The sequence below is a fragment of the Strix uralensis genome, chromosome 28, assembly GCF_047716275.1.
Source record: "Strix uralensis isolate ZFMK-TIS-50842 chromosome 28, bStrUra1, whole genome shotgun sequence".
Taxonomy (NCBI): domain Eukaryota; kingdom Metazoa; phylum Chordata; class Aves; order Strigiformes; family Strigidae; genus Strix; species Strix uralensis.
The window spans coordinates 4179631-4251719 of NC_133999.1; positions in this window are offsets into that span (position 1 = coordinate 4179631).

The following is a 72089-nucleotide window of genomic DNA, read 5'->3' on the forward strand; positions in this document are numbered from 1 at the left end:
AGTTCACATTCAATTAAAGTCACTTACTGCAGTAAAATATCTCCCTTTCAAGTCCCATTCTGCCTTTTGAGTTATCTTGCCCTGGCAATCTCTGAAGCCTGCCTGAGGGGCAGAGTTGGGGCAGTAAGAGATCTAAGAATGGATCATTACTGCTTAAGTAAGCATAAAACATCCATGTATTTCCCCACTGTTCTGCTATGGGAAAATAAAAACTCTGTTTCCCCCTATTTACTGTAGTGGGTTAGTAGTAATCACCATTTATGAAGTCACTCATAAGAAAGTAATAGCCTGAGTAGTGCTTTGGGATTAAAGCACATCTTTAAATGGTACTATAAGGAATCATTTATGTAATGCAACACTGATCTGTAGCCCTGAGATGGGTTTACATCCCATGATTGACCAAACATTGCTGGTTTTATTACCTATGATGATATGTAGCGTTCTCCTATTTTTCTTTCTGTGTAAAAGTAGCTTTTGTGGCTGGTGATACTTAGCATTGGCGAAACACAGGGCAGACAGTGGCCTCACCAGGGTGATGGAAAGTGATGTTCACACCGGTTCCAGATCAATAGTGGGTTTCATTTGTGCCAGGTGACTGCGTTTGCCAAAGGGGGAAGGGAGCTGTGAACTGATGGAAGTTAAGAGCTGGGTAGGTGAGTAACTGGAAAATATCCAAATGCCATTTTTCTTTTTAATGAACACCCAGGACCAAATTCAGTGGCAGTATTACTCCAAGCACTTGCATCAGAAATCACGGTGACAGTTTATTTGCATCCTGGGAATGCAGGGAACCATGCTGTATACCCTAGGGCCCTCTTGAATAAATGCAGTACAAAATGAATTAAAAAATGGTTCCTCAGACAGTTTATGTGATAGTAATTGTGAAAATGTCAGCGTACAGGAATGATTTTTCTAGAAGAACCATCTTCAAAACATATACAAGGAGTCAGTGGTCTGCACTGGATCTCACTGTGGTGATGTTGATGTGTTGAAACTTTTGGAGAAGGAAGGTTTGGACTAGATTTTGAAATCTCTCACAAACATGTTTCAGTGAATCAACAGGCAGATACAAACACTCCTCCTTGCCCCTTAAACACTCTATGCTGTTGTGTCAAGAGATGTGATCATGCTTCAGTTTTGTGTATGAAGTGACATCTTAGAAATTCAGCAGTCGAGGCTGGAGAGCTGTGACTCTTGTGGTGCCCTGAACACTTGACATCTCTTCCCAGTATCTCGTTAGGAAAACCACAGCCTCCAGGAGCGGGCCCGTAAGCCCCCCTCATTATTGACACACGGCTTGCAGACAGGTTATATTTGCATTTGAACCAGGGGTTTGTGGTTTTTTTTCTAAAAATCTTATTCACCCTTCCAGATCTGAAACAGCTTTCCCCATGGCCTTCTGAATACTTGGTAAAAGCCATTAATTTGGAGCAAGGATGGCAATTATGTTCATGAGAGCTAAAGCGACTGTTTTGCTGCTTTGGTTTATTGGATGACTGAGCTAAGTCATTATTTGTGTGGGAATCTTTATTTTTTACTGCTGGATGGTCATTCATTCAGGACTGTAAATCTAATTAATTTAAATACATGAGATTTGCAAGAGGGTGTTTCTGGTTTGGTTTAAATATTAGAAATAATTAGCTAGCAAAAACTTTACTGCTTTGTAACTAACTTTTGGCAGGTCTGCGGTTAAAGCTATAGGCAGTATATTAAGTCCAAGAGGAGAATATGGTGATTAAAAATGAATTCCTTACTACTTGGACAGTATCAACAGCTTAGCTTGTGTTTGTTAGGAGAGGGCATCTGTCTCCCTGCCTTATTAGATGAGGAGAAGGCAAATATAAACACAAGAAAGAGCCAATCTAGCCCCCTACGTTGCTTCCACTTTGCCAAAAGCCACTGTACTGACTGTTCTAGTGGGCTGCTGCAGCTGCGAGTACATCTGCTGCCACTGTGCCTCTTGCCACGGGGGTCCTCCCTGTAGGTTTTCTCTAAACTGGCAATCTGTCAATACAAATATTGACAAGTGCCATCGTACTGCTGTGTGTTTTAACCAGACTGGGTTTTCCCAAAAGGAATGGCATATGCAGAGGTGCTGAACAGTAGCTGTACACTTTGTTTCTATGGATAACAACTGGCAGAGACAGGCTAAGGCAGGGCAAAAAGGAATGTCCTGTCAGCCTTAAATATTATCTGCAGATAAATGGATGTGATCAATTCTTGTTTTGTAGTTAGCAGCAGATTTACGCTGCCTAAAAAGGAATACAAATACCTTGACTTTCCATCGTTTTATGTAGGATCCATATGCTGAAATACGCTGGAAGCCCTATTGCCAAAAGGGCTCACGTGTAGAGGAATGTCCACAATGCCAGGGTTCAGATGGTGTTGCCAAGGCGCAGTGGTAGGACGGAGGGGGAGGTCGACTTGCAGCATGGTTCCAAGAGAAGCAGGTCAACATATGGAAAGGACACACGTTACAAAGGGTACTTCTGAGACTGAAGACCTGGACGGAGTGGAGAAAATCTGTGTTTAGTTCCTTATGTCAGCGTGAGCTGCCTGTAAATTTTTTTCTTTGAATGAATTCCTATATTCTGGGTACCTGGTGTCAGAATGGCTGTGTCCTAGGGCGATGAAAATAGACGTTAATGAGTAAAGTGGGCACCACAAATGCTCCTCTGCTATAGGCATCCTAATATATGCTGATAGCAACTGAGGAAGCCAATACTCTGAGTGCTAAAACAGCTTCAACAGCTCTCCAGTAGAGATTGATTACTGGTGAGAAGGGAGCAGGGACAGTGGCACTGATGTGACTGTGGCCGCTCCGAGAGCACACGCAGCTGCCTGTCCTGTGCTCATAAAGAGCCCGGGCTGATATTAATGGAAGCAGTGTTTGAATTGCCTTGAGTAAAAATTTAGTTCTTAGAATATGTTTCAATGAATGTAATGGCCCTGTCGGCATTTTATATAAATCTTAGTGAAATTTGAATTAATGACTCCTTTAAAAAGAAAAACCCGCATGCTTTGGATAAGACTGCTCACAAGTATTTTTCTTCATGGGGGTGATGAAGGTGTCGTAAGACAGGACTGGGCAAAGCCTGTCATTCAGTTTCTGGCTTTAATTTTTGATTGAAATGTGATCCCTATGTTGGCAAGTGGGTATTTTGATGAGATTCTAGTGATGTGAACTGGGAAATGGGGATGGGAGAGGAACAGGGAGGGTCTGTGGGGCTGAAATTCATTTGGATGATCTATCAGTCACCATGTCTACTACTGTTGGTGCCTGGCAGCTTGGAAGTGGATGCTGGAGCTTTTTATGATCCCGATTAGCAGAGCTGGCCTTAATGTGTCAGTCGAGCCTAACGCTGTTTACTCAGGCCCTATCTCTGCTGCAGCAAACCACCAAGAATGGCAATTCAGCTTTTTTCAGTATTTTGATGTTGGAAATCTCTGATAGAGATTTGGTTTTGGGGTCCCTGTTACTTGAAAATTAATGCTAAGAGTTTTTGCAGAGAACAACTGTAGGACAGTTATAGTTTCTTCTGCTCAGCTTTGATTAAAGCCTCTTCATATTTATTTTTAAGAGAATCACAAGGCAATTGCTTGTCGCTAAATATAAGCAGGATGACTCAAAGAGAATGCTGAGGTCCAGATTTTGAGAAATGAATCAGTGAGACGCTTTAAGCACTATTAAATCCCACTTCATATTTTGAAAGTTGCCAACAAATGTAAACAACAAAAATTAAGATAACATGTTGTTTTGGTCTGTATTTTTAGGATGACATATGCTGCTGAGTCTCGGAGAGCACCTCGCAGACGTGCGAGTGCTTTAATACTGTGCTCCGTAAAGATTCATATATATGTGACAGTTTTTCCCTAACTTGGACTTCTGCTACGCTTCTAAAGGAGACTGACTAACGTTGTTCCCATGTTCAATTGGACACTGCACCCTGCTTGACCATCCCTGCACAGTTTTGAGTCTTTTTAAGGTATTTGGGCATCTAAAGAGCCATAATGGCAGGAGTTGTTCGTTTTGATGGGTTTTTTGTGCTTAAGGTGTTTACTTTCATTTTTACATGGTAAGGTATTTTCGAAAATCCTGGAGAATATTTGTTTACACATTTAAGCAGGTAGGCACCTTCAGAAAGCTTCTCCATAGAGAGCCTGCTACTTATCACAGCAGTAAGAAAGATTTAAACCAAAACAAAACCACATCATTCTAGTTTCTAGGGTAAATGTGTGATAAAGCCTCATAGATAGTCTCTAAGTGTTCATTCTAAATCTGAATTTTAAACCATGTTTCTTCCAATGACTTCATTCTTTTTGCTAGGGCTGTGATCTTGTAGCTTTTAGTCCAGCTTCAGTTGCATTTCAAAAGGTTCCTTCGCATGCCATAAATATTTTAAATCGGATTAAATGAGGGAGCATGGGTGCAAGCATCCAGCCTCACATGCAAATCTGTTTCTCCTTTTGGAACTGACAAAGAGCTGTTTGACTGTGCCTGAAATGCAGCTGCTTAAGCTTTAAAATGTTATCATTTCTGTCTGTGATTGTGTGGTCACAAAAATATTGATGTAGTTGACCACAAGTGCTAAACTGAGAGAAAATATTTGACACAGTCAGAGCCTAAGGATCTGGCTGAGTATGTGAGTGAATTCACAAGATGTATATGTCTAACTCGTGTGTATCCTTTTAAAAATAAATTTGTAAATGCTGATGCATATATAACTTCCACAGAAAGAAATATGTTGACTCTTTTGTTAGATGTCTTTCTATTCACAGTGCTACTTCAATTTAGGTGTTATTTTTTTTCCATATCATTCTATTGCAAGGAAAAAAATCCCTTTACAAAGAGGCTGTAGACTATTAGCATGAAGCTTATCCTATGTAGAGGGAAGGATTCAATAATTTGAAGTGACAAGAATCATTGTTCTATGGGCCTGAATTTCCCATTTATTGCCTGTTTACAGAGCAGGATTCTCACTTGTGCGAAGCCATTTGCCCATAGTCCAGACAGGCATGAGGTGCCCTTGCACTCAAAAAGTAGATTTCTTTGATTTTTTTTAAGTGCTCTCTTTCTACTTTTGGGACTAAGACAATTCATATCAAATTTCAGATGGGAACAGAGGAAGTCCAACTGCTTTACATCACACATGAAAACTTGTATCGACTCTGGGTTTGAAGTTGGAAATCCTAATCAACTAGAGTGCATTCTCAAGTCTGATAAATCTTAACAGACCTTTTAATCAATATAGCTTAGAGTTGGTGCCAGAGCACATAGCCAGCTGTAATATATACGACTTTCGGTAAAGTTACAGAATTCCTGCACGTGTTTATTTAGGATAAGTAGCTCTCTAAGATGTTGTATTGTTGCTTTATGGAGGGATTTACACTGACTCTGAGTTTAAATAACTGGATTTTTTTTTTCTTCCCAATTTAGAGCTTTTTCAGGTGTCACAGTCTAGGGGTACTATCATTTATAAATGAGGCAGGCCTTTTGAATGGTTGTGCCAATTTTATTAGATGTGTATGCATGTGTAGATGTACTTGTGCTCCATTATGCACCATTTCTCACTTTTTCAAGTGCCACTCTTAGTCATTTGCATGACCTTCCCGAGAAGTGCTGGACTGGATATCACTGAATATTGCTTATGGGCAGGAGCTAAAGGCCAGCGATGTCACTTTGTCACTTGGTTCAGTAAGCTTTGGGTTGAGCTTAACAACAGAGTTTTTCTGTGTTTGCAGCCCTGATGTTTTTGGCAATCCGTTTGTTCCTGCTGCTGCTTACATGTAAGAACAGATTTACTACCTCCAGGTACCTTGGAACTGACTCGGGCGTAGCTGGCCAAGCTGGTCTATATTTACGGGGTTTTGTGCTGTAGATGAGAGCACAAATTGGCACCCACTGCCTGTGCCTGTGACAACAGCCTTTCCATGGAAGACGTGTAGCAGGAGCAGCCTATCTCGGGCTGCTCGCCATCTCCCTCTGGGCGTACACAGCCCCTGTTCCAGTAGGTCGTATATGGCATTTAGTTTTCTTGCTAGCTCCGTATGGGAATGATTCTTGTGGAAGCAAAGGTTAGTCTAGCTGAAGTGGTTTCTGCTGTAGAGGCTCTGTATTGCCTGTGTTGTGTCTTGATGTGCTGTGGAGGTGGTTGGCGTAGCCCTTACCCAACATCTCTGTCTTGGGCACTTGCAGTAAGAGTCGTACCCTGCGCTTGAAAGCAGGGTGGAGTGGGGAAAAACTATTTTCACTTCTCTCAACAGTACATTTATAAAATGTTAAACTTGAAAAGCTCTCCCCCTGCCAGGGTTTCTCTAAAGAAAAAAGATAACCTTGGCACGCTACTGTAATTGTCACTCGCTGTTTCCCTTGGCACTGTTAGGACAAGTGTTGCTTGTACCCTGAAGGCAGACAGCAGTGCTAAATTCTATCCGACTGTGACTGTTGCTTTATTACCATGAGGACTCGGGACTGAGCAGACGCTGCAGAGGAAGATATTTCAAACTACTCTTATACCTTCAGTTTGGGAAATTACATTTTGCCATGTAGTTTTTAATCTGTCGGTATAGACCATACAAAATGACAAGTGAGCATGATTTAATTTTATGATAGCACTGCATTAGATGACCACTTTATGTTGCTGTAAAAGAGGGATTTGAAGTGGTGGTGTGTGTGTGCTTTGCTCTTCCTTCCACGTTTGAGATTCTTGTTTCTTGAGGTCTGACAAAATTTTAAGAACGTTAAGAACAGATTTACTGTTGTCTCCTGGGGCCAGGTTACCTGTGTGGAGTCACATTTGGCAAAATAGGTATCACACAGGCACTGAGTGTTTGCATCATTTTATCAGGACTTGTCAAAATGTTTTATAATGGAGATAAAGACTGATCCCTTATTTCACAGATGGGAAAAAGCAGGCCCAGGGGGAGTGTAAGCAATAAGGAGATGGCCAGAATCCAAATCCCGGTTGGGTTATCTGTCCATGCCTGCATATATGAGCTTCCATCGCTCAGTGGAGCGTGACACAGAGCTACTGGATATGGCACATCCACGTGCTGTGGGCAAGTACTGCCCATGAGCACTAGCCAGCACCCTGAGGGCTCGGGAGCGGTGGCTGCATCCCAGCCCCGCGTGAGCTCAAGGTGTGTGGCTCCAGGCGTGGAGCTAAGAGCGTTAGTGTGGGCACCTCTGCTCGGAGCAGGGTTGTGCTGAATAGATGTGATCTGGCTCCAGAGAGCAGAAATAGCCGCATCGGGCTGATGGTGCTCTGCGCTCGGTTAGCAGTACCTTCGCACAAGGGAACGGGTTGAAATGGTGGACGGCCTCGGCTGCCACTCAAGGTTCTGCATCTTGCGCTTGCCATGAGCAGCTGGGTCCTGATTGTCTGTCGGTCTCTGTTATTTTTATATTTATATTGCTATAAATTCAGTGCAAGTAGGCAGTGGTAGTTTCTTACATCAGCATTGCAGCTGTGCAAGAGAACAGAATCGAAATTATATTGGGCACATAAGTATGAAGAAAAAACAAAACTGCTTTCTGTTTCTAACCGTTGAGTAGAAGGGAGAATAATATATATTCTTCTACAAATTGAGTAATGCAATTGGTGTCACTGAATTTTTATCTTGATAAAATTGAGGTAGGGAAGAACTAGTACTACCGTATGTGATTCTGGCAAAACCTTGTCCGGAAAACTGTTTACAATTCCAGGCACTTGTATTCAAAGATGATGGACTGAAACAGACGCAGATCAGAGGTTTTAGGCTGATTGAGGAAATGATTAACAAGAGATTAGAATACTCATGCTTCATTAGCTTATTGGAGAAAACCGATAATGCATCATGTGGGGGTATGCCAGGGAAGAGGAGGAATAAGCAAAAATTAAGGCTGAGGTTGATGTGAGTGTAAGTGGCAAAATCTGGACCTGAGAAGTTTCCTTCTCATGAGAACAAGCTCAGTATTTGTTTCAAACAGCTTCCTAACAGGAAGGGTGTGGGTAAAAAGCCACTTTTTTGAGGATGGTGGCCTATTAAACTTAATTTAAAAAAAACCCCACCAAACAACCAAAGCAATAACACTAGGATTATAACCTTATCATGATGTTCTCTATTTTAATTAATGAGCAAATTGCTTTTAGTCTCTTCCAAGTCTCTGACACTAGAGCGCTCTACACCATCTGAGAATCTGATCCGGAATTTTCAGAGGTAAATTAATCTATTTTATCTGCTGCATCATCATGGGAAGAGATATATGTTCATGTGCAAGGGAAGAGAGGAGGGAGGCAGTTAAAATAAGTGCTGTTCCCCAGTGTCCCAGCCAATGAAAAATCCTGTGACTGCAGAAGGACACATAAACATTGGGCTTCTGTTTTGGGCACTCAGTGAGGGAATTTAAAGCAATGACAAATACCTAGCAGTTCTGTGTAATCATCATGCTATCTATTCTATTGAACCATGGAAATGAAATAAAATCCAAGGTGAGCATCCACTTAAGAGTTCCTAAAGGGTTTCTTGAGAATGTGCCAAATGCAGTATGTCTTTGGGTGCGTTAAAGTTCATGCAGAGAAAACACACTGTGCTGCCAAAATTTATTAGAATGGGCTATTATTGGAGCTCTGAGGACAATTGCTTAGAAGGCACTTGTTTCATCATTCTGTATCTTAATTATAGAAGTGATGGAAGTCAACAAGGCTAATCTGATTTGTGGGAGTAATTGAGGTCAGTGTTCAGGGAAGAAGGAGAGAAAGGGAAGGAGGCTTGCCATTTAATACAAATAAAATGATAACTTTCACTTCAGTAAGTGGAGAGCAACCTTAGAAACAAGTCAAGTAAAATTTTCTCTAAAAACGTGTAGGGCTTTGAAGATTTAAAAAAAGAAAGGGGGGTTGGTTGTGCAAACCCCACAAATTTTATAATACTCTGTAATGCTTCATAGGAGATTAGGCAGAGAGGAAAAAATCACTACTGTGCAAAACAGTCTCAGTCTATTCGACTTTAATTATTTCACATGCGCCATAATTAAAAGAATCTTAATAAATTAATGCAAACTATTACAGAGAACACAGAAGGAAAAAAGTCAAACCTACTAGGAGTTGTGGTGTTGGGAGTCCTGGAGAGAGACTTAGTTGCAGGCTGTCTTACTTCCCCTCTAATCTTGGTGCTCTACCTCATCCACGTTGCAGATATCACAAAGTTGTTCACTCACTTTTAACTGAACTAGAAAATAAAGTAGGCACAGCTAATACACCTCAATTTCTTACTCTGTTAGGTTTCCAGTTTTAGGATGCATGATGGTCTTAAGTCGGCACACACTTTGTGGTGAATGCTAAATGCTTCCCCTCTATTTTATTTTTCTCTCCAGGATGAAGTGATGGGCTTTCCAGCACAGATGTGTACTATTTTAAGATTAGTCTATTCCCACCCACTCCATCCCACTCACATAAAATGCGTTTAATTCTTCTGCAACTTTGCATCTTAATTATTGAATCCAATTCTTTTTAGATAACACTGTTCTCATTTACCAGCAGATGAAGCCAATGATTTGAAAAAATGGGAAGCAAGAGGGCACAATTATTCCTAAGAATTTCCTTATTTCTTGGCATTACAAATTAGAGATTAGACATCTCTAGCCTAGCTGATGTTTTCAACAGTTTCAAAAACCGGAATGACTTTGAATTATTTAACTGTGAACCGAGAGCTATTTTCAGTTTAATTAATAGCCCTAATACAAAGACATTAAGGGAATGGATGGTAAAGAATAATAAATGTAATGAATGACAGCTTTGGGGCCCCAGATGTGGCATTCCCAATAAATGCTATCTGTTCACTGATGCGTATTAGATCCATGTGTTTAGTCAGCATGTGGGATGAGCCAAACATTCTCCCAAATAGTTCGTATTTACCTGTGCAGAAAAAAAAATCATCCTAGAGGCTTATTAGTATGTGTTCACATCGTCAATAGTGCTGGTAGGGTGCTAATTGAGATAATACCTCAACATCGAAGTGCAGTTACAGCTTTCAAAATTGCCTCTGACAGGGCAATTACAATTTTCTACGCTATTGACATAGGGAAGACAATTGTACCATGTTGAGCCCTAGCCATGTTTGAAGCAGGCTATTTTTTCCTCAGGTATGCAGGATTTGAGGGTCAAATTGCCCTGAGGTTTTTAACTTTGTGATGAATAGCTTCCTACAAGATATTTCTACTGCTGTGTCTGAAGGGGAAACATCAATTTTTTCCTTTTTCTAACATTTTTTAAACCCATGAGACATGCTTTAAGAGCTGCTTGTTTGTAAAGGAAAAGGAGTTTTCTTTAAACCAAAGCAAATTAAAAGCTGCTTTTAATGCTGATGATTCCCTTTATCCACAGTTTGGGAATAGCAGCCTCCAAATACTTTCCTCCTTGGTTGTGGCTTCTTGTATTGTAACCTGGGCTGGAAGAGCAAAGTCTGGGCAAAAAGTTTTCCTGGCTTAAGGAGTGAAAGTGGTTGGTTATGGTGAAGTGGCACATGGTTGGGAAGGGAACTGTCCCTCCTCTTAGGAAGGAGCAATGCAATGGCTTCTTAGGTAAGAGACTTCTAGAAAGTTGCAGGACACTTTAATCCCAATGCTTTGTTCTGCAGGGATAGACCCACAGAAAGTGAATTTATTCTTTTTGTTTGCTGCTTTCCCTTCCTGGATCAATGATGTGATTTGGTCAGTAGAAAGATAATGCTTGATGCTATGTGGTTGAGTCCACATGTAGCGCTCTTCAAGCCACGCTCCTCAGTGGTGGTTGCAGGAGCTCACACAAAGCTAGGCTTTAAATGTCTGCAGACACCTGGGAGGTTTTGGATTCTGCATCGTTTTCAGCTTAGAAGTTGTGTTCTTTTCACAGTGAGTTGATCTAAATAGCTGTGTATCTAAGAAGGAATTAAATTGATTAGCCAAACCTTGTAGCTAAGCCTTCCCAGATGAGAGAGCTGCAGCATTAAGGAAATCCTCAGTTACAGACTGGACAATTAAGGTGGAAGAACAGGTATTAGACTTGCACTATGTTCAGTACTTGCATGAACAACTAACTGTGAGTTAAGAAAGGCAGTGCCATCAAAGGGTCTCAGCTATTCTGTCTCTCCCATCGGTTTTCTGGAAAGGTGATCTGTTCTTACATCTCTCCACTGAGGTTTAGAATTTAAATTAAATAGCTTCGTGTTGAAATTCTTACTGCTTTTGGTCAGTTTTACTGTCAGGTTTTTAACGGATGTCTTAGTAAACTTAGCACCTGTGTTTTGTACTGCTCCCCTGAAAACGTGCTCCCTTCAGCGCTGGGCTGACCAGCCGAAATGCTGGTGCATACGTGACCATACCACTGCTAACATATGTTTGAATTTCTGCTTTGCTTTGAATGTAAATGTGAACTTGATAAGCTAACAAGGACACTTCTGTTCATACAGAATTCATGAATGCATGTTAAAAACTGCTATAAAAGGACACTTCTTGTCTTCAGCTAAATTGACAGCAACTCTTTCAATATATACTACTTGTGCTTGAAAAATCAAGACATGATTGTCTCTTTTTCGGCTAAGAAAAAAGATGTCTTTTTGATGTCTGTATGAGTGAAAATCTATGCTATTTGCTATGATGTTTCCTTTCAAGAGGTACTGCTTTGTTTTGGTATATAACTATTGCTTTTCCCTTTGCTTGTCTGTCTTAAAACACAAATTTCCGTGGGTATACACATCTGTGTTTAACCTCCCTTCCTTCCACTGTCAGTCAGAGTCTTCTCAGTAAGAGGTTTGTTTAGAGTTTAACAATCATGATGCTGAGAAGTTGCCCAAAGAAGAAATTTGAAGATAACATGTTGTGGTGAGTGGGATTCTTTTTGTTTTTTGCTTTTTTTCCTTATGAATAATATTGTGCTTTGTCATACCTGATGGCAACACGCAGAAAGTCAAGAAGTTGATTCAGCTGGACAAAATGAGGCTAAAGGAAAAAGGCGAAGGTGGGGAATCATCTGCTTTTCATCAGCAGTTTTTTTTCTCTCTTCAGTAATGGGGTATTCTGTGTAGTACCCCTTAATGTCTAAGCAGATGCACATGGAAATGATCAGATATTTTCTGCCAGCCCAGATTGTGCAAATGGATATCCTGCCCTTAGATAGTTATTGCTGCACATGCTGAGGCTGTTGTCTTAGAACTCTGCTCCTTGCAGGGATCATGGAAACTGGCTTTAATCAGCTTTGAATGAAGCCAGCCAGCTTTGCTTACAAAACCATTCTCGGTTATTAAGCCAACTTGACTGATTTTGCCTAAGGGATGTTAAGGAGCACAAACTGCCCTCCCTGTAGATCTTTGAAGAAGGTAACTTCCAGCCCAAGGGTTATGTTGCAAGGCAACAACATGTTTATCCAGCCTGGGCATTTACAGAACAGATGTCTTTCTATCACCTTAGTAGTGGAAGTGTTGAGATTTAGAAAGAATTTATTAGCAGGTTTTTTTAGTATGGGTGTGAACAAAAGTACACCTTGGACCCTCCCCACAATAAAGTATGTATCTAGAGATTACCATGAAAATCAAGGTAGGCTAATTTCATGTGTCTCTCAATTCCCAGTCCTCGAGTTCATACAGCTATTTTCTGCAGCTGTAAGACTGTCTTTAGAACTCCAACATTCTCACATTTCAGGTACTGGGACTTCAAGAAAAATATTGCTTAGAAATATTACAAGACTGGTGACAGGATGAGAGATGGTCAAACTCCTAGCAAGCTTTGACAGGTGAGCTCTGAAGAATCTTGCTTGAATTATTTGAAATGTTGCAGGGTCAGCTTTGTACCCCGGCTACCTTGCTGAGCAGACAGGAGCCCCAGCAGAGAACAGTGTGAGCACAACAGGTACGTGTGTCTCTTCACTGACCTTCCCAGTACAAGGCTGGGTATCTTTGTTTAAACTGCTGAAAAAAGGTGTAAGGGAGAAGGGATGATGTCAGAAAAATCAAAAATTCAAGTGGCATCTTGAGGTCAGGACAAATCTCTAAAATCCTTCAGCTTCCCAGGACAGTGCATATTGAGATTCAGAGGTCTGGTATAAGGATCTAGGTTTCTTTTGCACTTGTTTAGGTTGAATAGACAGTCCTGGCCTGGATTGCATTTTCTTCAGATGTATCTCCTTCAAAAGTAGATTGAATTTCGTCCAGTGGCCTGTTGAAGTTGGAGAGAATTCCATTTCTTAAGCTGTTTCATGTGAATAGGAAAACACTGTATAGATTTAAATCGGAAACCTGGGTTCTACAATCAGACTGGAGATCTGCAGTAAGAACACTTGTCTACCTGAACCTGGATGAGTTCTACCAGTTCAGAGAAAACCTGTTCTCCTTCAGTATTCCCAATGAAGTTGCAAAAGAGCACTCTAAGCAAACGTGGTTTGGCAAGATCTCATAGGTCACGTGCGTGAGGAAGGATATTCAAAAGGAAATCTTGACAGGTAGTCTTGATTTGCCTAGATACTAGAGTCTGTAAGTGAAAAATACGTGTCCCTGAATTTAAAAAAAAGTGTTGTAATACCGACGTACCACAGGATGGAGTTACAGACTTAACTTTAGATTTTCTCGCCTTCTAGCCAAACTATTAACATTTGTTGTAATATGGTGGTTTTTTAAGACTCTGCACTTGTAACAGATGTTTACAACTGTATTGGAGAAGATCCTCCCATCTTGCAAAGGGCAGAACAAGGTTATACCTGGCCTAGATCCTGCCTGTGTTTTATGTTGGGGGTACAGGTTTTACAGGGTGCTTGTGTATCACTCTGAGCACTTCAATCTGCTATGATTCAGTATTCAAGAAGGATACATTTTCTCCAAAGCCCAGCGGACTGGCTTAGGAGTTAGGTTCAGCACACTGCTTCCTTCTGGGAAAACACGCTGAAAAAAACAGTCCCTAGGGGCCGTGGACCTGATGGCGGTGAACGGGATGGTGGAGCGACAGCATTGCATGGGCAGCGCAACGTTACTAAAAATGTGGGTTGGAGGCAATAATGAGCTGCAGTCTGGAGCAGTAATAGAGAATTTTCCAGGCAGGATTGCTGCTAGGAGTGAAAAGAAAGCAGAAAGGCATCTTTTGGTTGTTTCGGGGGTGGTTTTGTTTGCTTGTTTGTGTTTGTTTTGCTGTTGAAGGAAGAGGCTGTGCTCTTGAAATTCTCTCTCTAAAAGGACACCTAATGCAATGAAGCTGAAATATAGTAGTTCTTGGAGCTGGTACTGCAAAACAGCCAGTAACCACTGCTGCTGTGATTGGGAGAGGCATTCCCAGGGGTTTTGTTTCCAGGCAGCCAAGCTAACCTTTAGCAAAATTAGTATTCTTCAGCTTCTCTGTCTGTAGAAAGGTGATAGGATTTAATTACATACTAAAAAGAATTATGAAACTGAAGCTACTCGTGTTTGCAAAATGCTTGGAAACCTTCATGTTGTAGAATTGGCAGTATTAATAATTACTATCTACATCATCCTTGCAGTTTTCTGCCTATCAATCAAGATACAGGAGTACTTTCCTCTTGGAAACTTCAGAAACATCCTTTGTCATTAGCAGAGCAGCTTCAAAAGAGGTGGCTGCCCATTTGTGACAGTCTGCAAAGCTGCCTTCATGTGGAATGATGTAAACCGTCTTGCTTCTAATTTCTCAATTACTTCACAAACATAATTGAAATTTTACATTTGCCAAAAAGCTTGTCTTCAATTTTAAGTACTTTAAGTCTAAAATTATAATTCAAGTTTTAGTAAATGCACTTAATTAAAAGCTAATAAAAACCTTGTTCAGTGTTTTATAACTTTTAAAGGCTTTTTTTATCACCAAAGAATAATTTGAAAAAATATGCCTGTGTGTATTCATGACAGGTTAATTCTGAAGGCAAAAGGTGTCATGGTGTTCAAACTCTGCTTTCTCCTCTTGAGATGTCTCTTCCTATTCAGTATATTCATAAAATATTAAGCAAAGTCTTGGACATTATGCCCTATGCTAGAGAGTTAACATGGAAACCTTGATTTTTTGTAAGCTCTGGACATCTGTATCCTCATAAAATAATTAAATACGGGGAAGCTTTTTTACTTGGAGCTGTTTTTCCTTGGTCTCTTGCCTTGTCAGTTCTCATATAGTGAGACAGATTGGGTCAATACCTGGATGAGAAATCCGAAAGAACAGGAATTGGAGTCAGTGAGTCACCAGTGAGTGCTGCTCTCTGAGTCAGTGCCTTGCAGCATGGAAGTAACTGAATTATCATCCTTTGGATGACACGTAAGAGTAAGGTTTTTGAGAAGTGATCCAATCTGCAGAATCTTGTAATGAAAAGAGGAACACAGAGCTCTAACAACTTAAATACTAGATGTTATGCTGTTTTTGTCTAATTCATAATATTGTAAGTGTTCTTCTCAAATGATTCTCTCTATCGGTTCTCACCAGGAGAAATCTCAATTCAGTAGCAATAATGTAACGTCTGAAGCAATTTTCTTCTACTGACTTTATTTCTCACATCATCTTGTATTAACCACATGGCAATTCAACATTTATTCTCTCTGTGTGGACTTCAGATCACTTTCAACTATTGGCTTCTGTAGATTGGGGTAGGAGCCTAAAAGCCCCTTTAATATTTTGTTGAATATATATGGACTTAATAGAATGCCCAGTCACTTAGGGATATGGCTGTGGGTTCAGTTTAAAGAGGAGATTCCTTATGATTAAGGTATTGCACATTTCAACTTATAAATGTCCAGGTGAGTACCCTACCCTAAGTGGAGATAAGGACTTGATCATCTGTTCTATTAATTGGGGTGTTCCTGTCTTAGACCTTTAGATTTGATCTGATAGAGTTTTTGGAAGCAAATTGCTTTGGGTTTTTTCCCTGCTCCTCCCTCTCCTATTTGCCATTTTTTGATGTGCATTGTGAGGTTTGTGAGCTGGATTCCTTTAGGAAAACATTTTTGTGGGTTGCTTCTTTCATTCCTTCCTGTGTCTCTTGAGACTTAACATGTTTGGACATGATGCAAGTGACATGTAGTATGTTGTGTTGTGGTTTATCTGCAGACGGCTGGGGAAAAGCAGCATACTTCAACTGACTTACACTCCCAAACAGCAGTTGGGTATTATTACCCATAAGGGGTTGACTGGGAACTACCAAGGATCTGAAAACAAATTTAATTGTAGAGATCTGAAAGAAACAATGATTTGTGTTCAGTCTCGCAGCAGAGCTGGGCTCCTATCCTCATCCAGAGCTACGTCAGGTGGACTTCAGTGTCTCCTAAAATTCCTTTCTGGCTTCTGCTAGTTCATGAGCTGCTCCCAGAATAAACAAATGGCAACTCCTTATTTGCAGGAGCTCAATTTGCTTTAGGGGACACTTTCCAAGCCATGTGTTCTTTTTTACACAGTGTTGTCAGCTTGTCTGTTCCCACCTGCTATACTGTCCACCATGCTTCTGGGAAGACTGTAAGAATAGTATTGACATTTTAGCTAGCTTTCAAAATTACTTTTGGCTGAGTAACATTTTCACAGCGTTATTGTCATCCAGAAACCTTAAATTGATAGTACCCCTGCATTGAGCGGAATGTCATGGAAAAAATGACAAAATTATTCTGGTGTGAAGTTGATACAAATGGGAGCAAAACCTCTCCATAAATAACATGATTACATGGATATTAGTGTTAGACTATTATATTGCTTCGAAGCCACGCATACCCAAAGATATCCAAAACTTTAAATAATGTTGAAAGATACTCTGAGAAAATCAATGACTGCTGTTGGCTGCCTCAGGTAATGTGAATGGAACACGCAGTTATTGTGGTGGTGTGAAATCTCTTGTCACCCAGACTATGAAATTCTTAATTTCTGTGGGTACCAAGCAGACAGAAAAATGGGAGTTTCACACTAGAGTGTGTTATGATTAGGATGTAGCTTAATGCCAAGTATTCAAAATAGCTTAATAGGTCTAAGCAATCAATTATGGCAAGGTATGAGACATGGTCAGAGCACCCACCTGCTAGTGTCTGCACAGCCTGCAACTCTTTGCCAGCCAGGTGTTGGACACTTGCAACCCCAGGGAGGATGAGACTGGAAGTATCCACAGGTTTCCGTGCAGGAAAAAGCAGTTATTGTCACTTAGAACTTCCTGTATATTCATGGTCCATTGACTCTTGCCCTGCTATCTGTGTGCTGAGTCTGTAACTTGTTTGTTATGAATGGGATCTGTTACAAATATCCAGTCTTTCTTTAAAATCTGAAAATGATGGCAAGTTTACTGCATCCCTGCATATGTTGTTCACATTTTCCCATGAAAAATGTCTGACTCTAGTCAGGATTTGACTAGCTTCATGTAAAGTGCCTTCCCCCCTCTGCCATTAGCAGGATATCTTAAAAAAAAAAATCTTTCTTACATAGATACTTCTCGATCATCATATGCTAATAATGGGCTATATCCTCTTCCTGCAGTAGATGACTGTAAAGCTGTCAACAATCATTTGGGTTTACAGCAATAGCAATTATACTAGATTTTTTTGGATTAAATTTTGAATGTTACGTGAGTAGTATGGAAGAATAAATTACCCTCAGTCAGAATTATGCTGGCTAGATATTTCATTCACATTTGGGATCATGAAGCATTTATAACAGAATTACATCTGCTCTAGGTATGCAGAAAGATTGTGCTTAGTATGACAGAATAGATTCCCTGTCCTACTAAAGATTGCTCACATTGATGCGGAGTAGCTGTTCAAGTGAATGTCTTTAAAGCAATTAAAAATGCGCTGAGCCTGAGATAATGTGGTGAAGGAGCCTTTTGCACCTATCGATAGAATACCGTGAGACATCAGGAAGTTCTCTAAGGAGCTGTCTTTGGCCAAAGTCTGTGCTGTGTAAAGGGTCCTGGTTCTGCCAAAGGTCTGCGCAGGTATCTTTGCCTCAATTTACTGCTATCAGTAGTAGCTCTCCAAACAGATGTAAAGCTCCCAATTTTACGCTGATTTCTAATTGCCATTATTATCTAATGCTGATATCTAATTGCCATCTATTAAGAAATATCAAAGGGTAATTCTTTATATGAAGCCTTTAAGACATGCCAGTTTTGGACAGTAATGAGAATTTGCTTTATTAATAGTAGTTCTGCAGCCTGGCCTGTTGATGTTGGCCTGAGAAGTATTCCAAAGGCAAAATGAGAAATTGCAATATCTAGCTTTTGTTGAACAGTGTTAAATCAGATTCAAGATAATCCAAGCATGTGATCAGAAATAACATGTGCTTAGGTTTAAGCAGGTTTCGAAGAAACTTAAGTACATGCTTGCCTTAAATGATACCTAAAAGCTGTTTCTAAAAGGGCCATTTTCCTGAGTAGGCTAGGAGATGGAATTGAGAATCTCTTTGAACCAGAGACTCTTAATAATGGAGAAAAAACAACACTCAATAAAATAAATGAATGTAGTGATATTTCCAGGAACCCTTTTATATAACGTGTGTCTCTTCTATAGAATGAATATACAAAGGAAATGTATAGCTGTGGCATGGCACAATAATGTGGCCATATATCGCTTTGGCTGGAGCAGAAGGAAGTGGACTAGCAAGATACAAAGAAATAGAAGGATTTGGTGTTAAAAGCAGGATGGTGATTTTTGGTTGTTGAAGCTGTGCTGTAACACTTAGTGTGCATTAACCGTTTGTCTGAGTAACTCTAAGTGATAAAATTGCTATGACTGGATTTACTTAAAATTAGGCTGGACAAAAAGCTTTCAGTTCAATCTCCTGAGCAATATTTTTATGATAGGACATGGCAAGTAAAGCTGAATATGTGTCTAAAATCTGTCAAAATGATTGAAGTGAGAGGAAATTTCCATGTGGCGGATGATAGAAAATACTCTTCAGGACATGTTCTCAACTAAAGCGTATCTGGGGAGGTTTATGTACAGCTGCAGAGGAGACAGGGTGACAAGTATCCTTTTGTTCTTCAGCTAGTCATGCTGCAAGTAGAACGATATTTTCATCTAGTGAAACATTCTGTGTTTGTGTATTTTGCTGCCTTACATTACGCACAGTGGCTTGTATTGTCCTACCGTGAAACAGAACCACATAAGTAGCATGGAAAAAAAGCGATGTTTGTGATCCATACAGCAAATGTTAAAAAACATTTTTCAAACTTGCTAATGCGAATTTCGTGTAGCTCTGTGTGTGGAAGCAGTAAGGTAGTAGAAGAGAACTGTCTCCCCAAAGAAAGCTGAACCTCATGAACTGAACAGGTGGTTAACTTGCACTTGGTTGAGTTTGAGTGCAGTTGTTAGATTTTATTTAATTTTCATTGGAATCTACGCTTTGAGTCAAATTCTCAACTGGTGCAATGTGGTACAGCCACATCCCAAGTTAGTTGAAACTACACTGACTCAAGTTAAGGACCTGGCTCTCCATCAGCAGGTGAGGAGTCAGAAAAGCATCTGCTTCTATTGTGTGTCTGTCACTGACAATCCAGCTTAATACTGAAAAACCAGGGAAAGTGGATAGGTAGAATACAAAAACCATGGCTTTATTAACAGCTAGCAGTTTCTTTGTATCATTTCAATTATGCTCCCCCGTAATGAGTTCAATATACTTTTGTAATGTTACTATAAAGCTGCCTATGGGATGACAAGAATATATGGTATGATGTTACAGTCCTTTCATAACATTCCGAAGTAATTAGGACATAAAATTGAACTGAAACTTTAAAACACATTTCAACTCTATGCTATATATATATTACTCTTCAGTGGGCAAGGACAGTAATTTAATATTGACTTCTGGCTGTGAGATTACCATATAATCTAAATGCTAATAACAATTAAAGCACAGTGTGGTGATTAAAGTGTCTCTTGGAATATTGAAAATACAGGTAATAAATGGTGTAAGGCTGTGAAGCAAAGAAATTAAGGAATTTAAGAATCTGTTCTGAAGGTCTGTGTTGAGAAAAACAGGCTTGGCTAAAGAAAAGTTTTCTACATTTCTGTGTACTACTTTCATGCTGAGCCCTCGAACACACAGTTTTGTTTGATACATTTTTATTCCATGCTTGATCATATGGAAACCAGACCTTTGAAGCCCAACTCTGCTCTTTTTTTTTTCCTTTTCCCCTCTCCCTTTTCTATAAGCAATAGTTTGTCTCGGGAGATGTCAAAGTAATGGCTTTCCTCACAAATTGAGAGGAATATTTTCTTTTGAAAGTTAATTCTTATTAATGAAATACACACTTCAGAGTTTTCTAGGAGGCAGAGGAATCATGAAAGACAGCTAAAACAAGAAAGAAATGAAATGCATAAACCCTTTAAAAATATACAGCCATATGTGAAAATGCGTGAGATTTATTAAGCAAGATACATGCATGCACAAAAGGTCTCTTGGCTCAGCTGTTAGTTCTTCCAAAACGGTGTTTGTGTTTAGCTTTGCTTGTAGCTTAAAGCAGTAGTACTTGTTCTCCTAACATTCTGAATTTCATGAAATTTTAATGGGTTTATTCACAGTAGCGTAATGGATCTGGACTATAAGTGTGGGAGCAGTCAGGATCTGGGTTCTGGGTCGGTACCTGCCTTGCACTGGTGGCTGCCAGGGCTACAACAGCAGGGGAGGTTTTGGTGGGACCCTGGTGACATGGCTGATGCCAGTGGATCCAGGATTTGTACTGAGGTCTTCCAGTAACCAGGTCATTTTTGCCTGTGTAATAATATATCGGGGGGGGAAAACCACCTATATGGCTTCTGATTTCAAATTGCTGGGTCCACTATAGCGCCAGACCTTCAGAAAACATTTGAGGACGTTCATTGATGCGCTTGTGTAGAAGGCAGGTTCAAAAGCATCTGTATCTTTTTCAGTCAACAGGTTCATTTCAACTTCTGAATTAATTCTCATATGAGAACTGAATTTGGTTTTTTAAGTGATAAAAGCTTTGCAAGATTGTTAAGTTTTTTTTTTTTCCTTGGTCTCTAAATTTCTCCATCTGCTGCCACAGCTGTAGAGTGACCCAGCAGTGCATGAAGCGGTTGTCATAGCCACACAGTGGCTGTCCAGGGATCTTTCCCCAGACAGTGGCTTCTTGTGGTTTTTTCAGCCTGGTTTAATTTTCTACTTTGTAGAACTCACAAGGCTGACAGACTTGTTTTGCCGTTTTTCTATTTTTTTCACTTGCATTTTTGGGGAAGGAAATGGATAAAACAAGGCTCTAAAACCAAACTGATTACCAACTCTTCTAAGAAGCTGTTGCAGCAGTTTCTCCGGGCAGTGCTGCTCTCTCTGGCTGAACTGCATGCTCTGAGCTGCAGATACAAACGTGGCATGTTCTACTGTCACTTTGCAGTAGACCTGTTAATGTAATTAGCCCTTGAATAATGGGGCCCTCAACATTTCATCCTTTTTAAGGAACAGGGACCTGCTTTGCTAGTATATACTAAATTTGCTTTTGGTGCAATGTTTTATGTTGGATAAAGCATTTAAAAGAAACATGATGGGGATGTGTTATGTTCCAACAACCAGATATGTAACAAGTGACTTGACTTTCTCTTCCCCTTTGTGCTCAAAGAAAGGCAGACAAAAGAGAAATAGTTGAAATTATTTTAGTTTATATTTTTTGCTTCCTTCGCTGTTCAAATGTCTTTGAATTGTCAGGATTCATGTAGGTAGAGATGCTGTTTTGGTTTTCTGTTCTTTTCCTTCCATTTCTCCTTTTCCCATCCCATAGTTCAGGATTTCCATAGTGGAGCCAGGTTTAGCATGAAAAATCAAACCATCACTGTCTCTAGTGGATTTCCCTACAGATTCCTTTTGCAGGGATCTATTAAAAGGCCCTGGCACTGAACAGCAAATTGTGCCTCTTGAGCATGAGCTGCTCGACACTTTGAAGGGAGCCAACTTGTTCAGTAGCTTGTCGGGAGAAGGAACTTCTCTGCTACGGGTACTGTTCTACTTTTCTGTGTGACTTCTGGTTACAAATGCAAGCTACAGGTGGTGGATCTTCACTTGTGTATATGGGAGGAAATACTGAAAATATTTCTCAAATCAGCACTTCAGTGCTCAGGGTGTTGCTATAATAGTGATTGCAGTGAAGTGAAGCAGTTTAAAATACAAAATCCTTACGTATGCTCCTAGAAAAGTTAATTGGCAATAGAGCCTGAGTGGCTACTGTTCACCTCTAACCAAAATGTCTAAGCCTGCCTCTTCCCTCTGGCGTCTTGGGACACTCTGTTGAGTTTGAACGTAGACCTGCTGCTTTGTCATGTCTCTACGTCAAAAGGTAAGTAGGACATGAATGAGACGAGTTGTGGGCCCCAACTCTTAGGGATGTTCCTTGCTCAGATCTGTACATTAAGGGCACAATATAATCCTGTGATTTGGTAAGGAGCCATCTCTGAAGATAGTTTGTTTCCTAGCTCCTAGATTACCCACAAATAGTGTAGGGAGAGGAAGAAAGGAGTCTCACTGTCACAGTGCTTCATCTCTTTTCCTTTTTTTCTTTTTTTTCTTTTTTCCCTCTTTGTGAGGCCATACAATAGGCTGTATGCATGCCAACATCTAGTATGAGAAGCAGAAAGGCATCTCCTCAGGCAGAGAACAACAGAATGTAGTAGTTGGGTCATTTTTGATTGTTTAGTCTTGCAGTAGCTGATTGAACAGGGACCAAGATCCCCGTGTTGTTGTGACTTGGGAATCAAAGGCATTGAGTTGTCTGTGTGAAATACTGTTTAAAGGGAAGAGAGGGGGAAAAATAAACTCACTGTTCTGGTAACCACTTGAACAAAAATGCAAATAAAATGGAAAAGTCTTTTGTGTGTCTTGGTGTGTTTGTGAGCTGGGATTTACAGTGCACATACGTTATTCTTGATGAAAACGTTTTGACTGCTTTCTGTTAAAGCCCTTCTGTGCTATAAGTGCTTCTCTTCATCATAATGGGTTTTCCTGATGGATATCCCTGCCTGAACCATCTTAACCAAACCGAATCCAGGCTTTATTTCTTTAGAATTTAAGATTGTGTTTTTTATGATAATGCTTTTACTGTGGATGTTCAGCAGTACCTAGAGGTTTAAGGCATTTATTATTGTTAATAATACATGTTTAATAGATCTGCTTTCTTCTGAAGATTGCAGAGAACTTGATTAATTCTGCAAATGGGGATTATTTCACCTGCTAATGAAATGCCCTTATCTCATGGGCAAGAGGAGAAATATGATGGGGTATAGCAGTTCAGCAGAAGAAATACAGAATAGTTTATGCAGCTGAGGTACAAGAAGAGAATTGGACTGAGGGAACGGAGCCCCAGCCTCCTTCCCCTGTAGTCTCAAAAACATTGGATCTTTGTTCAGACTGGCAAGAAAACAGCTCTTCATTGTCCTCTTGCTAAAGGCTGAAAGGAAGCAGTTGAGTTGGGAGTAAGGAGGGCTGGTGAGCTCAAGTAGACCACAGTCTCCTGGACAGCTTGCCCTGGCTTGCCTACAGTGGTACACACTGACTGCCCGGATACGTGCAGATGACTCCATCCAAGTTGTCTACAAGTAAGAAGTCATGATCTAACATAGCCAAAGCAATTAACTGAATAAGAGATGATAATCTACATCCACAAAGATATTTACTTAGCTCTTATTGATATTTTTTTCCTTTGATCCGGGTCATACTCTTCTGCTCATGTAATTGTTATGGGCACTTGATTTCTGCGTTATTACTAAAACTCTCAAGTGGAATTCTGCTAATAGGCAGATAAAATGGTCAGGTTTTGTTCAGGGTATATTCAGTCTGCTAGAGTTCAGAGCCCCCAAAATTCCTGGTAGATATTTAGGAGTGTGTGTAGGTCCAGCATTTTCATTTGGTGTACCTTTGGATGATTTTTGAACTGCTGAAAGTTATATTTGCAACGGGGGTCAGTGGAGAATTTGGTGGCGGAGGGGGTGTGAAATTCTGTCAGGAAATGTGGACAGGAAGCTGCCTGACTCATGCAGGGAAGAGGGGATGGAAAGCCCAAGAATTTCCCACTGGGGATGGGAGGGGCATAATCTCATTAGTGTCCGAATCACTGGGTATGTTCTTTGTGCATGAGGTCTTCCTTCATTGAGTAACTTCCAAGTGAGTGAATCCGGAAGGCTACAGGTAAAAATTTCAAACATAAACCAACAATTTCTATGTTGCTAAGACTCACCCAAATAGCCTTTGTTATCTTTTGTTTACCTCTCCATTTCAGGCATGCAACAGACAAAAACATTTAAGTGTGGTGCAGATGGAGATTAAAGTCATGGGGAGATGAGGCAGGGTTATTTGCATGAAACAACTGAATTTGTGCAAGTAGGAGGAACTCTGGTTTTACACTGTCTATCAAAAATATATTGGGCAGAGCATCTGCTTGGGCCCACAGGAGAGAGTAAGTCAATCTGTGCAGAGGATTTGCTGTGAAGGCATTATTAATTTCAGCTGTGTTTGATTTTTTTCACTCTGTTTGAAAGGTGTACTGCTTGACATTCCCTGCCCAAGGATAGGACACAGAGTTCATGTTGAGCCTCAGAACATTGATGTTTGATAGGGTGCTGACTTTGTCTTTATGCTTATCTGTAAATACATCTTGTATAAGATAGTGACAGAGAATTGCAATATTTGAGTCTCCTGGGAAGGGTTTTTTAAGACAGATTGGAAAATCTAGCTGATTTCTATTCCTGTGAATTACAGGCATTTTGGCAAAAAGCAACAGGAACTACTAGTAGAAAATGGTCCCCAGAAATCCTTTGCCATAACACCAACAAACTGACTGAATCTGTAACGTGCAATCTTCTAGGTTTGTGTTTTTCTAAAATGTAATTAGCAATGATATGGATCCTGAGTACACAGGCGAGACTGTGGTTGTCATAGTCAATGGAGAGTTTAAGACTCCTTGGTAAATGTCCAAGTGGAATATTGTCAGGGTCCAGGTTTCTGGACGGTATGTTGCTTGTGTGGAGCTATTCAAATGTACATGGAAAGGACAGGAAGTGGGCTGGGGGCTCAGTAATGAACAGGACAAATGGATAATATCCAAGATCTAAGGGAAAGTGATAGTGACTGTTTCCATCTTAGGGAGATATCTGTGGTGTTTGAGAGAAGGGTGCTGAATTGTGCAAATTCATGTTGGCCCTTATCATTGCTGATGTGACGACTCCGAATGCTTAATTTTTGTTTTAGACACTTCCAGTCCAGTAGGTTGAAAGCTTTACTGTTGCAGCTGAGTTTTGTTCTCCCTGGGGGGGTTGTATCAGTCCAACCTTTACTGTGTTGTGAATTCTGCCAGAAAGCGGTTATAAACTTGACTTGGGAAACTTTGCTTTGGCCATTATTAGAGATGCTACTCTAACACGTAGCCACGTGGAGTGATGACTCTGTCAATCCCACCTTATTAGCAGAGACTCTCAGAATAAAGACATTTTAAGGATAAGAGATGCTTACCTAGTTTGTCAAATGCCATGGCTGTAATTCTGCTGCATGTTGCATGAGCTAATGGAAAAATAATTTTTGCTTAATTTAAGGTTAATGATCTGAATTTCTTTAAGTTAAATTCAACTAGGAACTAATTTGGGCTCACTAAATTGTGCCTGACAATTGCATCAGTTTTACCTTATTATGTCTATTAATTTCCATTATATTTCCTTTCATAGACTGAACTTGACTGGCTTGACATTACTCTCCTTTTTAGAACAGTTTCTAGTATCTTATTTTCTAATTAGCACTTAATTTTTCATCTTGCTTAACCCCTTGGCATGATGATATTCTTAAGAGGACTAGCAGGATGGATTTTTCAGCCACTTAAATTTGGAAAAGTCCAAAGTTTAAAGCACCAGCAACTGTACCTGTGATTCAACTATTAGTTTTAATTGACTTTAAGAGCATCCCCCCACCCCTTCCACTGTTAGGACTCTGATCTTAGAAAATTGTGCATGTGAGCAGATTTGTATATGCACAGTCTTCCAGCTGGCCGTGAAATACCGCAGGTGAATGGCAGAACCAAGAAAGATGGTCCTGACTCCCAGCTGAGTGCATTTTATTACAGGCTCCAACAATTCAATATTCAGAACAAAGCAATATTTTAAAACATTCTGAAAAGCAGTAGAGACTTAGTACTAAAAATAGCAAAGGCTTTCCCATTTAGCTGCTCCGGCTGAGGACTATTGTTTGTTCTGAGATAATTAGCAGCCATCCTCAGAGCTTTCTGAATGGCTTTGTACACATAACTGACAGTTTAAAAACACAGAAGAAATACAGCAAGGCTACTTAGAACATAACAGAAAATACCGGATTAATGAGTCATCTCCCAGGCTGATGGAAGAGTAAGAAAAGTCTTGAATAAAAAGAAGTCACTCCTTCAGTAATACACATCATCTGTCTTTTGAGCTTGTTTACCATCAGGCCATCATTCTTCCCTGTAAGCTTCCTTGTCATTATGATGCAAGTGCTGAATCTTTCTGGTTGGAGCCAAACATGTCAAAGTTGAGACCTGCTTTTTTGGGAGCAGGAGGGAAATTTGCCCCTGCAGAAGACTAATGTGAGTGTTCTAAAACCCATATATCCAGCGAAGTATTGGATACCACAACTAAAACTTGTAAGAAATAGAGGTACATCTTAAAGAAATTGTCTTTTGTTTATTTTTAGTTCAGAATTCTGTAACTTCTGTGCTTTATTAAAAATAACAATTTGCCATCTGTAGCAACTGATAGGCAGTTAATCTGAGTTAATCTGTATACGTGAGCCAGAGCTGCAAATATTCACACCTCTAAGTGGTCATGGCCTTAAGCTCCATGACAACCCAGCTACGTTCATTTGGTGCATCACTGCTTTGGTACTGATTGTTTCCGATTTATCAATCTGCCAAGTGAATTTCTCTTCTCTCTTTTTTTTTTTTAAATTATTCAGTGAAGTTGGGATGTTGTTTCATTACTGATTTGTTGCACTTAGTCCCTTGGACATACCTCCCCAGTCATTTTGACCTATCTAATGATAAGGCAATCAATGACTGATAAGCAAAAGGGAAAATTCCCGTGCTCTGAATGAACAGTTTCCTGGCTCTTAAGTTCAGTACCCTCCCAGACATGAGATTTGTACATCCAACTCTCTATATGTCATTGGTTGATGATGTTGGGATTTATGTTTTATTTTATCCACAGTTGTTTAATTACTTGCTGTGATTTTTCTCTCTTGGACAGCACAGGTTGAGAGCCATAGGCTGGCAAATATTGAGTCATTTGTTTCAGCAGCCTTTTATTTGTGCTAATTTCTGAGGACCTGCAGTGTGGTCTAGAGCAGACTGTTGAGAAAAGTATGTGTTAGAATCCACTACCCATATCCTTGCACATGTGTGTCTCAGAACTGTACTTTATGATCCCCATGTCAGGGAATAGTGGGATTTTTCTTCCATATTTCCACAAAGAGATCAGTGTTTAAAGATTGAATTGTAGACAAGAATATGGCTTGTTAGATCAAAATTACTATGAACTGTGTGAAAGGTTTTGATTGTCAAAGGAATGTACAAATTAAGTACCTGTGGCTTTGATTTCTCTCATACATTTGCTACTTTAGTTTAAAAAACCAGAAGCTGTCAAAGGCCATCATTTTGAAGGTACCTACATGCAGATCTTCCAGCGTGCAATGTGCACGATAAATTGGATTGTTTCCTGTTACAGATTTTGTCCATCATGCTGCTTGTAAAGGTTTTCTTTATCTACTAGTTGTGCTTTTATGACAGTCTCTCAGTATTTAATATGATTTCAGTCTTTGTTATTGGCATCTGCATATGAAATGCAGACGAATGTCTCTGCGGCAGAGGATAATGTGACCTCAGGATGTGCTGTATGATTACAAATTATATGAAATTTGTCTTCTGAATAAACTTTTATCATCATATGTAAGGACGATTTATAAGCAGTTGTGTTATACATGGGGTTATTTAGAGCTAGAGAATTCAGTCCCTGGAAAATTCCTGTTAGGAAAAGCCAAAATCTCCCACAAGGTACATGTTACTTTTTTCTGTTTAATTTTTAACAAGCAAAATAATTATTTCTATAGCACTGTCAAGGCAATAGTAATTCTAATCTCACTTTGATTGTATTTAGTATTTTAATATCGCAAATGTCAAAGGCTCATTGCTCTCCATGCAGACTTACTTGACCCTATGTTGAGATTTTTCACTTTGCTCAAGCAGCATTATAGGGTGCAGATATTACAGAGTTCTTAAAATTATTAGTAAGCAAATGGTTAAATTATATAAAAATACATTCTGATGCTTCTTACTATGTCTCTGAAATAGTCTTAATTATTGTTACTTGTAAGTGTGATATGAAAGAAAATAACCTTGTTATGCTTTGCTGGCTGCCTTACTATTTGCATCTTCCCCTAATGCAAAGTGCAAGATCTGTGGAGGACTCTGTGCTGTAATGCAGCTGCACCTAGGATTGCTCTGTGTTCTCTTGTTGTTCTGACTCCTGCACAAGGTTAAAGGTTCTCAGTAACAGTTATGTTTTTATGCAAATGAGTTTTCAGTAGCCTCAGAGGAAACAAACCTTTGAATGCCTCTGCTTTGTGACAGAACTTCAACATTTTTTTAAATATAGGAAACCTCATTATTTCTTATTTAAGAAATTAATCTTTAAACTTCCAGTGTCTAATCTGTTCAAAAGTCGTGCATTTGTAGCATCATTCATGCCCAATACAGGTGGTACAGACTTCATACTGCTTGCTCAGCAGTATTACTCCTCTGTTGTTTAGGTTTGTCCTTTCTGGGTCTCTTCACAATATTAGACATGATCAAACCAGGAACTTCCATCCCAAAGACAATTCTTGTACTTGAAAGCAAAAACTTAAGCTCAAAATTCAAGCTTTCATGAATGTAGGTACTCCAAAGCATTTTTACTGAGAAACAGGAATAGATCGTGTTTTGATAGTGCTGACTGAAAATGAAACATGGTTGATTTTTTCTTTTTTCCTAGTAGAAAGTGCCACCGATAATTTTACAAAATTGATCAATGCAAAGCTTTTTAATTTGCTCAAAGCACATTTCCAGACATAGATCACTTTCATTTGTGATGTTATACCGTCCCTTAAATAATACAATAATGCCAAGGAAATAACTCAGTAATCCTGTCCTTAAACCCCAGCTCTAATTGCTAAAGAATGCAGTCTTTGTAAGAAAGTGGTGATGAATGCAGAGCTCTATAGTTCCTCCATATTCCTTGTGACGTTTATGGATGTCACGTTCCTTTCCATTCACCATTTTTAGCTCCTTTCTGTAGTTAATCTTGCAAAAACTGAAATGTGCTGACTCAAATGCAATTCAGTGTGTAACTGGTGGCGCAGACCCCTGGGCCACGTTACAGTGTCAGGAGCCAGCCAACGTTGTGCTTGTCTTGGCTACAGGAGCTGGGATGATCTGACTCTTCCTTGTTCTTTGTACAAGTGCAGTGAGTTGGGACGATTGGTGCTCCCTGACTGTACGTGGAACTCCTGTTGCTTGGGAACCATATCTATAATTCCTGTGGCCTGCATCGTAGCCCGCTCTGGAAGGTACCTGACAAGAAGTGTGGCTGAAATGAAGAATTACTGACCAAAGTCAATCCTCTTGCGATCCTATAAATCGTGACCCTGAGACCCTTTGAGCTCTCCTGGATCGCAGCGGGCTGTGACCAGCATCTCCCTTGAGTTGGGGCATCTCTTGGGCACAGACTCCTCAAGGTTTAAAGACCATCCGCTGATGTGGGGACCAGGGTAAAGTCAGACTCCTCAAGGCTCAATTATCACCTGTTGGGGAATGCTGATGCGTTGTGAGTATTTACTCTAAGCTCGAGAAGAGGGAGATTGTGTAACTATAGGCTAGCCTCTTCCATCCACCTCTGTACGTGTTTGAATACGCACATTTGCCTTTGCAAGTGTGGGTGTCTACATATTTTACTGGATCCAAGTATTTGTCTATGTCTTATGCTTATACATACATACTTTGATTTAGGGTACCTTGTAGTAAGTTAATGTGAATCTTGTCATTCTTGAATCTGTAATTAAGTTCCTGTTTTAATATAATCTCTGCTACCAAATCACCTTGTTAATATTCAAACTGGTCAGTCATTAAGTGCTGCTAAAATTCAACCTTTTGATCCATCTCACACCATTAATAAATCCTAAATTGCTGTTTAATCATAACCATGTCAAATATTTCATCCATGACAGTAACAGGGCTCTAATGCTGTTTATTCAGCTCACCTTTTCGATTAGCAGATGTGCTATTGTTAAAAACATCAGTGAGAACCCACTGAAGCCTGTTTCCTCTTGAGTGATTTAAGCTGAATTCTGAGAAATGACTGGTTTTGTCAGCAGGTGTGTGAGCTTAGCTAAAGCAGCCTCCCCTCTGAGCACCTGGAGGTCAGCCTTATGAACCTTCGGGATCTGGCCAGCTGTGGCACTTGCATATAATGGCTATTAACTCTCTTGGAATTGTGGGGAGACTTCATTAAAACTGAAAAGGCTGTTCCCGTGTATACCCTTACATAACCTCTGGCTTTACAGGGAGTTGAAACTGAAAATTTCCCTGTGGTAGGACGATCCCATCCAAGCATTTTGCAAGTCTCTTGCAGTTGTTTTTAACTTGGAATAATGAGCAAGGCCGGATTTTCTAACACTGCACTAGAGCAGTGGCCCAACTTATCAAGGTTTTGTACCTTTTATTGGCTATTATCAGCCCCTTCCAAGAAAACTGTGGCTTTATGTGCACAATGTACAGGCCATGGTAAAGTTCAAAGAGCAGTGACTGAAGGAGCTGAGCAGAGAGGTTCTTGTCTGTGCTCTGTACACAGACAAGAAGAAAAAGGTGTCTCACGCTGGGCTTAGAGTCTAAGTGAAAGCTAAGTGTACACAGGAGATGGGTCTTTGGATTAATTCAGAAATTCCAAAATGAGTATCTCCTATTGTTTGTTTGTTTATTACTGTAGTGCCTGCTGATCTGACCAAGATCACTGAGAGAGATGATGTACAAACATGCTCTGAATGACAGCTCCTGTTGTGCTGCACTTAGATAACCAGCGATATAAAGCGTAGAAGGGGAAAAGCATCTCAAAGAGTTGCTCACACAGCTGGTCAGCAACAAAGCCTGAAGGGTGATGCTCACTGTGGTGTATCACTTGCCAGCCTAGATTCCTCAATCTTTTTTCCCTGCCCTCCCAGAGCACCAAAATATACAAGTGTAGAAATATCAGAGAATTGAGACCCAGGAGGTATTAAATAGCAGTGGCAAACCGCAATAACAGGCAGAAACAAACAAAGCATCTACTTGGCACTATGTGGAAAGTACTAAGGCTCCTTTTTTTTAAACATAGACCAAAAGGCAAAAGAATTCAACTTGACTCTTTAATATAAAAATCTTCTGTTAGAACTTGCTAAAACTTGGGGACTCAGGAAGACTTCAGAGCTCTGTAATCTGGGTATCCTTCATGATTGTGTCATGACTTTGGGCTGAGGTAAGACCAAAGTCTACGCTGTCTCTTATTCATTCACCTTTGACTCTGTGGGGAATAAACCTGTGTTCACAGTAGGGATGAAGCCACATTCAACCAGGGTAAAGTCTATGGAGCTCACTGTGCTGTCCATCTGATGTGATTTAAACAGTGACCTGGTGATTTCTACTCAACCAATGCACAAGTCTGCAGGGCTTATAACTATGTCTGGTGTGTCCCAAAAATGGCTACTCTTATTTTAATTATTTTTTTATTATTTGTCTCAGAAATTTGGGGCATGGTGTACTTATAAGTAGATTTACTACATATAATTTTCTAATATGTTCCTACGGAATAATACAGTATTCTAATGAGTTGTGTGCTGTCTGTATGTGTGTGTCAAGACAGCTTTCCATGTTGCTCCCTATCCGTGGCTGCAGTTTAGTGGCTAGTGAAGAGCTTCTCAGGCAATATGCAATTCAAATCGGTATGGTTGGTGTCAAACTTGTATTAAATCTCAGCATGATTTTACTACACTAAAACTCACTGCCCTTTGTCTTGTTGCTTAAATAAAATGAATGATCTTTACTTGCATAAGACCTTTGTGGTTTAGAAACAGAAGTCATGATGTTTGGAATTCAAAAGCAAGATCAAACTAGTTGTTCAAGTACAGGAAAACCACATCTTTTCTCTTTTTTTCACAGAGATACATGAATGACTGAAGAGGGTAGATTCCATTTAAAACGGAGGCTAGGGAGAAGACTCTCTCAACAGAGTCTGAATTTCTGGCAAACATGTCATTCTTCTGCTTATTTATCATTTACCCTTCATAAATGTCAAGTGTAATAACAAAAGGTTTTAATAAACCTGTCAGAATTGTTTCATGTCATATTGAGTGAAAAGGTTATGTATAATAATAAAAACAAGACCTAAACCAATACTAAATTCAGCTTCAGGAAGAGTCCTGGTCTATCCATCTCTCCTGAGAACTTAGTGCTTCACTGCTGCATGAGTTAGAAAAATAAATTCTTTTGTAACATGCATTAAAACCTACATCAGAATCATATACATGCACACAGTACCTAGTAGAAAAAGAAGTATTTTAAGCTAGTCAGTACTGATGACTCAATCTGAGGAGCTGATGACAACCTCCCTTTCTGAGATATGTCAGATAATGAGAAATATCCTGACACCTTCGTGCTCTCTGAAATTGTTATTTTTTTGAAGCCAACAAGGATGAGAATAGTTTTTTGGACCCAGTTCAGGAAAGTCAAGTACTTGCCTCACTGCTTGACTTTAACTGGATACGTGCAATTTGTTGCTATTTATTAAAAGCACAGAGTACATCTTATCACTGAGTGAGCTGCTGTCCTCCCACGCTTCCTCCAATGCATTTAATTCTCTCCTTTCCATCCGCCTGCATAATCATTCCATTACAATTGCTTGGGAAAGAAGTAATTGGTTTCAAATGTTCCTGGTTGACCAATTTATATTTGAACACTCAGTTGGGGACCCCGTGTTCTCAACGGAGTGCTTCATGTTGCCTATATTACTGATGGTTCCCTGAGTGCTCATCTTAAAGATTTCCTTCTCACCATGCTACTATTTTTGCTTGACCTTGCATAGGCATATTCATAAGAGGATGTTGTTGTTAAGATGTTCTGAACTGAATGACTGTAATAAAGTATACAGAGTGCCCAGCTCAGATCAGCCATTAGCTGGTATAATTACTGCTCTTGTCCATTTTACTGCTATTTAATGTTTTGTGTTATGTTCATTCCCAGAAGCACAAAATGAGTGGGCCCCGACACAGCGCATGCTGAATGTGCGTCTCCCCAAGGTCTGTGGAGGCAAGACACTTCGATTAACTAAACAGACAAAAGAAACAATAGGTCACAGGGATGAATACAGGTAGCAATGTATCTGAGACTCCACTGTTTGTCAGTGGCAGAGCTGGGAAGAGTCAGCTTATGATTTAGGAGGGTGAGTTTCTTCCATTAGCAGTAGAATTCCTTTACCCTGCTGAGTGGTAGCAGATCGTCAGCCGGCTTAGGAGCAGGTGTGTGATGTACACATACCTGTGCAGCATCTAGAAACGTGATAGGAAGAGTCTTTCAGAAATGTGGAATTTCTAAGCCTCTTCACTGTTGAGAAATAAATTGCTGCCTGTGACATCTTGCTACTTCTGTGCTGTTCTCTGACTTCCCACTTCTCAGAAATGCACGTGTATTTGGGGCAGCTGACCTATTCCACGTGGCAGTGGCCCCCTCGCAGTGGCACGTATTAAAGTGTACCAAAATGTGAAGCGATACTCTGAAGTCATCAACCTGCTGATGGTGACTATCTCATTAGTAGTTTTGGTTGGTCCATGTAATACATGTGTGTTTGATTCCTGTGCTTGTTAAAGAATGATGGAAAGGTGGGGTTTTGTTCAATTGAAAAGGGAAGAAATGTTTATTAAAAAAATTTCTACTGATTTGTATTAGTAAGTTATTCTCTAATTACTAAGTAGTTCTAAACTTTTTTTGGCCAGTGCCCTCATGAAAAATGAAGCCCAAAATTTTAACTAGCAGAGACTGATGTATTGTTATCTATTTCTTCCTCTCCTTCCTTTACAGCTGTTCAACAGTGGCTCTTCGTGTTTGATCAAAGATCCGTGTACAGCTCGGGTTATTCTACTTAGCAGTCTAGTGATCAGCAACTGCCTTCTGGGACAACCGAATTCAAACATGCCATGCATACTAGCAGAGTGTTGATAACTTCCCAATGACTGGATTCATGAAATATTTAAAGAGCAAAATGTTTTAGGTCAGGTATACGCCGACAGTAACTAGCTACTGTGCTTTAAATTGGAAGAATGGTTATGGTACCAATCAAAGGCAGTGAACATCTTCATGTAGGCTGCAAATTCTTTTCTGCCTCAATTCTCTGCACCTCTGTGTTAGATGTCTCTTTATCTAATTTTGCTGTTTTGATTCTTGTGTATAACCTTAGCTGCAATGCCAGCATAAACTCATTGGATTAAATGGTACTGGAGCTGAACTTTGCGGCTGCTCATTCAGGAACTGTGCTAGGCTTTTCCTTCCACTGATATATCTTGCATAGTAAAAGGAGAGATTTGTGGTGCAAGCTGTGTGACAGCTTTAATTAGTACAAATGCTCCTCACTTGTGATTTCTGATGATGGAGGTCATCACAGCAATGTAAAATGTCCAATACAGATCCTCTGCAGTCTGACCTTCACCTTAAGGCTATGAAATTAATTGGGACTTTGTTGCACAGTAGTTACTTTGCCCTCTGGTTAGGAGGCAAGGATGCATATGAGCATCTGTGAATGAAAAACAAAGATGAATTTTGTTATATCCAAAATATATTCAATAGGTTAAACTGTGAGGTGTAGAACTTGAGTAGAAGGCTGAAGTCTGGCTCTGGAACAGGTGCAGCACAACAAAATAAGAGGCTTTAGTAATAACATGGGTTTGAAATGAAAGGATTAGTTTGTTTTGCAACAAAAGCTAAGCAAAAGAAGTAGCATGAAGCAAAACAAAACAATTTTGGGTGTGAGGAAAAAAAAAACCCTAAAGGTGTTTGGAGAAGTTCTGAAGTTCAGCAAGGACTGTAAAGATTAAGGTAGGAGCTCGAATACTGTGAAATATACTGAGGGATAGAGAACTGATTCTGTACTATTTACTTATATTACCTTTATTTTTTAGATGTGCTGGATGAAAGACATGAAAAAGAAATATGAAAACAAATTAAAAATAAGGGAAATTAGGGGGAATTAATGAAGAATGTTTCAGAATTTCTTTTGCTCCCCTTGTTTATTGCTGAATACTTAGGGCTTCCCAAGACAGCTCAAGGATTTAGATTCCTGACACGGACTGTAAATGTTTTACTTCCTTAAGTGACAATGTTAGAGTTTTACTTGGGACTTTGTCTCTCCTGCTCAGGGTGTGCTGGCTACTGTTGGCGTTACTTAGGGAATGGTAAAGATGTTTCTTTGTTTACCAAGATTTTGCTGGAACAGTTGCCACTATCATTTAATACATAAGAAACTCCTTGGATTTTAACCTGGTCAAGATGTATTATACAGCTGTCACTCATCACAATTCTAGTGCCTGTTTACAAGGCAGAGTTGCAGCAGCAACAACCGTTGTTTGTCGTCTCTCTGATTTTGAACTTTGTTCTTGTGTGAAGAGAAATAGTTGCAGAGTTTCTCGGTGATTTATGCTCAGACATTTTTCATCTGGGAACTCTTGAGAATTGTTTTAGCACTATCACACCTCTGATTCATTTTTCTCTGGGAAGTCATTTCTAGAAGGCCAAATTGCTGGGCAGAGACATATTGGGAGAAGGGGGGTGTTAGTGATGAAAGAAATAGTAACATTTGTTTCCTGATATAGACAGTGCTTTAACTGTAATTCTTAGTGATAGACCAATTTCAAACTCTGGTATCTTCTAATTCTCTAGGGGATGAGGGATCCAGTTCTGTAAAAGATAACAAATATGTGGTATCTTTATTGTGTATTATTTAAGTTTTCTCACGTGTTCTAGGACTTCAGTGAACTGAGGTTTTAAGTTTTCCAGTCGGGTTTGCATCTGCTATATACTACATTAGAACACGACAGACAAGATGTGTTTGTGTGCCAAAAGACTACTTGGTTGTTTAGACACAAGACAGGAATGTTATTGCTGAAATCTGTTTTCTGGGACGTGGGTCCAGAAAAGAGTTTGCTAGAGGAAGAAGGTGCTATTCCATTTGTGCTCTGACCGAAAATTATGAAATATGCAGGGGCCTATTGTGTATTGAACAACTCTTGATGGAGAAAGTACTCAGAGAAGAAATAGGCTTGTATAATGTAATTACTTCTGTTTGACCCCAGAGTTATGAAGCTCACTGGCTTCATCCTTGTTTAATTTAGTTGTGACAAAAAGAGATCACATAGGCCTGATACCCATTTTCATCAAGGCTATTATTCTGAGAATCTTACTGACTTTTTGTGATGCTGAAATGGAATAAAGGAGTCTCAGTAGAAATGAATGTTAAAGCTTCAGCAATGTATGTTTCTGCTGTATGTTGCAATGAGGGTAGACATTTTTTAGAGTTCCTTTTATTAGCCATAAAGGTTATATACAAGCAGTAGTTGAGTGGAAAACTGGAAGCACAGATTTTAGACACAACTGCCTACCACTTAATACTTATTGTGAACACTTGAGGTGCAACAATCTTGTGTTGGCTTTTTTATGAGTTGAAATTAATCCTTTGTCATTGTAACTATTGGCAGCTTGTATGTGGTAAAAGCTAATGATTCCCAAATATTAAAATTTAGAATATAAATAGGAGATTTTCTTGTTGTGGTTTAAATTCTAGTCCATGCCCTAGATATCACTAGCCTGGAGAGTGACACTGATAGTTACATAACTGGCACACCTTGGATATTTTGTCTTGGTGCTGGTTCTTTTGAAAATGTGAGTGCCCAATCAGGTCCTTAATGATAAAAGATTTTTCTGGATATTCAGTGCATTTTCTATTTCACAGTAATGGTATAGTTAAAACACGCTTTTAAAATTCCAATATATCTTTAGTCTTTTACCTTCTTTTGACCTCCTAGGAAAACTGATCAAGGGATTCTATAGTAATACTATTGCAGCTGATAATTGAAGAGAACGTCTTTATTTTCTGTGGAGCCTACTACTGACAGTATTCAGAACGGATGGCCCTGTGGTTCAGATCAATAGATATTTTCTTTTAGTGCTGATTTAGCTTTGACTGGAAAGGAAAGCAATTAAATCAGGCATGGAGAATTTGTAAGTGTGCATATATGTGTTCATGGAGATGGCAGTTTGATGACCCACTTTTCATGATAGTATTGAAATAGTAACATATTTCAAGTAAATATGAAATGCTATCCAAACAGTTACCATAGTAACGATAAAAGAAATTTAATTTCAGTCAATCAAGTGAATACTCAGTTGATCCCATTAATTTCCATAAAGGTATTGTACACTCATTTCATAGCAGTGTTTGGTGATATTCAAACACAGACACTTGGCCAACAAGTTTTTTTTTCGGAGTGTTTTTTGTGAAAAGACCATTGTTGAACATTGGCCAATTGCACTGTTACTTTAAGACAGTATTCAATATTTATTAGTTTCTTATAGATAGAAGAAGATAGATACCCAAGCCAGTGGGAACAGAAGTCCCTAAGAATCGTGCTTAGGGAAGAGTTATAGCCTGACCTCATTTCTTTGGAGGAAAGCAACAACACAGGACTCAATTTGCAGTTGAGTTATCTTTTTTTTTTTCCTAATGTTTAAGAATAGTGTCATGTACAGATGAATGGACAAATTCTAAATGATTTGTTCAAGACCTCCCTGGAAATTTCTTGTGTAATCTTGGTTAGGCTTCTATTCTTAAGCTTGCATATTCATCTTCCTTGTGAAATGTATAGCTTATGCACGCTATATGGATTTAAATATCCTCTGTTTAGGATAAAGACAGTGCCTGCAAGCAGGATGTGTTAGAGATGGCAAGAAGATGGATCTACCCCCACCCCCACAAATCTTTTCTGGCCATTATTCTATTATTACAGGATGATAACGAACAACGCATTTGGTCAGCAACTGTGTTATACTACAGTGCTGGTGTCTAACAGTGATATAACTGCTTCCCCCCCGCCCCTTTTATTTAAAGATAAGCATCCAAAAATGTTAACCCATCTAGCATCTATTACCAGAGCTTCACAGAAAAACTGACTGAAATGGCATGGCTGTGTTCAGTTTATTTCAGATGGGGGAAAAAAAAGAAAAGATGGTGCTTCAAGTATAGTTTTTAACAGAATTTGTCCAAAACCCTGGTGCTCTTTTATACTGGTTGCTCTCCTCCATTGTCTTGATTATTCTGGTCCATGTAAAAGAAAGCATGGACTTCCTTAGAACCTAGAAGAAAATAAGATCCAAGTCTGATGTCAGCCGGAGCCTGGTAGTCAATAGTCTGTTCACAAAGCTCTTTGGCAACAATGAATAATGTTTACATTTTTTAAGGGCAAAGGCTTTGTGTTTGTGGAATTAACCCAGTAGGCTACAACTGTTGCAATTACAGCCTAAAGTCAAGGTCTTGCCTTTTCTGCAGTAGTGTTGGGTATTTCAGGGTTGTGAAAATCATTGCTGGGTCTTGGCTTGTGTTTAGATTAAGCTAGTAGAGAACAGCAATAAACATGGGATTTGGTACAGTTCTGGGGCTTTTTTGGTCATCTTGTTTTTAATAGAAAAGCTTATGGAGTATTAGAACAAGAAGCTATGTTATACTGAAACCCATTTGGCAGCACTTCAGTTTTCTCTTAAGCGTTTGCAGATTCCGAAAAGGGCCAAGTGTATCCTGGTACAGCAGCAGTCCTGTAATGGTCTCATATGATGATGAATCCATGCCTATAAAGTTGATGATTGCATTTCCTGTGAATTACTTCAGTTCTTCATGTTGCTTATGTTTATAAGCACTGAGCAATTATTGAGTAGCCTTGTCTTGCCTGAAAGACCAGAAATTGAGGTCTTAATGAAATATAAAGAAAGATAATTAATGAATGCCAGCAGACTGCAGGATCTTTCCTTGAGAACTGACAGCTGGAAGGCAGGACCATTTCAGGGGGTGTCCTTGAAGATACAACAAGGGATAAAGAGGTTCTGTTAATCAAGGAAAATAATAGGTTTGGTTTTTTCTGCTTTGAGTCACACAGGTGTTGAGAGCGGCACAGGCTTGCTGGAGTATCACTATGCATTACTATACTCCTTTAAAAATAGTGGATTTTGGTAATGGTTGCTACTAATGATAAATATTTATTTTCACTTTAAAAAGGAATGCCGTTGCTGCTGTCTTCAGAATGTCCTTGAGTACATTTTTAGTGTAACTTTAATCAAATGTCATTTTAACTCCAGTCCTATTCTGCAAATCTCTAGTGAAATTCTATTAATTTTCAATTAAACTTCAAGTAAACCAATTAGCATTTTCATTTCTATAGAGCAACAAAGGCAGAATCTGTAATGAGTCTATCCAGTTGCTCACAGAGGAATAAATGGTCTGGATAGATTTCTCCGGTGTATCTTTCTGTGAAACTTTGTCAAGTATATTACCTTTATCATTTTCTCCTCTAGTTTAGGCTCCAAATTGGATTTCTTGTGGTATACAAAACTGTATTCAGCCACTTTTTTCCCTAAGCTGTATTCCAGTATTCTTTCCATCTTCACTGCAAATATGTAATACTGCACTATTGTGTTTTAACCTCAGTCAAAACGGTGTCTGAGGTGGGTGCTGTAAAACCCTTCTTGTCCTGAACAGCTTCAGGACCTCAGTTTGACAGGGTGCAGGAGAAGGAATTTTATCTTTTCATTCTACATATGTGAATAGAAGTGTCTGAATTATCACAGCTGGAAACAGACTCAGACTCAGATCGTTCCTGTCTCCATCCAGTATTTCATCCTCTCCTCCACTTTCTCTTATTGCTGTTACCTCCTCACAGACAGACGTGATCCCTGCCCTGAAGAGCTTCATTATAAAGAATATATAGTCCCTGAGAGGGAATCCTGGAGTTCTTCCAGGGTGGGTATGGTATCATAAACTTTCATCATTACTTCAAGCTTGCAGCTGTCTGTAGTGGTCTGCCTCTCCTTTAATGTTGTGTTAATCTAATTGCTGGGTGCTGTAGTCCCCTACCCTCGCTTGTGCCAGCTCCACTGCTTCTCTGACCCTGTGTAGAGCTGTCAGAGGTCAGCATGCTTAGCAGAAAGCTAATTACTGATTTTTGGTTGGGTTAGTTTTGTGCTAGGTTAACTGTCTGAAATAGATCTGCTTAAGCTGCCATGGAACTGCAGTTCAAATCAGCGTTGTAGCCAAGCTGTAGTTATGCTCGCCTCTTCCAATATCCTTTAAACTTGAAAGTGTGAGAGAGGCTCACCCTGGTTAAGTTTCATACTGAACATAAACACTCGAGTCAGGAAGCTGGTCTGCTGAGGTTCCCTCAGTAGTTGAGAGAGGACTGTGCTGTCTAAGAGACACTTAGAGCACCTCAGGTAGTACCTATTGTGAAATCCTAATCACTGAGCGCAGAGGGTACCCACGGAGCTCAGCCACCTAATTCAAATAATAAAGTTATTTCTGCTTACAGCAGAAGAGATTTAGCTCAACCAAATATAAACCAGACAGCCCTGGGCTCGCAGAAGCGTGAGCAGCTCTGACCGCTAGCCATGACCACAGAAAAGATGCCCAGCTCTTGCTCAGCTGGCGCTACAATGTGTCCCATGCTGCTCTCCTCTTTGCCAGACCACGGTGCCTGCAGGTCGCCCTTGCCTCAGAGAGCCAGCACTGGCTTGTAAACACCTTCCTCTGATGTTTGTATATTATTTTCCTGGTAACATGAACAAAGTGTGTTTCCTCAGCTGTCAGAAGTGTGTGACTACACAACACAAGTTTTTGTAATAAAGCTGTTATCTCCAGCAGAAGCTGACACAGAACACATTTGCCTCCGTAATTCGGATGCTTCAAGGCAGTGTGCAGTGTTCAGAAGCAGCTGTATCTCAAGACAAATCCCTAATTAAGGATCCCCTGACTGTTTTCCAAAGCATTCATGAGTTGGGAAGGGGGGGAAGAAATAATGTTGGGTACATTTGACCAGCTTTACAAATATACGGCAAGAGCACCTGGCTGTGTATCTGTTGTTTTGGTGTGTTGGCCACCTGCAGTGATTTTTGCATCCACTGCTAGGTGTAATGCCTGTCAGTGTTCATCTAACGTGTGAAGGAGCCTTACTCACCTGAAGAATGGATGAAGGGTTAAATTACTGGAGTTAAACTGGGAAGCCTTGCAGCTGGAGCTGGTTGTAGTGCCTGTGAGAGGAGCTCCCATGGCAGCCGTGTGGGAGCAGGCTCCTTCCCTCGGTTCTTGGCCAGTGCCTGGGGGAGGTTTTGCTTTGTTTGGCTGCCTGGTTTCTAATTAGTGAGGGTCAGTCTCTTTGCTGGGAGGACTCGCTGCTTCCCGCTCTGGCCGCCAGCCTGGCTGGGGGAGCGCGGAGCCGCGGCGCCCTGCGGGGCCTTGGTCAGGTTTTGCTCCCGCTTCTGCGGGACAGTTGGTGGCAGCACCTGAACAGGAGAGAGGAGACCTGCGAACGGCGTGTCCTTCAGCCGGGAGCCCAGCCGAGCCCTTCGGCAGCCCGGCCCGGCGGGGGTTAGCGGGGTTGGCCGCGGTGGGGGCCGCAGGGCCGGCCTGTGTGGGAGGTCCCGCCCGTCCCAGCCGGCCCCGCAGCAGACAAAATGGCGGCGGTGGCTGCTTGAGGCCTCGACTGCTGGAGGGAGCACATGGCAACTCTGAGGAAACAGGTTTGAGGCAGGGCCGGAGGGGCCTGGGCAGGGGACAAGGGGTGACGCTGGAGGGGGCAGAAGTGGAGATGCGGGAGGGAGGCCTGAAGGGGTAAGGTGCTGCGAGCGAAGCTGTGGTGCTTTCTCTTAAGCGCTCATTTAATTCTTGGTTGTCTCTATTTCTCAATACCACAGCCAGTAAGTCAAAGTTTATGCTAAGTGGTAGTAAATTAAGTGGAATTCCATGACTTGAGACACTTTTGCCTCAGACACTAGACTTAAATCCAAAGATGGGGGAGAAAAATGTGGTGCCAGATACCCCTGTGAGATTTCACTGTTTGTGGGTGTAAAGATCAAGTTTTCAAAAGCTCTTAAACAAGTCACAGTGAGATGTGCAGGTTCTTACAGTGCTCAACTCTTTAAAATTTTGTTTGTCTTTGCTATCAAGAACCTAACTACTCCTAAACAGCAAAATTTTTGTGTCTCGGGTGAAGTCCTCGCTGTGTTTTGTTGAGCCAGGCCGCAGCTGAAAGGAATAGCATTTTACTGACATGGCATTTGGCCCTTTCTCGTTACAGCCCACACAGACTGGTGGAGTAGTTAAGTGGCCATAACTTGTAGAAACAGGAGAAATCATGTTAAAGTAAATAGAGCAAAGAATGTGTGTGTTTAGGCAAGAGGGGATTTTTATGATACTGTTTTGCTACTTAAGGAGAGAACAGTGGGGAGGGGAAAATCCAGACTTTTGTTACTATTCCTAATATAACATACTGAAAGATGAAATGCAGTGAAGATGTTAATCCAGCCAAGAGGTTAGGTGGATTACCAGAGGAAGTACAGCAATTCGTTGGCCAGGTGTCTGTCTTGAAGCTTGAAAAACAAAACTGAAGAGCAATGAGAATACTTGATTGAGTCTTTCTGATATTCAAGGCAAAAGGATGCACCAAAATGTGAAGCAGTGTGTGGCAATGACACGTTGCAGATGTGACTGTTAATGAGCCAGCAGTCCCTGCCTTGTTCACATGCTGTAAGTGAAAATCTTCCAGCTCAGCACCTATGCCCTGGGGCAGGCATCCAAATGACATGTGGGTGGGCAACATGACAATTAGTGAGCTATTCTAGGCAGGTAATACATGCTGAGCATAATAAAATCATATCCACATCTTGGAGGTTATGTGGGTCTTTCTGATGACTCCATTCCTGATGTAGTATTTCAGTTTTAAGGTATCAATCAAATCACTTAAAAAAAATCTTTCTGCTGTTATCAAAACTATTGAGTAACCTGATGAGTCAAAAGGTAGAACACGTTGAGTTAAAGGTTGAGGTTTTAGGGTATGCAGGTTCTATACATTTCATGTTACTTTTGACCACGTAACTGTTAGCCTGAGTTCAGGCTCACGGAAGCAAAAGACTCTGCCACTGTGAATGAGAACAGCATCCTTTTTAAAGAAATTGTATGCAAATACTTTTTAATTTTCTTTTGACCTTTTTTTTTTTCAGCAAAAAGGCCTATGCAAGGTTAATAATGCTAGAGGTTATAGGATTGACCTTATGGTTTGACTGAAAGGCATTCTCAATTCTAAATTACTTTTGGGTCACATTTATTTGTATGGTACAGGTTAAGCTTGAACGAAGTTGGGTTGTTTTTTGTTTGTTTGCTTAGGAATCCTAAGCACTTAGCTGATTTCTGCCTGACAAGTCTTAGTTGTGAAGAACAGAATGATATTTTCTATGAACCTAAAGAATTCTGAAAAGCTTACTATGAATAAGTTTCCATTATTTTAATAATAATAGGTATTATGTTGTGGTATACAAAAGTATGGAAATTGAGCATTATGTGAGAAAACTGGGACACTGCTAAAGTGTTTTCTTACACTTTTGTTGTTATATTCTAAGGGTTTGGAAGTCTCTTTGGTTTAGATTTTAAGTAAACAGTTATCACATCTACATGCATTTTGGTGCTGCCCCTGAGATCTTGCTTGTCTCCTGGCTTGTCTCTACTCATTTTTATTAGAGTGGAGTTGGTTCAGGATGCTCCACTTCGGGTGTAGTTATGATTCATGCTCGCTTTGTCCTAAGGTAGGTGCTGACAGAAGATGCGTCACAGGAGAGGACTGGGCTCTGGGTGGCTTTTGCATTTTAGCAGCTGAGCCAACATGCCTTATGTTTTAGATTATCCATATAGTGAAGCATTTAAAAATGATGGCCTTGAGCAGACTAACAGCATTGCTGTGACCCCTGGTATTTGGAATTATTGATAATAATAATAATTTGGGAGTCACTTTGTGGTCCCCTGATGAAAGTGAATGTGTAATTAGTTATTTGAATTAATTATGTTGCACTTGAGTTAACTGAGATGCCAAAAGGCTAAATGAGTCCCCCAGGGGCTCCTGACAAGTTGGTGGCAGAGCTGGAAATAAAACACAAATATCTTAATCTCCATGCCTTCCCTTAGCCATAGACAAAACTGGTAATTGCTCTTACTTTACTTTTTTTTAAGGAGAGGCCATGTGTTGCGAAATACAGGCTAGGCAAAATGCCAAGCATTGAAGAAAGAACAGCTTTGCATAAGCACTATTTGCTTTAGGTTGTCCTCAGTGTTTTTCTGTCTGTCTCCCACAGACTGAGAGGGGATGCTTTTCCATGAAAAATGTATGGTGCGGTCAAAGAGCTGAAGAGCCTGTAGAGAGCTCCGTTTGCAAATTCTTCATTGAGGGTAAGTTATATAAACACACTTCTGTAAATCAATTTAATTTATATAATTGAGGCAACAAATTAGAGAAAACAACCTAGTGACAAACTATTGTAATTATAGAAAATCAGCCAGTCAACTAATTGAAGTAACAATCTATCAACAAAACTTATATAGTTAAACACCACACTACATACAGTAATTCCAAGGGTAAAAACCAGTGAAATGCCATCTTCCTCTTTACAAGGCGAAAAAATAAGTGGAAGTCTGAAGTTTTTAAGGCTCTGTTTTTGGAAGTTGAGTAAAGGTGAGTTTGTGTCATGCTTTTGTTAATGCTTAAAGCAGTCGGCTGTAGGCAGAAACTCTTTGAGTATTGGATGAGATCTTAGAACCAGTGACCTCTTTGGAAAGGAATTTTTCTTTGGTTTGTGGTCCAGCAAGAATTCTTGTGACATGAGTTTTTTAATAGGTTGTGATAAGTGTATCTTATGTTGATGTATGTGTTTTTCCCCAGATATACTTGGAATACTATCTCTGAGCAGCACTAATCATAGTTAATTATTAGTAAAATTGGTCAGTTATTATTAGTATAATTGATCATTTTGAGTAAATAAGCTCTTAATTTGCATTCGTGCAGCATTTTTGTGCTTATCTCTAACAGAACGACAAATGAGCAGGAGCAGAGGTGTAGTTCTGCTTAGCTAGGGTTATTTTTGACATAGTATATAATTATGTCTATAATTCCATTTAGTACAGTGCAAATGCGACTAAGTATAAGCATGACTTCCTTGTACAAGTACCCCAGCCTTCTGACACAGCCATGGGAACTGGAGTGTGAGAGATGGGGTTTTTACTCTTCCAGGCTTGTGCCCTACTCTGTGAGTAGGCCAGTCAAGAACATTAAGCCCATCTGCACAACAAACAGCATTACTGATTTAAATGGGGTGCAAAAGTGAAGGAAGAGCACTGCTACTTTACCTTTGGACTGCAAAGCTTCTCTCCATGGGAATGCTGGGGAAGAAATAGCCCTTGCTGCAATATTAACAGAAACTGTGCTGCTAATAATGCTCCACGTAAACACTTTGAGAAAAGCTGATGGTATAAATAGTAGAGAAGTAAAAAAAAAGGCATATGGGGACTTGTTCAGGTTCCCAGCAGCTAGAATTTTTATTATCTTACAACACAAACCAAGACAGTATCAAAGACAATGCCAAGACACAGTCACCATGATAAAGGATTTGCACACATGTTCTTTTCTTGAAAAACAGTATGAAAGAGAGAAGAGATTATGAACTTCAAAGAGCTGCCTTTAAGATGGGAATATTTTATACACAAGCTGTCAGAAGACTATTCTTCCCTTGCTAACACAGGAACAATCTTCACTTGAGTCAAGTCTCTAAATGAAAGCCAGAGCAATAGCTAGCCTTGAAACTTTGCATTGAATTTTGGCAATTAGACTGTTGGGATGGCACTAATGTCAAACATTGTTAGTGCAGTAAATGTTTGCATGTGTGCAACAGTTGTTTCAGATTCTGCAGTTCTGTTGGTGCGTTTGCTTTGCTGTCCAGATACATGTCACAGCTACAAGCACTGATTACAGAGGTTATTTTAAAAACTTTAGGAGCTACAGGCACTGAAAACAGAGGAGCACAGGTACACTGAGGTGGTTCATTCCCTAGGTGTTTCTCATTCTTGTTTAGAAAACTGCCATTAAATGAAGGAAAGGCTAGCAAATAGAAGCCTAGGATAGACGATGTCCTTCCTTCACCAAAAGAGAGTGGGTGGGAGGAATTCAGCAGGTAGCTGAGACTAGGGCAGCAGTGGATCAGATCAGAAGTGTAAGGATAGCTCCAGACTGTTGTTTTGGTTGTTCAGGCCCAGCCTGCATGTAATATTGGTGCCTTTGGAGTCCCTAAAAAGAAAAAAATAAGTGTGTGTGGCGTTTGTTTTTTTTTTTTTAGTTTTGCATGCCTGGAGTATTATGCATTGTGAATGTAATGGGTGTGCCAGTCCATCCTGTGTGTTTTCTAGGATACTGTATCTTGCCTTGTGACTTGGCAAGAAGCCGCTTAAATACATCCTAAATACTGTCTGCTAAGCAGCTTTCCTCATGGTTTCAAAGATACATGGTTGTTTTTTGAGGGGGAGGCGAGGCTGGCAAGGGGTGAAGGTGAGTGGTTTTAGTCATTGAATGCCTGACTGAATGTGCTAGAAGGTGTCAATTTTAGGCAGGGTTTTACTGTAATTCTGCAACCATTTGTGCAAAGCAGAAACTATCAGAATATAAACCCCTAAGGAGCTGAAAACCAAAGTAAAACATAGCATCCTTTAGTTAACTTTTTCAACAGGAACAGAATTATGCCACTGACCAACACTTGCATACGATTTTGTTTAAGACTTCTGAGCTAATTTTACTGATCTTATTCAGTCACTCATTTTATAACCAGTTCCATTTAAACCAGTAGTAAATAGGGGCATTTAAATTTTTTCTGATAGATTTCTTCGTCTTGAAACATTCACATCATAATTCTCTTTGTCCTTGTATTTAGTACATGCAAAACTGTTGTGAAAATATATTGGGCCTTTTGAGTGGTTATTTGCTATATCATTCTCCTCTTGTTCCCTGGCACAATTTGGCTTGCTCTCCTCTTTGTGATAAGATTCATAGTTGGAAACTTTGTGGTCTGTGTGTTTATTTTACCCTCACTATTTTTGATATGTATCTGCAGAGAGGAATGGGCAATGTGTAGCCATTCACTAAAGGCTGAGTCTTATTTTAGTAAGAGTTATGCAAACACATTTCACTTGTTTACTGAACAAACATATATTCACAAAGCTTTGAGTTACACTGACTTCTACTACAATGTAGAGTGGAAATGAACACAGGGATAAAAGTGGGAGAATAAAACCAGGAGGGATGATAAAAGTGCCATTTTTTTCTCTTAAGAATAAAGCTGTTTTACACTTGGCCACAAACCCCTTCTTTCTTGGTAATATATATTTAGAATGATTTAAAATACTTTAGCATTTTCGATGCATATTGCAGGATTTCTGAAGCTGGGTACTTTTTGTGGGGCTTGGAATAAATGAAATATCTTAGGTATTGTCCTCCATTACTGTACTATCTAAGGAACTCTTAATCTTTAAGGTACTTACTCTGACAACACCCCTGTGAGTTATGGAAGTACTATTATCCTTTTCACAAGTGAAGAACTAAGGAACAAAGAGGCTCAGACTTAAGACTTTCTTCTTAGGCTCCTTGCCTTGATTTGAGTGAGAACTATGTTATCTGAGTGTCTTTTCTGCAGTTAAGTTTGTTAGTGATGCAGTATTAATTAGGGCAACATATAAATTCCTTTAAAAAAAAAAAGGAAGGTCAGTAAGGAATATTTTGGGTAAAGTCAGTGAAAGATAAATGATCTGATTTTAATACATGGTATGACTTAATCTTTTTTGCTAAAGGTAAATAGTCTGAACTGCTTTTTAGAGGAACTAATTGGGAATTAGGGGGATTATGAGATACGATGCTTGGGATAGCACACCAACACCTTTTCCTTCAAAATCTGAAATAGTTTGAAGTGATTTTTCTAAAGAGAAAAAGGGGGAATTGAAAAACTTAAGTAGAGGCATGTAATCCCTTTGGGTCATGATTCTGGCAGGCTTTAGCTGGCTTTGTGTAGGGGGGGAAAAAACCTGCACATTCCTCTAGTGCCCAGACGTAGTAAACTGATCTGTGGTCAACTTGGAGTGCCTGAAACTTGCTGAGATTTGTTGGGCTGGTGAAGAAAATTGAGTCATTGTTTCTGTGGTTGTTCCCTAGAAGCAGAACCTGCATTGTTTGGGTTGCTGTCCTGCAAACATGGCTTACAAAGCTGCCAGGATGCCAGCGTAGCCACTGTTCGTCCCTTTTCGCCAGCTGAGCTGGTGCCTCTTTAAAGCACCTATACAAATATATTAATTTTTTCTCCTACCTTTGTCATATAATTTGATTGTACATGCCTGATGGAGCCCTGACTTCAAGTATTATTTCTTACAACTAATGAACTGTATAACCAGCTTGTGGTTTTCATTATATATGGTTTGAACTTTATGATTTTTTTCACCCAGAAACAAGAAAGCTTCTAGCAATGCCTTGACATCTTAGTGCAGTGTATTACTTCAGAGTCCCAAAAAGACATTTTTTTTCCCAGGTCAGCAAATGCTTGTAGGTTTTGATAGATATTCTCAATTATGTCTCTAAAAATGAATTATGAGTTGTGAAAGGAACAGAATACATACACTCTTAAGTCTTTGGGGGATTCAGCTGTGTAGTCCCAGAGCTGTTTCTGAAAGGAGGAGGTTATAAGAATTGGGGAAAGGGAAAAAAAAAAAAAGCAGTATTACTTGCACCAGCAGTACTGATGAAGGCTGATGTTGAGTGCATGTTGTATGTATTTGTAGATGTATTCACGCTGACTGAAAACGTTTTATCAGCATGTCACTTTACAAAAAACAGTTTTTCATCAAAATGTGGCTTCTCAAGGGAAATAGCTTCTTATAAACATGCTTTGGTTTTCTTCAATATGAAGAAAAATTCCCTATTTCCAACACACAGACATTATCCCTACAGTGCTATTGTGTCTCATCTTGCACGTGTCCAGCATGTGTGGGACTGACCGAGACTCCAGAACTTGGATTTCTACTGCAACCCCTGCCAGGTCATGCATGGATCAAGATGCTGATCAAGTCAAATAACTTGGTTTTATTTTCATATTCATTCAGTGCAAAAATGAAATGGATTTCTTTAGTTGCTTTGAGATTCTCTGATAAGTGTTGTATCCCTTGGCTATTTACCTATAATACACTGAATAATCGCACATGCAGGTACTAGATAATAAATTACACTATGATTATTTGTTACGGCTGAGGTTTTTCAAGGGATTTTCAGAAGACTAAACATCAGGTTGCTGTGTGTTTTTTCTGTCGTAATTGGATGCTTTATCTTAAACCTGCATTTTCATGCACAAAACTTCCTTTTTGTTTTTTTAGAGATGGTCATGGAAAAGGTCTCTTGTAGGTCAGTCAGACTATAGGGAATGAGTTAATTTCTTTTCGCTGGTGAGATTATTTTGTAAATGCGTGCCAGTATGTTAATTAGGTAATGTAATATCCTAATTAGCAGTCAGAGATGCCAATACTGAAAGACTTGTTGTCTTTTGTGGGGTTTTCCTTGAATTTTAGATCAATCTAATGCTGGGAGGGAGGGAAAACCAAGCTGCTTGAGAAAAGGAAAAAGGTTAGTGAGTTCAGCTGTTCTTTATCAGTGGAGGTAAGAGGATTGTCTTCATTATTATCTGTTTACTTCCTGTCTAATTTGCAGCCCCTTTCCTGGTGCTGAAAACCAGCCTTCTCCTTTGCAGCCTATGGGGGGGGGGGAGAAAAACCCCAGTCCTTCCTGCACTCAGGTTGCATTTGTGTTCTTGCTACTTTCCTCTGGACTTTTTTGAGTTGATGTGCATCTTTTATTGGTCTGTAGCTGTCCAAGGCAAATGCAGTTCTGTAGCCAAATTCTTACTGGTGATGGAGTTGTATGTCTTCAGCTTTTGTGGTCAGGTACTTCCAACACGGAAGAACTTTAAAGATAATGTCCTTGATCTGTGAAGCTTAGGGCACTTGAAGTGAATCAGAGCTTCCAGGAGCCTTTATTGTTTTTAATATTTTGGCTTTACGTGTCTATGAACATTACTTTTTTTTCTTCCTATACTTCTAATGCATCAGGAGGAAAAAAATAAAGATATGGTCCTTCTAAGTAAAATAGTAGCAATTGAACTTACGTTACTTGTGGAAGCCACAGTCTGAAGTTGAAGTATGATGTTGGTTTTAAACCAGCTAGTGTCTTATGCAAAGATTAAGAGAACTTAAATGGAAGTAGAGCAACACAGTTAAGGAATACAGTTTTAACAGCAAAAGGTGATTTTTATGAGGATTTATTTTAGATTCTTAACACTTATTGTAGCACTCAGTACTGCAGACCATTTTGGTGCTTTGCAGTTCCATTAAAGGTACAGATTTTCAGAAACAAGAGTGTGGTGTATGTGACAGTAGGCTGCAATTAAAACCTTGGACATTGAACAGTAAACGAGAAGAGTTGGGTTTAGGCATCGAAAGAAAGAATGCACTAAGTGTATACCTACTATTTAAAGCTTTATAGTGCTTTTTGCTATATTCACTGATTAGATTGAACAGAGCTGTGTAACATAATGACTAAGCAAGCAGCCTCTTCGGTACTTCAACTAGAGTTTTCTAAATGAAGTTATTTCTAGGCTATTCATGGTCCATGAAACAATTGCCTCCTGAGGACAGAATAAAATATCTTGAGTGTTTCAGACAACATCTTTCAAACTACTGTGGCCAGGAAGTCTTTATAATAAAATGTTTTACCTAAAACAAGAGAGGGGGCAAAAAAACCCAGAGACTAAGCCACCACCACCAGATCTTTCTTTGGGGAAATGCACCATAGTTTGGGTTGGTTGCAGCTGTATTTGTGTTCCCAAGGTCGCTCCTAGATTTGACAGGAGCTGCAAAGGCTCAATGTGGGGAAGAGTTTGGAAAGTGGTTTGAAATGCATAGGAGCAACTGCATCAAAGCCAGTAAGGTAGGAGCATGGCTGTTACTGCTCTTTGAAACATTTTCAGTTGAATGAAACTTTCCAAAGATACCATACGTAATGAACAGAACTAATAAACTGTTTTGCCCAAGCCTCTGAATGCAGCACCTGAATTTGAAGTTGCATGGTAATAAGCTTGGAGGCATATTTTGCGAAGTTATACTGACTATGGAAATACAGTAAAGCTTTTAAGCTCTGGGAGTTCATAAGTTTTCCCCTTGTCTCTTTATTCTGGCAGTAGCCATTTACAACTGCCTTTTTTAGCCACAGGAAATCCCTTCTCTTGAACTGAAGAGGTATGTGAAATGTATTCCCTCTAAAGGCAACATCTGTGCTGCTTTGTGAATCATCAGCCAGAAAGGGTGATACATATGCTAATCAGCTTAACCATGTTAATGGTAAGGAATGGTAATTATTTTCAGGTGGGAGTAGGTGTTGTTTGACACCTCAGGAAGTAAGATTGAGACCATAAATTATTGCAGACATCTGCAAAGATGTACTGCTACAAGTTGTCTATTTCTTTCTGTTAAGCTGCCTGCCTAAGTGTGTTTAGATTTAAAAAAAAAAAGGGGGAAAACCATGCACATCAGTAAAGTCTTCAGTTAATCAGAATTTGATTACAATAAGAGCTCAGAAATCATCATACAGTGTTGTTAATTATTAGAAAGATGATGTTGTATGTTGAAGTAATTGCAGTAAACAGCCCAGCTGGAAAAAAATTGTTCAAATTTTCAGCCATTAAACTGTATACTTTGAGCTTGTTTCTACCCCTGTCTGTTAATTGCTTTACTGTTAATTTATTTCTTTGTATTATGTAGATGCCTGACATTTACCACCTAGATAAGTACATCACTGTCATAGGAATTTTCTAAACACATGAGAAAACACTGTTTTCTGAAAGGCTTCCTGTATCTCTGTGCCTTGTTTGTGTAGTTAATAGTATCCTTTGTATGTCTTGGCCATCTAAGGTACTAGTTTTTTGGCCTGTCTCTGTTTCAGGTGAAATCAACTGGCCCTGGCTACAGCCTGGGTTAATAGTAGAAACAGCAAATGACTCCCTGATCCTGTGAGTGTCTGCCCAGAGCTCTTGGAAAAACCCATTTTTTTTCAGAAATCTTCGGGCCCAGGCATTTTTGGCTCTCCTTAAACTCAGTCTTTCCTGCACTTGTCTTCAGGATTGCTGGACTTCAAGATGATTAAAAATACTATTTATGTATTAATCTTCTCCTCTTCCTCTTCAAGTTCTCTAATGGATTATAAATTTCTGCCTTGTTTGACTAGTGCTTCAGTGTATAAGCCTCTGATGTTGACTTGAAACTATAATGTTCAGGCTGAAATTCTACACCCTTCCTGAATTTTGACATAAATGTGATTACCAGCAGTGAGATGTTGATACAATTGTTTATTTTATAACTTTCTTCATGGACATTTTCACCTTGAGAGATCACTGGATAGAGCTTAAGTGCATTGAAAGATAAGCTGTTTCACGCCAACTATGAGGTATGTAGGGCAATGTGGAGATTCTGGTAAGTAGGAATTTGTAGTGGTAGCACAATGGTCTGTGAATGTCTTTCCATGTTCTAATTTGAGCTCTTAAAATAGGTTTAAGTAGTTCCTAAGGCTCTTGTTTCCCTGCCAGCTGGTTGTATGGCAAATAAAAAATATGGATGGGGCATGGGATGCTAGCAAGTAACTCAAAGGACAAAGGTTTAATTCCTCGTGACTTTGTGCATTTTGCTTAAACTATGCCTATGCTGGAAGCTGTGTTAGAGATACTTTCTTGAATGCAGTACAGTTGTACCTAGGTGGCCCGATGGACCCCCCAAGGCTTCGTGTTCCGTTAGCCCCAGCAAAGCGTCGTGGTAGGGTGAACATTCAGCGCTGGTGCTTGAACAGCATCGGTGATGTCTGTGTGGCACACCTATACCCCTGGGGTCATGTACAAGTTGTCTTCTCCGGTAGAAGAAATACTGTGCTTTTTCAGGATTGTGATTCAGGATCCTCTTCATGTTAGTAATAGGTGGCAATATAAAATCTCAAATCTGCTCATCTTTTATGACCTTGGCAATAATAAAAGGTCCCCGCTGTATAATGTTAGAACACTGAAATATATATTCAATATATCTCATAAATTAGTGGAGTTTTGCAGGTGTTGAATTTCAGTTTGAAAAAATAGAAAAAAAAATGAATTAGTTTTTTGAACCTTAAAATATGATGATCCAAGTAAATGTTAAATCCATGTATGTATACGTAACTTGGATCAATAATTTAGTCCATTTCTAGTATCAAAATGACATAGCCAGCATTTTTTATGAAATGGAATGGTATTGATTTACACAGTAAGTACAATTAAAAACCCCAACAAATAATTCAAATTCTGTTAGGGTCTGTTTGAGCTGTTTTGAATGTGTGTCCTCTTAGGTTACAAGGAATTAAAGCAAAACTGATTATTGCTATGATAGTCCATGTATTTGGGTGTGCTGCTAAAAGTCAACTAAAACTTTTTGCTTTGAAAAGAAATTGTTCTAAATGGTGAAATGGGTTTAGGAGTTGCAATACAATGCACCAGGGATGGAGTAGTGAAGCAAATTATTAATTGCATTTAGAGGTGGACAAATTTAGTATGCTTTATGTTGAATAATGGTAGTGGCCAGGTCTTAAATATGAGATTGTATGGACTCATAGGTAGTGCTGTGAAGCTACGTAAGATTTGGATTTGATTTCCAGCTCTTTCCCAGAACTACTCTGTGAGCTAAGGGAAGCCATTCCCTAAATCTGTTCAAAAAGAAATGAGATGTTGCGTAACAGTTGCAATGACTCTGAGCTTGAACTGAGGAAGAAATTAACCCATTTCATGAGGAGTATTTAATGAAATCTTTAAGATCTATCCAGAGTCAGTCCCAAAGGGGACCAGAATTCTTCACTGCTTGAGTAAAACTTTAAAGCCATGCAGTCTTCCCATACAGGTATTTCTTAAATTGTGGTCATATTCTTTCATTGCAAGAGGAGTTCTTAGAATTGACCAACAGAGAGCTCCTTATTTAATCGCAATTTAAAACTTACCTTGAGATAACACTAGAGAGGTAAATTACCTTTCCCAAATATTAAAAGCAATGTAATGTCTTGAAATAGACAGCATGATATCACTTTTTCTTTAATAACGTAGAAAGTTTTCATAAATTTAGGCATAGAAACAAAACACTTCAACTTAAATTGAAATTACAAAAGGGCTAATTGTGTGTGGCACTTCTATATGGTAAAATAGAAATTTTTGCAACTACAGATCTGACTATAGGGGAAAAAAGTCAAGGTTTGGAGGCGTTTTCTGTATTCTTTTATTATGCTAGTAATCCATCCAATTCCTCACAGCTACCTATCCATTCATCTTGCCCTTACCTCAAGGGCACTTAAGCTTTTGTTGTAATCCATATGGATAGCCATCAACTCATAAATTATAATTTTGCAGTAGAAGTGCTAGAAAAATATCCATCAGTCTACCAGGTCTTTAGCTTCAGGCCTGAACCTGCAGTTTATTTTTTCAGTAAAACAAAACTTAATAATGTTCTGTTGCTCACTCTGCATGTTAAGGTGTGTGGGGTAAACACAATTGTACTTTAAGTTACAGACACTTAAAAGTCACACAAAATGACAAGGAGTTTTTTTGGCAATGGACATCACTGATTTAGTATGAAGAATGTTCATAGGCTATAAAGAAGTAATTCCAGTTCAGATATAATCTGTGAAGGGCCTATTAGTTTTTTGATTGCTAGGCCTATAGTAGGATTACACAGCAAAGCAGAGAGATTGTATTTGTCAAAAATGACAGAGTTTTTCTAAGAAATCCATACTGCAGAAGCTATAGAAGAATCAACTTGGTTTTCCATTATTGGAAAAACAGATTTATTAAGCATTTAGAGCAGTACTTAGGTTATAACATAAGGTTGGAAAGGACAGACCAATAGGCCAAACTGAAAGGTAGCTGAAAATGCATCTTTCCTTGAAAAGAGTAATAAAAACTTGCTAAGCAAGTGTGCAAATGCTGTATGAGAGAGCATCAGCACTCTGTGAGGCTAATCTGCAGCATGGATCTGTGATGGTGAGAAGAAAACTACAGTGTTTACTGGGCTTTGGGTGGACTCCTCTGGACACTGTATTCCTGAGTGGAAATGCTGAGGTTCCCAGTGTCCTATGGTGTAAATATAAAACCTAGCAAGTTGGACAGGTGTTGGTAACGTAAAAATAGAGCTAACTACTGCTAGCAGAGAGAAAGGAAGGCTGAGCAAGCATACTAATAAATACCAGTGGAAACCCTCTATTAGCTAGGTGGATTATTCTGTAAATTGGGGAGGACAACTGACTACCTAGAAAGGTGGTGGGGGGGTTGTTTTTGGTTTTGTGGGGTTTTTTGTTTGCTTGGGGTTTTTTTAACAGAAGTTTGTCCTGTTAGAGTCTGAATTGCATCGTGGAGAGGAGAGCTGGAAGTCATATCAGAAACAAAATGTAAACTCTCTCAACTTTGATCTGTGCATTAGTGACTTGCCTCAGCTGTGTGAATAGGTTTTAGGAGAGATGAAAGATGGCAGTCGCAGAGAGGGCACTGAAGTGTCAGTGAGGTCTGGCTTCAGCCGTGCTTTCTGCTTCTGCCACAGTGTCTCCCAATGTTTCTAGTAAATCACTTAGTTCTTATAGCAGCTCCTGTGGTATTTATTTTTTCTGGCCCTTGTCCTGTGTTTTCCGATGATGCGCTTTCAGAATCTTCGCTTGATATCTTACACTAATAATTTTGGTCTCTAGAAGAGACTGAAATACAGAAAATAAACTTGTTGAATGGATGAAGATGGCTTCAAGGATCACAAAGTTGAATTAATAGAATAGAGATTTCATACGGTGAGTATGTACTGGTTAAAATGGTTCTTTATCTGGATTCAAAGGCTGTTAATAAATTGCTAGACATGGAGAGGCAAAAATGGAGGAAAGACTAGCTCCTCGGGCATGAGGGTAACTCGGGAGGTGTTTGAGACCTTATCCTGAAAGGCATTGAGGATCCTTGGCTCTCATGGGCGTTTAGTCTCTCTTGAGTTCCTGTGGTAGCACTGGGACTGTGTGAGTATGATGCAGTTGCTTGGGGAAGAAGTGAAGGGCTTTAATGTATGCAATTTAAACTACTGAGGATTTTGATTAGGAATGGTGCAGCAAGGGTAGAAAATGATGAAAACCTCTAACAGATGAGAGCCATCAGAATTTTAGTGTTTCCTGTAGGAGATGAGGAATGAAAGGGGACTTGTGTAACTGTGTAGGAATAAAATAGTTTGTGGTTTGACTCATAGTGTGTTCACACCCAGGCCAAGATCAAAGTTTTTATACCAGTTAATTTCTACCTAAATCTTTATAATGCCCAAGCTGTGAATTATGATTGTTTTATAGCCTTACTTTCCCTGAAAAAAATAAAGTTGGGCGGAATTATCTTAATAAATAAGCCTTTTCAAAGGGGAAATATGTGTGAATTCCAATGCATGCAGTTTGACTTGTGTGCCCGTGTTTGACTAAACCTCACATCATCTCTTCTGTATCTTCTTACCACCAGGATAATAGGAAAGATAATGTATTCTTACAGGAAATCTTGTCTATGTATATGGATTTTTTTTCCTCTCCTGAGAAAAATAATTACATGGTGAGGAATGTTTGCTGAATGCATGTGCCTGTATTACAAATGTCATAAGTGACAGTTACTCAACAACATTTGAAATGAGCATTTCACCCGTGTTTATGAATTTCTGCATGGAACAGAAAATGGAAAGGAAATATATGGGAACTTTAAGATATGTGGAAGAAGAAAACATTGGTCAAAGTGTCCCAGATAGCCTCTTTGAGCTTAATTGGGTGAATTACCAACCTGTGTACAGAGCCAGCCGAATGCATCTAATCGCTGTATTCAGCCTTAAGCTGATGGTATGCAGACCCAAGCCAGGATAAAGTCTGCCCTACAGGTTGACCTTCATATCTTTTCACTGGATTAAACTGCAGAATTTTGATTGTTTATTTTGCAGGAAACACTTGTCTTATGTTATTGGTAAATTAAACAAAATTTTCCATTTATGCCTTTGCTAGAAAAATCGGAAGATAGAAAAATGTTTATGTACAGTCAGCATACTGTTTGTCAGTTATGTCTCTATAGGTGGCAAGGTCATTAAACATTGTCTTTTGGCTCAAGATAGAGTGGAAGATGCTATGAACTTAAATGAAACACCCCCCCACATGCCTCAGGGAGAAAAACCCCAAACCCCACACCTGACAAACTACAGAAATTCAATCAGGCTTGCTTATCCCTTTGAGAAAAATGGGTTTATTAAATCATAGATTAAAGATAGGAAATTGTTGATTTTATCTCTTTCACAGACAAGATCCAATTTAGCTGATAGAGAGCTGAATCTGAAGAGAATTCTTCAAGTTGTTTATTTTCTTCACAAATACGTAGTTAATATTTAATTTGCAAAATATGTCCTTTTCAAACCTTTTATCTGTCATGAAGATTATGGAAAGAAGTTGAGGTAACTTGTTGCATTTTATTCAGCTCTGGAATCAACCTGGGCTTTTTGAAGGTCAGCAATAGCCACGGGTGTCTAATTCCAGAAACTTAAAATGGGTTCTGAATGCTCAAACCCTCCTGGCTTTGCTGGAGAATCTGCATCAAGTGTTTAATTTTCCACCTTTTTTTTTTTTCTAAATCTTGGTAGCATGCTTGTGTAACAGAGCTTATAAAGAACACCTGTCATCTCCAAACTCATAAAACTTTTCATGGGACTCCCAAGGGCACTGCTGTTGCAGTAGAGGTGGACAGGAAGAAGAAAGTATGGTGAAAGTATGGGGAACTTACTACAAACTGTACAAATAAAAAATTATTAATAATTATTCCTCCTATCTCAGCAGTGAGAAACCAAATTTTCCAATTCAGTTTTCATCTTTTAATCAAGATTTTGGTCATCTACCATATTTGGTATTTCATTGAATGGTTGAAGATTCATGAGGCAGGAACTCATGCAGTGAGTTTAGGAGACAGTGTAACCATGTGAATTCAGCAGACTGATTTCTATAAGCGTTTCTGTTTCCCTCATCATTGCACTAGCAGAGGGCATTGCAAATGCTGAAGGACTCTGAGGTGGGAAACTGGTTACTTCTGTGTGATAGATACCTAGCTGAGATAGGAGGAAATTAGTGGCTTGTCTGGATGTAGAAGGTAACATTAGGTAATGAGCTCGTGTGGAAATATCATTGTTAGCTCTGATAACGCCCTTTGAATTTCCCTGTCTAAAATGAGGACTCGAGAATGGAAACGCTCTCCCATAGCTCATTAGTGTGAGCAGAGAGTGGATGCTTGTTCAGCTTTAGCATATAGTCTGTGGAGTTATTTTCTCACAGTACTTACAATACTCTGGATTCCCTTAAATGATGAATGCTCTGGAACAGGGAGCAAATTGAAGTGTAATGGCATGTCAGTTAGAAATGAAATGAAGTGAAATGATATACAAATAGAAATATCGTTTATTTTAAATGAAAAATAAAAAGGGCTAAATATCTCCATGAGGATATGTTTGGTAAAATGTTTCAATTTAGCTTGTTGTTCATCTCGTATAAATAATGGCATGCTCCTCCCTCCGACCACCCTGCATTACAGAAAGCACTGTCAGATACTGCAATCAGATGTGTGCAAAAGAGCTGGATTTAATTTTCTGTCAATTATTCAGTTGACTGAATATGTTGTTTGTAATTTGATATCTGGATGTCTACAGATCAGCAATAATTCAGGTTAGATGTTTGCCTGTTCAGATGAGAGTAGATGCCTTGACATGGGGAAATTGGACGTGTGTTGGGTTTTGGTGTTTCATGTTTGCCATACTTGTGCTTCTCAAAGCTAATACTGTGTTGTAGGATAGACTTTGCTATTCTGACAGTGATTTTTTTACTTGTATGTGAAGCAAACCATCTGGAACATGGAACACTTACCCTTTCTTGTATTACTGTGTGGTTTTGTGTTTTGGTTTTTTTGGTTTTGTTTGTTTTCTTTGGTTAGTTCCCCCTTAGAAAATTGCTACTGTTTGGGTTGTTTTTTTTACTTGTGCAGTGTCTACTTCAAAGAGATGGTAAACTGATTGCTAATGCAGTGTAAGCTTAAAATAATAGTATTGTGGTGAACAGTTGTGAGCACCCATCCATCTTCCACACAATGTTCCTTGCAATAACAGTCCTGTGCATCCCAGAATGTTATGCTACTGGTGTGTTTGGAATATCAAAGCTGTGGGAAAGGTGGATGGTGTGAATCAAAGTCTGCATAATACATCACACTTTTGGGTCTTTGTGGGGCTGAGGTCCTGGTTTGCCAAACCCTTCGCAGCACAGGTGAGCTCTACCGATGTGCCTGTACAAATCCGTATGCGAAGGTAGCCACATCTTGGCAGGGACTTGTATGTGCTTCTTGAAATGACTAATCACACCTTCTGACCACGCTTTTGCTGGGTGCATTTATGCAGCACCTCATCCTGCTGCTTCTTTTGTACAGACTGTTAAAAGAAGAATTTTCAGAGCCTTGAGAATTAAAGCTCCTTGAACTGATTTGATTGATGGTCCTTTTATCAAGTGCTGTGCTGGTACTTGTGCATACAACATACAAAGTATCGCACACGTTTTTCCAATCAAATGACTCTTCTCAGTGAAGAAAATCCATATTCTCTGCTCTAAACAGTGTAGACCAAAAGTCGAATGAACAGTGAAAAACGAATGGAGTAACCAGGGATTAGCAGACAGTGCATTATGATGATTACCCACATTGTCTTCAGCTTAATAAATTCTGTTTTGCTGTAAGTCAGTTCAATTGTGTGTGAAAATAGAGAAGGTGGAAAATGAGACTGAACAAGAGGGTTAAATGACAGTGTGCCATTCCAGAAGCAATTAACAAAAAAACCCCAACCCTTGAGGAAAAGAAAAAAAGGAGGTTTTGAAGTGTAAAGGAGGTTTTGAAGTGTAAAATAAAATCCGCAATTCTGTTTTAATGTGGGAAGCTAAAATAGTCTGTCCAATCCTCATCATTAAACCCATACAAAAGCAGTTGATGAAGTACTTTTTAATGCATCATGTGGCACTTGCAATGCTGCAACAACACTGACTTGCGCTATTGAGTAATCGCTAAAAATGGGCAAACAGGAAGTAGCAGTAATTCCAAGTCATTGCTTTGGCGTCCCGTTCACTGAATCCGGTTTAAGATCCCTGAGACTTGCTATGATTCAGTACTTGCTCTGGCAGATCCTGCTGCAGAATAAGAGCCTTTAACTTTGTTGTAAGTGAATCACTCCTGAACAGATGTGTCTTGACTCAAAAGAGTAACCTTGCATCCAGGAGTTTTTAAAGAGATGTTTGGAAGGCTCAGTTAATATTAGCCCTTATTTATTTATCTGCTTTGGCATGCCTTGGTAATTATGGGATTTTCAGTAGACTGCAAGAAAACTGAAAATGTGTAAAAAAAAAAAAAAAAAACAACAAAAAAAACAAAAAACAAACAAAAAAAAACCATCTAAATGGAACAGCCTGATTGCACTGGGGAGAGTAAGTCAAGCACAAAGTTAAGGAAGAAGTATAAAAACAAAACTTTGCAACACAGCTGAGCTGTTTATCTTGCAATTTCTTAATCATTTTATTTCTGTGTTAGGGATTGATACCCAGAACTCCTGAGCATCCAGAACTACAGCTGGAGCCAACAAGAGGTGGAATTCCTTAGAAACCTGGGAAAAGTGGGGCTGGTATCTAAGGAAGTAGTGTCATCTAGTGGTTGAAGAAAAGGACCAGGAAAACAGGACTCCTCTAAATTATATTTTTAAAATTTACTACCTACTTACTGGTTGATGAATTTACTTGAAAATCTCAATATCCCATTTCTCTGGGGGAAGGGAGGAGGAGGAAGATGACGATGACAGACTATGCAGCTTTTGGCCCAACCGTTTTCTCGGTTTTGAAAAACGAAAAGGTTAAATGTTGAAGATGTTGTGTGCCACCATCAGAACTCTTTTGTACAGAGGCAATTTGAAGCAAACTCAGTGCTGTTTCAGAAAACACAAGGAGGCTGCCTCTGGTGCATTTGTATTTAAATGTGACCAGAACAGTTTAGAATTTGGCAGTTTTATGTCCCACAGAGTGCCAAATCCAGGCATGGGGTAAGGAATGTGCTTGTCAGCCTGCTTGTGGATAATGGAGGAGCGAGCAAGCTGCTTCGTGTGTATATATATATTCATAGTAGGCAGCTTAAAAGCAGTTTATGGTGGTTCAGTAGTAGTTTTGTTCATTGCTAATGATCACTTCCAATGTCAGCAGTTTGTGGAGGACTCCCAGCTGTACCTTTTGTTTCTATCTGCTATAATCAGTATTATCTCCTGCTCTTCTTGGCAGCAAACAAGCTGGAATGAAGGATACAGTAGTAGAGATGAATCCCACAAAGCTTGAATGTGTTGCAGTTGCGGAAAGAGAAATGCTGTAATGGATTTCTCCTTTCCGTGATAGTCCTTTCCGAGAAGGGTCTCGGCCCCAGCAGGGCAGATCCGCAGCCGTGTAGGTGTTGCAGATCCTTCCAGTGTTTTGGGTACCTGGCGCTGTAGCGCATGCTCGCCCGACCGAGGAAGATCCTGTCCTGTAGACCTGTTGGAAGTGGATGATGACAGGACAAGGGCAGCAGAGCTTTGTGCATAGTTTAGAGTTATTAACAACTTTTTCTCCCTGAACTTTGAAGGTTTCCACTGAACATTTACAGCATAGCTAAGCCTGCCTGCTGCAAACTGTTGGCACCAAGGAATGAATTTGCATGAGGTGCCCTCCAGCTAACACAGTGCAGCAGCCTTAAAACAAAATGACACAGGGTTATTGGTCCCTGTGTTTTTGCATTCAGGGTTGATGCTCGTCGCTACCGTGGTACTGGAGTGTATCACACTCCATTATCAGAGATGACACGTGTATGGTTTAGGAAAGAGTGATTGATTTCCTATCTGTAAAGTAGAAATAGGTATGGAGGGACTAAGGCAGGGATTTTCGTAAGTGTTTGTGTATGTAATTCTCACTAAAATCAGTGGAAGTTACGCAAGAGGAGTATTTCTGAGAGAGGTTTGTTCAAGCTCCCTGATGGCACGAGGAGCTGAATCCTCATCTCTCATGTTGCATGCTAGTGCTGTTTGCTTCTGTAACATTCACTCAGAGGCTGTCCTTACATTCAGCTCTCTCCTGACACCCAGATTGGCTCTCCCTATGGCAGATACTCTGTCTGTCTTAGGTTCGTTGACTTGCTGGGCTAACAATATTTCATTACCTTAGCGATCCCATCAATAAATGGCCTGTGTGATTCCCCCCCCGAGAGCGACCTGCAGATAAATGGTATGAGCAGGGACATCTTCATATTTAGTCTTCAAGTGCCACATATGGGATTTTTCATGTAGATAGTCTCCACAGCTCTAAATATGGGCTGCCTCAGTACTCCTCACGGTGCTCAGCATGCTTTTGCAACAGCCACGACAGCATGGGAATTTTCAGGAGGAAGGCTCTAAGAGTTCTCGGATGTGTTCCTGCACCTCCTGCTCTGTGGAAGCTTTTCTTGACTACCTGATACCCTTGGTACAAAACATGCAGACATTTTCATGTTGGCAGTGAGAAAATGCTGGACTGGCTGACCCCTCTGAGCAAACTTTTCTTACCAAGCTGGCATGGAGAAGCCTCATCTCAGTTGCTGAAGAGCCTGAGGAATGCACGGCAGTGTTTGGATCTGCAGCCGGGGCCACGCGATTGCACAAGGGGAGCAACATAAAGGGCAGCCGACTGCAAAGCTGTTAGCATTCTGCACGGCACACAGCTTCAGCTCAGTGTTAGATCTACTATTATAATTCTCTGTTAATTACATAGTGTTGATTATATAACTACTTAGCAGTTCCTCCTCTTTTAATGAGCACAGCTGTTTTCTGTCCAGCTTCAACAGGGAAAATTTCCCATCTCTAATTTAAAAGTAATACACTCAAAGAAAACTCCAGAGGGCTCTTGGGCTCGCGCTGTTTAATATGTTTTAACGCTCATGGTGCCTACAGGCTTCCTTCAGCCTAGAGAGCACTTATGGCCTTCCCGCTTACCCTCTTAAATGAATCTTTATAACTAATGAACTTTATTAATAGAGTTAAAAAAGCTAACAAAGCCCGCACCTTGTAAAGGAAAGAATTTTATTTAGGCAGACTGATACAAGCTGTCATGTCACTATGCTAATTTGGATCTATGCACTGTATTCACTGTTTTCTGACCAAGCGCTTCCTACAAAGTGTGCTAGTGGGCAGTTTTTTGCCAAAAACTCTCCAAAGAGTGAGTGACATAAACGTGTATTTGCTTATGCTAAGGTAGCTGTGAGTTACTGCTTTCCAGGAGACAAAGGTATTAACATCTACTGGAGACCAGAGGCTGAGGTGCTGGAGCATTAAAGGAGCGTAAGGTGTAGGCAAACAGCAGCAATGTGCTGAACAAAGACCTCAGGTCATTGCTTGCCCCCAGGTTCATGCCAGACATGCTGCGTCCGTGATAGTAACGTCTTAAAGAGCTTGCTGAGAACGCAGTCCGGTTTTACACTCTGCAGTGGCAGTGCAAACGCTTTGGGTGTGGACAGTTTTTCTTTGGAAAACATGTTTTTGTTGTAATCGAAACAATTCCCAGGAAGATGTAGGCTTCAATACAGTTTTAGGTGGAAGAATTGTCAAAACAAATCACTTCAAGTTTCTAGCTTGATTTTCACAAAGTCAGGTCATTTCACTAACGTTTTTATAACTTTTAATCTTTCAGGTATATGATAATATGCTGGCATGTTTTGACACTGGCAGAATACAGTCATTGTGGGTTGAACAGAATGCACAAGAACGTTCAATAGTGTTGGTTTTTTTTAAGCTTTTGGTCTATAAGCAGTTTTGAAGGTGTGACCCAGAAGGAGGAAAGGGCTGAAGCAAGTCTGTAGCAGTGGCAGGAAGTCTGTAGCAAGACTTGTGCTTTATTTCCTAAGTGGAGGCTCATTATTTCTGCTTCACGGTTCTCTGTTGTAATCTCTTAGATCCGGGATTTTCTCAATCTGTTAACTTGACCCTACTTAACAGTATTTTAAAAGTTCGATAACTGATAAATACTTGAGCAAATGATTGAACATGCTGTGGAGCTGCAAGCTGGTTTTAACCACCTAAAATAATTTTTGTTGATGTGCTTTTAAAGCACTACTCTCATCCATAACATCTATTAATTATTTATTAGTCTGTGTACCCTTTATAGCTGTAACCTTAACATAAATTGAGACTGCTTGATCTATTATTGAGAGCAAAGACTGTATTCCTAGAAAGATGATGATTTATCTGGAAGTCGCTCTCTATCTTCACCATTTTTAAATAGTGCACAGATAAATATGTCTCTTTAGCTAGAGTGTCCTTTTGTTTCCCTAGTATGCTTGATTGTAAACATACATCAAATTGTTTCCCTCAGGGGGCCCTGTTCAGATGCATCTTGAGTTACATTATGGTAATTATGTTCATTCTTTGCATTAATAATTACACTGAATGCCTCCTGTTCAGCAAACTATTGTATTTCTTTGATGTTTTCCTTGCTATTATGAACTGCTGTGCTGTTACTGTGTAGTTTATGCTGATGATGCAGGTCGCCCATTCTCCCTGTTGTGTTGATTGTGGTTTTTTTTTTTCCCTCCATTACTTGTGCTTCTAGATAGTAACATATCATATTGGGTAGAACAGAGTTAGGGGCAGCTAATCCACTCAGTTCCTAGATCTGACAGGTAAAGACAAACTGAGCATTGGTATTGACTACCATGCTGCTGTAGTGAACTTTTCTAATAAACCCAGCAATTTCCAGAATCAGTTGCTTCAGACAACAAATCATAAGAGTCTAAGATAATGGCTAGTGAAAGTACAATGTTTCTAAGATTAAAAATCAGTTGCACCTGTTTTTAAAAAAAGCAGGTTATTGTACTGGTTGTGTGAAGGTGATTTGGTGTTGTGGATTTTTTGTTTGTTTTAGTTTAATAAGCTTTACATAATTCCATTGAGTTTACTGACAATGTACTAAGACTGAATTTGGCTCACAGTAAGTGATTTAACAAAATGAATTTGTAATACTATGCAATGTTTGCATTCGCTAATGCCAGACAAACAGGGTTTCCCATGTTTCAGATGTAACTTCTGTATCTTTTTTAGACCTAAATAATTAAGTACTTTTTGGTCCTGTAAGTTGTTCCCATTTTGAGAACAATTAGAGAGAAGTAAGGTATTTTTATGTAATCTTTTTGGTTTACAAAGGATGTTCAAGTTTCCCTAAAGAAAACTGCAGTCAAACGTTAGAACAATTATTATTAGTGCTTCATAACCCCTTTTAAAAATCAGCAGTGACCAAAAAGTGCTTGTAATTTTTTAATTGTCTTTTTAATGTCAGGCAGTGGCTGTCCCCCCACTGTCACCCCCGCCTTTTCCTCTTTTTAGATTTACAGCTGCATTATCTGCATTAGCCATATTAACTCAAGGAATCTGTAGCTAGTCAAAATTTGCAGTCTGTTTGTTTTGTCACTTAATTCTTTTGGTTCCGTTAACCAGTTGGAATGAGGGAATTTGTGTTTAATTTTCACACTATGCAGGAAAGCACTGAAACAACCAGCATGCATGAAGCTTGGTTGAAACCAAAATGTACAAGAAGCTCCCATGCCCTGAACAGCCTGTCTAGATAGGAGCTGGGAAGAAAGAGTTTATCCACTTTTGCAAAGGAGGAAATAAACTCAGATGTTGACTGGCCATAAGATCAGATTGGAGTTTCACTTCTATGAAATTAAGATGTGTTTGCATTTCTCATTGAATGTCTTTACCATAAATTATTTTTCTTTCCTTTGAGTGGTGATTATTCTCCATGGATTTTGCGTTTCTGGGTAGCTTGAATTCATCCAATGTTCTCCTGGTGCTTTGCAAATGAAGGGCATCTACATATTGTACGTGAGGAAAGTGGACCACAATGGTCTCATAGGGTCTTTTTTTTATCTATTTCTTACTGATACATACATTTCCTATAAAACCTCATGGAGATTTTTTCTTTTATATTGGCAGGATGAATTGATTTAGGTTGGTTCATGTATTTAACGCATTGTTGACTCCTACCAGTAGCTTCTAGGTGGTGTGTTGAACCTGCATGTGTACTTGAATGTGTCTGAGAGAGGGAGCCAGTAAAAGGTGAAAAAAATCCCGCTAGTAACACCTGAGCATCCTTCTCCTAGGAGGAAACCAATCCAGTGTAATAAGGCAAAGCCCCACAGCAGTGAGGAGGGTAACAGCAGCATTTACAGAACCTGCTGGGTAGATTTCCTGGGCAGAAAATATATAGTCTGGGACTGAAGATCATCTTTTAACCTGGTTGCATATTGCAACTTTCAGTTTGTTGGTCAAGTTGAAAGCCCGTCCAGAAAAATTAGTAAAGGACAGAACGATTCTTTCTCCTGGACAAGATTAGGGTGAGAATTATTGCGGAGAAACTTCTTTCCCCTATGAACAGTGGAAGGGATGGGTGAGGCGAAGATGGCAGCCACAGATGAAACCCCTTGCTGGCTTAGAAAGCCAGAGGCTTTGTGAAAAGCCATGACCTCTTTAGCTCTGAAGACAGCTCTAGAAAGAAAACGTCCTTTGGATCTTTTTGTGCTTTCTCCAACCCTTTGTGTCTTCCTCTTTCCTTCAAAGTAGCAATTTTTCTTTGTGCCTTTTTTTTTATTCCTCAGTTCTGCTTAGCAAAGACTCTCCAGGGAGCCAGTGCAGAGTTGAACTTGGCACAAGCAGCCAGGAGGATGGCTTGAGCTCAATGTCTGTACAAATGTCCAGGATAAACTGCTGTATTAATATTTCAAATTATTTCCTAATACAGTGTGCACTATGGCAGGGATCCAGGGAACAAGGTTTTCCTGGTGAAATCTGCCTTCTCTTTTTAATATGCAGCTATAACCAGTTTATTTTTAAAACTGTTATGTGGAAAGAGCAATGTTTTCATTAATGGAAAATCTTGACACCCTTCTTTTGGCCTTACATCAATTTTGTTTCCACTTCTGTGGAATTACACTGACTTTCTTTGGGTGTAATGCTGAAGAACCTAGTCCTGTTGTTTTACAGCTATATTACTGTAAATATCTTCAGAGTGGAAATATCTTTATTAGTTAGAGCTTCATTGTAGTGAACTCTCATATCAGACAGGTTTAATTTAGATTTACAAAGCAGGCCTTGGTTATGTTGCCCTTGTAGCCTGTCCACTGTGAGACCTCCAGGCTCTTGTTTACCTCGATACAAATGTTGGGTGTGTTCCCCCCACCCCCCCCCCCCAGTGTTGGGAGATGTAAGTGAGAACTTGCCCTCTTCTGGAAAAGTAGTTTAAAATGTTTTGTTGAAATGTTTTTGCATACACTTTTTCATAGGAATTAATTTATTTCAATTTAAAAAAGGGAAAACAAACATTTCTGAAATCAAAATGTTGTGTAGTTGAAGAAGGTTCTTTTTGAAATCACTGGGTTTAGTGTGTCATTTCATGGTGACTGTTAGAGGTTTTTGCTTGTTTGAAGTTTGGAATTGAATTCAGTGTTCCAGCTAACATGACATTCCTTGTGAAATTTTTTTTTGTTTCAAGTCACAGTGAGGAAAAACGCGAATATTTTTTCTGGAACAGAAATACAAAATATTAAGTCAGGTGAACGATGTTTTTTATATATTTTACTAAAGCTAGCATTAAAAGAAAGTTTCTAGTACAGAATGGTTGAAGCTTGGAAGATTGTGTAGTCTGGCCCCCCTGCTCAAAGCAGGGTCAGCTAGAGCAGCGAGCCGAGGGCTGTGTCCCATTGGGTTTGGAATATCTCCAGGGATGGAGATTCCATCTTCTCTCTGGGCACCCTCACAGCAAAAAAGGTTTCTCTTATGTCTAAATAGAATTTCCTGTATTTCAGTTTGCATCTGTTGCCTCTCGATCTGCTGCTGCACAGAGAATGGCCTGGCTTGGTTTCCATAGTCCCTACCCTCAGACATTTATTCACCTTGATAATATTTCCCCATCCCACCTAGAGGCTAAATAATGACAACTCCCTCAGCCTTTGCCTGTATGTATATTAAGGGCTTTCCAGTGCTTGGGTATCATGCATATTCCTCTTTAATCCCGGATTCATGAGTAGGGATATGAAACTGGAGCCCTCAGAACACCAGGACACAGATGCTGACAGGACAGAAACATGAAAATAAGGAAGCATCATGTGTGAACACTGCACACTGCTTCTCATGGGTTTTCCACTGTTAAAGCATTCTTTTCCTGCACACAATTTCTATTTCTAGAGTGGGAGATAATTCTCTAACAAGAATAGATTTGCCAAAACTCGTAGAACTCTCTCTTCTAATGCTTAGGCGAAGAGCTGGGAATGGTGACACTGAATGTGTTTGAAGACCAGTGACAGCTGCCTTCAGGTCTGACTCAATAACTGTTTGACTTGGCAGTCTTTACTTTGACTCTGGCTTCTGGAAGCATTGAAACAGTGTTTACTGGTTTGTACATGTAACTAGATGAATCATTTCATAAAAATATGTGGTGAGGTAGCCCTCACAAAGGCAGTTATTACCCTTTCCAATCAGTTTTACAAAAAGGATAGTAGTTTTCATTACTGTAGGAGTTGTCTGTTTCAAGTGATTCTGAATTTTGATATTAAATTTATTCTTGGGTTTGGGTTTTGTCTTGCCTCTTGTGACTTCTGTGACTCCAGAGGAGTTGATTCTGACTCGCCCACTGTAAGATCCTTCAGGCCCAAATCTGCCTGTGAAAGGTCCCATTTATATCATTACTACCAGAATTCATTAAAACAAATAGAATTGTTGTGAGAGCTCTGAATTTCCTTTCATTGTGGAATATTCCTACCTGCATGCATTTATAGGCAGATGTTTACATTATCATGTTTTGAATTATGCTGTTAATCCCTCAGAGGGATGAATTTTCTTAACCCTTTTAAGTATCTAGAGGTAAAAAGCAGGGGGGTGACTTCCATTTATGCCAGTTTGAGTCTGGACAAGTATATTGGGGTCAGTGCAATTAACTGTTAAGAGCATATGCACGGAGGAATTAAAACTGAAATCTTAATTCTGCCATCTAAGACTCACAGTTTCTGAGAATGCAGTTTCCAAAAACCTTAAAATCTGTCAGCTGAACCATGAAAAACTGAATCCCACCTCAGGTGTGCATTACCACATGCCCGAGCTGGGATCGGGAGTCCCATGTGGTGATAGATATGGTGCTCGAGCTAAAAGACACTGCCCTCTGCGAATCCAGCTTAACCCAAATGGACAGGATGAGAGGAGAGAGGCTGTATTTGCCTGTGCCTTGCAGCAAGTAATGTTAGGATAGAGGCAGGAATAAGAAGCCAGATCTTCTGGCTTGTATTTAAATGATGATCAGCTGGACAATTCTGCCTGTGAGGAATATCACTTGCAGACTTATGGGCTGATTTGGGGATTTGGGATAGTCTTGAAAGGAAGTAATGGTGACAGGCGTTTTGTCTGGGGGAGAAGTGAGAAATTTTGTGCTTAGGGGATGATTAGAGAGATTATTCCTTTTAAAGGATATGTGGTCACATCAGAGAGGTGGCAGGAGAGAGACTTGAGTGATTGGTAAGCAGCTGCATCACAATCCTAGATGATGACTTTGTTAAAAATTCCCCCCTCCCCATAGTGAACCACACATAAAAAAAGCTGAGCGATGAGTTGTGCTGGGACATGCCTATTCTTGAGAGTAATCAAAAGCTGAAGCTGTTCCTTGTAGTTCTGAGATCAGCAGCAGTTATGATCTGGGCCCTGGGTCTGAAAACCGGTGATAGAACCAGTGCTTTATTAATCCTGAACGATCTTGGCCCTTGCCAAGAGTCAGCCCTGCATCCTTCAGTAGCCCTTGCAAGCTTTTTGGGGAGCTCTTGTCAAGACTTCTTGAGGCCCTCAAATTGCTTTTGAAGTTTCTTTCAGCTGGCAGAGTGAGGATTTGACCAAGCTTTATCAGTAGCCTGCTGTGAAAAAGCAGCTTTTGACCCAGCCCCAAACAATGCCTAAAAATCAGTGCTAAGACAGTCTTCAGTTCATATCGCCCTGCTTACTCCATGTGGCAGACTCAATAGTTTCTAGCTACCAGAGCCTTGATGCTTTTCTGTACTGCTTTAAAGTCTATTCAGGAGCTGAGTAGGTGTGAGCTGTTTGTTGTGCTGTTTACACTGCTAGAGCTTGGACACTGGAGGGCTCATGCAGCAGTACAGAAGCATGTACTTCTTGCTTCCTAATGTGATGAAAGGAGAGCACATTCCAAACCGCAGCATTGCCCAAATGAGCAAAATCAAGAAAGGCTGGCTGCAGATAGAAACAAAGCATTTCCTCTGTCTCTTAGACATTAGTGTTTCTCATCCATTTGATTTAACAAGAGCAATCACCCTGCCGCTCTAATTATCTCTGTCAGACCCACAGTGCACGTAAAGTAGAGTTCTGATTTTTAAGAGGAGGAGAGTACACTGGTGTCTGTATGTGTTTTAGTCCATCATGATGCACATCTTATCAGAGGAAAGCATTTGGAGGTTGCTGTGATAACACAAACGGATTCCTGGCATATGGCAAAGGGCTATTTTTTATTATTTACACAATTAATGGAAAGGAAACATCGAGTGTCTTTGATTAGAATTAATGGTTCATTAGCCTGGGCTGTCATCACCTGGTAGCACTGTGGATCTGGATGGCGAAGCTGATGAATTAGTCTGGTTAGAATAAAAATAGTGGGGATAGGGATTCACAGAGACATGCCGAGTATGAGTAGGGCAGCAAAACTGTAGAAATGGTTTCTGAGGGCAAGGAGTGCAAAGGCCTGACTCTGCACTCACTCTGGGTGTAGATAAATGTGCATTTCACGAACAGCTGTGCTCGTGGCAGATGTTACTGCCTACTACTGTCTTTCTTCAACACTAAATGCTTGTTACTGCTCCACTGATAGAGCTTACCAATTCCTAAATCTGCTGGCAGAGCTACTTGTGAGTCATCATTTATTTGTTTCTGTCAAAATGGGAGCAAAGTTAACAGAAACAGGTTACTGAAACTGTTTCTGCAGATGATTGTGGGTTTTTTTTTTGTCCTCCCCCTGCCGAAGCTATGTGGCCGGTACTCAGCCAGTGTTGTGGAAGGAGACTTGCAGGAGAGTAAACCACCTTCTTCCAGCATGGCTGGATCTGGAAGACTTCCCTTTTGAAAACAAGTTGCAGGAGGAAGAGATGCATTTGGACAATGCTTTCCCATCTTCTAAAGGGAAATTCTGATTCAAAACCTCAGTTTAGTTTGAAGACTAAACGTGCTGCGTTTAGTTACTGTTGTGGGCTTTGGCTGTTGAGCAGCCACCAGCATTGCTTCCAGGTTAGGTTTATGTGAGGAGGAGGAGGTGCTACCACAGCACAAGTCCGGAGGGATTTCTTCCCAACACATAGTTCTCACATTGCTGTTAGATGTTTTTGTAACTTAGTTACTGTCACAATTTATTGTGTGGAAGAGGGGCTTTGGAGCATGTATTTTATCAAGCTACTTTTATGGACTTAAAGACCTGTTAGTGAAGCAGGAACTGTCTTTTCACACCACCCTGTGATAGAAGCTGTGCAGAAAACAGGAGGACCAGGAGGTCCACAAACTGTACCGACATGGACCAGGGTAATGTGATAAACCTGAGATCAGACCTGGACTGAGGAATCTGTTTCACAACCAACTACAACCTTAGGCTGCTCTAACAAGAGGCTTAGATTTGGGTGTTATTTCTGCCTGGAAAAGTAGCAGGAGTGAAAAAAACAACCCTGAGCGTTTTCAGTGACATTAGAGAGAAAAACAAAACTCTTGTGGACAAAGAGATCTGTCTGCAGCACTCAGAG